Source organism: Opisthocomus hoazin, chromosome 6, assembly GCF_030867145.1.
Source record: "Opisthocomus hoazin isolate bOpiHoa1 chromosome 6, bOpiHoa1.hap1, whole genome shotgun sequence".
Classification (NCBI taxonomy): Eukaryota; Metazoa; Chordata; class Aves; order Opisthocomiformes; family Opisthocomidae; genus Opisthocomus; species Opisthocomus hoazin.
Genome location: NC_134419.1, coordinates 68,863,358 through 68,934,909, shown reverse-complemented (window position 1 = coordinate 68,934,909; position 71,552 = coordinate 68,863,358). Strand labels below are relative to the sequence as shown.

Sequence of the window (71,552 nt, the reverse complement as noted above, 5' to 3'; positions counted from 1 at the left end):
AGCAGAAGCCTGTACTGAGAGTGTTTAGCCGAGAGCTGCTGACGCTCATCCTGGCTTCCCAAACCGCAGCTGCTGGTTAAGGCAACACAAGGCACAGGGACTATGAGCCCATCTCCCTCCTGCTGGGCCCCTGAAGGGGAGGGAGTGCTGCACCAGGGTCGGGGAAGACAGTGGAGAGGTGCGGCTTTTGCACCTTATTGCCTGGAGTGCTGAAGGAGAAAAGGAGGACAGTGAGCCAGAGCCGAGGCAGCAATGGCTAAAACTGGACAGAAGTTAGGAGGTGAGGGATAGAGGGAGCCAAGGACTGGATGGACTTCCAGGGAGGGGTCTCCTGGGTACCTCTTGGCAAAGCAGTAGCAAGCAATCAACCCAGCAAACCGTAGGGAACCTCAGCTCTTCAGAGCCTCGAGAAGCACTCAGCACTCACCCCAAGGGCCCTGACCTGAGCAATGATGAAGCATTTCAGCAGAAACACTACCCTGGGTCCGGGATTCAGCACAAACAGGCAATTCTGACAAAAGAACCCAGAAAGACATAGGGATATGTATACAAGTTTTTTAAACCAGGACAGATGGCTAAGGCTCCATCCCACAAGGCACTGCCCAGCTCCTGTAGCTTGCAGAGACTTCTTGACAGCACCAAAAACACTGCTAGAACTTATCAGAGTTTAAAGCAGCGAGAAGGACCCAGGCCAGTGGGTCAAAGGGTGCAGCACTCACCAGGAGCCTCCATCACCTCCAGGAAATGGCCCCAGTTACATGAGTTACAGACAACTCTACCATTCCCCATGCTGGGAGAACAGACCCGCTTTCCAAGGGAGCATCCACATACAGGTGTGGCTGGATGACAGCTCATTGTAAATGATACTGTAAATTGCTTAGCAGTAACATCTCACTGAGGTGTCTTTTTCATTATTCCAGCTGGTGGTGAGTTTATGCTCCGAAACACAAGGATTCGTGGCCCCTGACATTTTATCCAAGGTAATTTGACTACAGATGCTGTGCTTATAATCCTAAATGACTAATCCTCATTTTCATAATGTTTTTAAATTGTCTTGACAGCATCCTACAGCTGTAAGCACCACAGGTTAAACAGAATTTATTATTTGTTTTACATTAGCAGCTCAAAACCACTTCTGAAATGAGCCCTATAGTGTGAGGCTGTGTGGAGAACCTTTCACGCTCTCCTCCCTTTGAGCAAGCCTGTTACAATAACTGGCCCCCGTTCTGGATGTGGCCCTGAGTGACTTGCCCTAAATCATTCAAGAAATTCATGGTAAACTTGGGTATTGAAACTAACTCTCCCAAGGGCTCATCCAGAGCTTAAGTCAACAGAAGTCTTTCCAACTGATTTCAATTAACTTTGGAGCAGGTTCCGAGTCTCGGGGCACTGCCCTTGCTGTGACAGCATGCTTTTTATACTGCTCATCTTATACACCTATCGGATTTCTTCCAACAATTCTTTCCAAATTAAATTGCCTTTGGGTGTAAGGGAACATTTCACTGAGATGAGGAACTGTATGCTATCCTATTCTCATTGAAAATCAATGTGACTTGGACACGTATCTGCAATTTGTGCCATTTTAAATCTTCCGCTTAATGAAGCCAGACCTTTCTGCAATCCTTTGTCCATTTTTATCTCTTTTCTGTGAATCACTTTTGCTGTCTTTTCTGATGTATACAGGAACATGACAGGAGATCCTAGCACAGCTGGACACTACACAGCACTGAGACTGATGCACAAGAAATCTATCCCAAAGAGTATAGTCCCAGAAAAAGCATTTACTAAAAACAGATGAAAGCGGTTATTAGTTTAGCTGAGGCGTGCTCCCCTGGTTTTATCCTCTGATTCCAGAAGTACACAAAAATGCTGGAGTGCTGCCATGACAAACTAGGCCTATCATTTTCCAGTGGTTTTAATATGGGTTAAAACATCTGAACAGCCAATATTAATTTATTCTAGTATTCCCTGGGGAAACCCAGGGTGACTTTAACACAGAGCTCCTTCTAGCTATTTAAACAAAGAAGAGATGGAAGGACGTCCGCTGTGATTTATTTTCTCTGGATGATCAGTGGAGAAATTGGATATGCATAACACACATTCATTTAGTCCTCACGTCCCTTTGATGATTAGGGCTGACTTTTCATTCTGGTGTGTGGGGATTTGTGTGTGTCACTCCAAACAAGAAGTGTCATACATCTAAGTCTAAATGTAACTTTCCAAGAGTGAAGTTCAGAGACACAGAACTCCAGTGTAAGCGGTCAAAAGAGAGTATTATAATTGCCTGCAAGCAATATTTGTGCTCTAAAATTGAAGCTTGAGCGTCACAGAGGCTTGAATGAATTTGTAAAGAAGATCTTTTTCTTAGCTTTGGTAAAAAAGCACATGAGAAAGATGGACAGGCATCAACTTAATCAAATCTATAGCAATTGATTAGCCATTTCAAAACATCTGTTAGTTGGTCCTTTGTACACTATTGCAAATAACCTCAATAATGAGGTGTGACCGATTCTTTTATTGCGTGAGCATTGCAGCCTCAGCGGAGGAAAGCTGAAGAGGCATAGCTGTAGCTCAAACTGACTGCAGTGAAATGCTAGGGCTGTGTAGCCAAGTGATGGAATTTCATCTGTTTATAACAATCATTTGTTTATTAATACAGCCTTCTTACAGACAGGAGGATCAGACAGAAGTGTGAGCAGCTGTGTTTCAGAAACAGTCCCCTTACCCTTCAAGACTACCTGACATTCACTAGAAGAAAGGAGTTCTCCAAACAAAAGCTAATGGAAGGATAAAAAAAAAAAGCTTTATAATGGATTATAAAGCTTTGTAATCACTGCTGGCAAACCTAGCAGTGATCTGAAAGGCTACTGCTATGGCGTAATATTTTCCAGTTTTCATGCAGTCCCAATGTCAAGTGATACAAGCAATAAAGCTCTCTCTTCCCTTCCCCTGTAAGACTATTCCATACATCACATTGTGAGCAAGTTTTATTTTTGGACTGTGATGAACACCTCACAGGATCAGGCCAGCAGCAAGGCACCGGGCACGTGGTAATGATACATCACATGGGTTCAGTAACAACTGCCTTCCACCACTGCAGCACTGGGCGCACTCGTTGAAATGACCACAGAATTAAAAATACAGCACAATCTCACTTGCTGTGTAAAACCTGAAGAAATATAATCTTGACTAAATAATCACACTGTGCTCAGATACTAAACCTCTGGTGGAGCTATTTTAAGAGTAGACTTGTGCCACCGCCTGGACAGGTCTCAGCACTAGAGTGGGGGTTCAGTCCCAAGGAATCAGATGCGAGTGCTCATAACCACACACGCACACTGCGAGAATGGGAAAGACTGACCTTGATGGCGTCGAGCTGCATCCAGCAAAGAGACAGGTGACAACAGCAAGCAACTGAAGCTCAGCTTCGAGGCGGCAGCAACTGCGAAGCTGCCGCTGCTTCATTTGCAGATAGCCATCCTTGACCCAGCTCAGGAGAGGGTGCTAATACACTCAGTTTCTGAAACACCTCAGTCTTCCGTGTACGTGTATTTTATGCATAAATCTGGAGAAGCAGGGAACAAAAGCAATGGAAATATGACTTTTTGATGTCCAAGGATTATATCTGGCCATTTAAGAAAACTGAGCCATTCTACTAAGCTGGAACTATGCTACAGCTCTGTTTCAGCTGGGAAGGTTAAAATTGCTTGAGGGAAGTGAGAGAAGAGCAAAGGTTTCTAAGAGGCATTGCCATGCAGCAGGAGGGAAGCAGAGAACACATTTCCTTGTGTTATTCCTCAGCAGAGTTCAGATTTCCTAGTTTCAGGCATCGGTGTTTCAAATCCTTTGCAGTGGAAGCTCCAGAGGACTCTTGTGCCAGCAGGAGGCCTGGGCTGCAATGCACTGAGAAAACTTAAGTCCCATAATCCTCACACAAAATTTCTGTGCTGGAGCACTTATTATTGTGATTTCCAGCACACATGGGTAAACCCCTGCTGGAAGGATAACACAAAACAAACGCGTTCCCACTGGACAGGCTGTGTCAGCTCTGATTCCACATAACAGATTGCATAATACACTCGGGAAAGCTGTTTTCTCAGCATCTTCACTGAATATTCCAGAAGAATTTCAGTGGAAACTGCAATACTAACAACATCCTATGCACAAAGCCAAGGGATGGGCAGGCCTACAACTTCATGACAAACACATTGTCCAGCTGAAAGTCTTCCCCCAGGCTGTTCTCAACCCATATTTGCCCTCCCACCTCCCAGTTTTCCTGACAGGCTAAGCAGCAGGTGAGCAACCTTTTCCTCTGTCACCATCCCAGCTCAAGGACTGCAAGACAGGACTTCAGCTGCTATAAACAGGACTCTCTTAAATGAACAACAAATGACCAGTCTTAAAACATTCTTGAATCATTTGTGATAAGATTTTTCAGCTTCTGGTGCTGTTACAAGGATGTTAATATTGGTGGAAAGAAGGTTAAAACAAACAGAACATGTAAGTCCCAAACCCATAAGCCATCTCAGATATACTGCAGTAGGGATCCCACCAACGAATGTGATTTATGGATCTTACTGTTGAGAACTGTGAACCCGCATGAGTTTTATTTGCCTTTAAAAGTATTTTTTAAGGAGCTAGTCTTTTAGATCAGAGTATATGTGAAAATTTGGGAACAACTTAGCCTTTCAGAGTAGTTATTGATACACTCTGCACAGGTTTGGTTTTGATTTCTTATTCTCTTTCTCTGCAAATTCTACAGCTAGATGGGCAAGATGGCACATTTTGTACGGATTATTACACTGATAGGGGTTGAAAGTACTTGGCCTACAGCCTTGTATCTCACTGCATGCCCAAGGCCTCTGATAATCCTTCAGAAATACACCGTGCTTCAAATCTTGTTGCTTCGTTAGAGGCATACTTCCTCAGTCTGCTTTCCAAAAATCTTTCCAGGCACCCAGTAGTTGTGCGGTAAGCTGCTCAAATCACAGGCGGCAGAGGACCAATAAATTAGACTGAAGTAGACTTTCTTGGCAAAACTCATGCATGTTTGCCTGCAGCTGATTTCTTACTGCAACTACTTCCCCTTTTTGGGGATCCTTTCCTAAAAACCTATGACCTAGATCCACGTGTAGAAATTACAGAAAGGTTGAGCTTCCCATGGAGCATTTAGACACTTCCACAGTGTTTACTGTGCGCTCCTTTACCTTGTGTCCGTTCCTGATTCTGTGGAAAGCATTTCTTTTACTTTCTTCAATATTTTAAAGTGACTGCTAAAATATTGCCATATCATTTTTCCTGAGATCAATAACAACTGCAGATCAAATCAGCAAAGGATATGTGATTGGTATGATGAATATAATAAAAATTGCTATTCCGGTCCTCACCTGAGCATGGACTTAAACTGGAGAGTTACAGCTAAAAATCCTGGAGAATTTAACTCACAATTGACTGCTAAACAACTTTTAAATTTCTTACAAAAGCCACCTATCACCACTCTTTACACATCAATCTGACTGAAAGATGAGACAAGCTGAAGGATCAGCTCAGGCAGCAGAGTGAACCCATCGTTACAAAGGTCTTTGGAAATGGGTATGTTTTAGTGACCTGTCACCCAGCTTTCTGTTAGGTGTCTCATTTCTGAATAAGCACCTGAAGAATTGTCTTTCCCACTTCTGTTCCCAAAAAAAGGGTTGTGTTTTTCCTAAATGCCAAGTTTGCACAGAGAAAACTCAAAATGAATAGAGATATTTTCAAGGTCTTGTAGAAAGAAGCACAAAAAGTAGGTATTTTTCCAACTCTTTGTTAGGACAGTATTGTTATTGGTGTATCTCATCTGACTGGTTTTTAAGTAAAATTATTTAAGAACTCAATTAATTTATTGTAACAGTACTGCTATTAAAAAAAAATTCCTGCACTTTTGAGCACATGCGCTACAGACAGAAGAATTCACTGATTCTGTATACAAGAAAGTTCAGTTTATGTCTCTATCACAGTTCCCAGCTTCGGCTTTTATACACTCATCAAGGCATAATGCCGCTCCCTTTTGCAGTAAAGTGACATGAAAGCAGCTGTTAGCATTACAATCACATGTGACAATTTCCAATAAATTTCATAATTAAATAAGCCCCTTTCCAGTGATTCTTTGATGTCATCTAATTTTCTGCCAGTTGCTAAAGTCAAAGAGACAGAAGTCTCAAAGTAATCTGAATTTTATGGTTCCAAACTTCTCTTCCCTACAAAGAGCAAACCATTTTCTGCTTTGGTCTTTGAGGGATTATTAGGACAGAGGAACTATTATAACAACAATGAAGGGAATGTTTGATTTTCCTGTCAAGTCATAAGCCCATCTCCGTTCTTGAAACTGAGATCCCTTATGCTGTGGCATATACTGAGAACTGATCTAAAGCTGCCCAATCTCAAAGGCTCATTAACACTTCAGGACTAATAAAAGCATCAGGAAAACAGCTGCATTAAACTTTTTATTAGTCACCCCACCACCAAGCCCCCTTTTTCTTCACACCAGTCCATTAAGTTTCTCTTCCTCTAAATCACTCCATAATAAGAAGTCCCAGTAAAGTTACAAAGCGAGAGGCTTCAGGGTGTTTTAAGCTAAATCCCGGCAGGGAAAATAGAGGCTACGTCTGTGCTGCCTCTGATGGGAGGGCCATGGCTCCCTGCTACTCATTCGCTATACTGTGGTCCTGCAAGTGCCTGTGAATGCACGCACGGGAGTAGCACAGCACTCAGCTTGGTGCAGCCACTTTGTGTGCTGAGGTCAGCAAGCAGAGACTCATACCTGTGGCCGCTCTAAGACCAACCTTTTGGTGCAGCATAGGCATGACCTCATCTCAGAGCAGCAATCTCACCTGTTAATAGACAACCACAGCTGAGTCTAGGCAGGCTCTGATCTTTAAAAGAGGCTGGACTCTTCAAGGGTGAGAGCAGCTATTTGCATTTGCTGTTATCATCGTTCAGCATCAACTTCTTCAGCTGCTTCACCTCTAGACAGGACTGCTCGGAACAAACCTCTGAACACTGCAGCCAAAACAGGTGCAAAAACATGTACTTGAAATTAGCCAAGTGGAAAAAAAGAGCTGAAAACTAATAACACCCTGGAGCTGTTGGGCTAAATACTATTGTGTATAGAATTTGCATAGCACTACTCACAATTTTTCCTCGTCAGAGGTAATCCTGATCCAGAATCACAAGAGTGTTGCTCTTTTCCAGACATCCTTCATCTGCTCTGTCATCAGATGTTGTGTTTTGATTACTTTCCATGTTTAGGAATTTCCCCTTCTTTCTCATTGCTGGTCAACTCCATTAAATCTCATTCCATCATTCCCTCTACTAGCTCAGTGTCACCTCTTCCAAAGATGTTAATGCAAATCTCATGATACTCTGTACCATCTTTTCGCCCTATATGATGGAGTCATATCACTGCACGGCAATTTCAGGTTTCAATTAAAAAGAAGTTCCTGGCCTTCCTGGGTTCACACAACAGCTTTGAAGTATGGTTTGCAGGCACCTTCAAAGGCCAAAAGCATCAAACAAAAAGAACCCACTGCCTTCTATTCAAAAACAAAGCAAGCCCTATGATTTCCATATGCTCCCACTTTTTTTTTTTTAATACTTGACTCATCATTTTGTAACACCGCTGGCAATACTGCAAAAGTCCCTTCCCTGCAGAGCTGCACAGGCGCTCATATATATCACTATGATACTGCCAACAGCAGTAAACAAGCCTTCCAGTCTTACACTCCTGCTAGATTTAACTGTTTGCAGAAAATCTTCCCAAAGATTCCCCAAGTGCTCGCAGAGATCTTTACCACTGCAAGCTGTTACATAAAGTCTTTTGTATCTGTTCACTTAATTCAAAGGCAAATAAACTCAGTAGAAAAATTCCCATTAATCTCAGTAACTGTAGAACTTGATCCAAAGATTTCTAATACCACCTTGGTTTATAGGGGTAAACCTTCATATCTGTCTGGCTGCTAATACTTATGTCACTGTCATCATATATTTTTATTTCAGGCAAGGAGCAAAACGGAATGAGCCAAGACAAATTTACTTGGCTTTCTACTTCTGTTTTGCCAAAGCTTCCATCTGTCTCAGTGGCATCTCAGTGCATCTGCATTTAACATTTTCAGACCTATGTTCAATTCATTTGATTTCAAATGTCCTCTGCCATTTTTGGTGCAAATCATGAAGTGTCTCATTTATGTTTTGAAAAACTAGCCCACTCTTTAACTTCAGGCCTAAATAAAGTCCTCTAAGTATTAGCTACATGTGTGAAGGAAGTTCCTATTATCGCATTCTTAATGTTACTGTAAAAGGATCCCTCCTCCTTGCATGGCATCTCAGACCTGTGGGTGCATAACATACTGGAGAATTACCCTAGGAAACCGAGGACTGAGCCATCGTGGTCTCAGCAGTGAAGGTCACAGACCCGGGTGCCAGACCTTGACCTTGGCTGACTGTGAGACAGTGCCAGCATCCCAGGAAAGCGGAGAGTGGGGGGAAGGGTCAGTAGACATTGGAGACAGATGGTCTAATTCATCATCCACCAGAAGTGAAAGAAAAAAAAAAAGTGAAGAAAAAAAAAAAGAGCTGTTCCAAGCATTACACACAGAGCAATGATTGTAAATTCCACAACTGTGGAGACCTGCCAAGCCATTACACACACCCCCCATACTGCAGTCACTGTGCATAGCTCCTGCAAGGTGAAGTCAGGAGAAACTACAAAGCATAACGGGTGCTCAGCTCTCAGGAAATTGGTTCATGAAACGATTATCCAAGCCGTGGTCTAACAAAAAACATGTAGAAGTTAGGGACTGATAGGATATTACAGTTTATTCATAAACAATGCATTTATGCAATGCATAACTAATTTACCCATGGATGTGATTCCAGATATTATGTACCTAATTAGCTTCTTTCAACACCTTTTTTTTTTATTTTGCTCTTAATTTCCCAATTGGAGCTGCTTGATTGTGTGTCCTGCTACATAAAGTTCTCCAGTCACCAAGCAGAGTACCTCATAGGAACTGGCAATGCTGGTGATGCTGCTCGGGAGGGATGGCATGCAGACCAAGCTGAGGTTTCCCCAGACCACGTTCTCTGGTTTCTCTGCAGAGAGAATGAAGGAGCATCCTGGATCTCACCTTGCATATTTTGGCACCTAGAAATTCACAGAGAGCAAGGAAACAGTGTGGCATCAGGAATGCTGTTTGTAGCACAGGCCAAGTGCTCCAAGTGGTTTTGTGAGCACAACCTCCCTACAGAAGAAGACAACAGCAGCCATTAAGTTGCTGAATGTCACAAAGCAAGTGCCACAGAGCTTGTTCACCGCCTTTGTCCAGCCCTTCAGCTCTCTTTCTACACAGGCCAACATCTATGCACTGACACAGCAAAGAGTTATTAATACAACCTCTGCAATCAGCCAGTGTAAAAACCCACAGGTAGATGCTAGGGCTCCATGCAGGGATTCCTTAGGGGTGAATGGTGTGAATAACTCTGCAAACTCTTGTCACCGATCTGAAACTGCAGCCCACTGAGCAGTCCTTCCTTTTGTTGCCAGGTGACCTCAGAAGGATCACACAGGAAAAGAGACTTGTTCTGTGCGAGCAGGTTCAATAAGCAAACACACTTGGCAATGCAAATGTCCTTATCTGACTGCCAGTCTCTGAGTTCGTGATTCTGGGTTGCTCTCCTGGAAGCTGGTGCTATGTCAGAAAACCAGCAAAAAACACCCTTCTGCTACGTCAGAGGGCCCAGGGGCTCCCACAGCGAAGCCACTTCTCTCAAACTCTTACATAGTGAAGATAAAAACACCACCCTGAAAGCCTGGCTATCCTGGGAACCTCCTCTCCGGTTTTATTGCACCAGCTGTATCCATCCATGCTTTCCCCTTGTCTCACTGTACATTCCAGAAATCACAGCCCAAGCCGCCTCACTCAGCAGCTCAAAAACAAGGAGGAATTAGACAAAGTGTAAGTGTACTGTGCTGAATATTGCTAGCTGGTCCCCGTTCTGACAGGGAACATTATACCCGCCATTTGAAGACCTATTCTAGACCCAGAGAGTGCCCCAGCCTCCCGAGGAAGGGGAGGAAGAGGAGGAACTAAAAAGCAGAAAGCAAACAAGCATTCTCCCCTTTCTCCTGCTTACGCCAGCTACCCACCAGATTATTACTTCACAAAAACAAAGTCCTCCTCCCCCATCCAGTTTGTGTCTCCCTGCTTTACCTTTACATTGGACACTAAGGAAATACTTATATGACCTACCTTGAGCACCTAATTTAGGTGTGATTCTCTTACAGCTTGGACCCTTGATGTCTTATGTAGCAGATGTCCTCCCCCAGGACACAACTCCAAATAGTCATTAAGGATTCAGGTGAGTCGCACTAGTACAACCCATTATTTTACCTCTCCACCTCTTCTGAGAGAGCACAACTATGTGGGTTCCCTTCTTTTATCTACCCCGAAATAAGATGCCTTTTACAGGCTTTAGAATCTAGACACACAGACCATTGTGTATGAAAGCTTTTACATTTATTCTACAAGTACAGTTGTGAACACACCTTTTAGTATCCCTTATTACAGAAACAATTTGAATGTTGCCATGCTTCTGAGTTGTGCATGCATCGACCTACCTAGGTACCCATCTGAATCTCATTCTTTAGCATCAGAGCCACCTTACAAGCTTCAGCATAATTATCTTTGTGGGGCAAGAGAGGATTCATGAAGGCAGCAACCAAGGAAGCTTGAACGTCATCTTCAGTCTGTGTCACCTCCAGTAAGGCCCACTGAAAATCTTGTGGGCCAAAAATACTGGGGGGCTGACTGAAAATTGGTCAAAGAATTTTCATGCATAAAACAAAGAGGCTTGGCAAAAGACTGTTTGTTTTTGTGTTGTTTTTGTTAAGAAGTTGTAATCATAACAGCGATGGGTCACTTGGTATCTTTTCAAGATAAATAATCAACACCGTAACCCATCAAATACCCCACAACTGTTACCTAGTGGCAAAACTACATGATAGTACTGTAGGCAAGTGCAACTGGGGAAAAAAATGTTAGGACTCCAGAACTGTCCTAGCCCATGTTTTTCAAGCCTTTTAAAAAAATAAAAAACTTTTAAAAAACCACCTTTTTATAAAACAGGTATTAGATGCCACCACCATGCATTCTAAGAACTGTGAGTAAATACCTCCTCTACACTACAGCGCTTCTATCATCTAAGCAAGCAAAAACCACCAGACAAAATACTGAATATAGCACTAGGCTAAAACAGAAAACAACATTTCCGTAATATGTCTTGATATATTCCAAATAAACATTTCTGAAATATAAAAATATAAATAAAAATATAAAAAATTATCTAAAAAATTTCTATATAAACTATATCTTATTTTAATATATTACAATGTATAATATACATATATATTCTAAAATTTATAAATCCCTCCTAGCTGTTATGGCAGCTACATAGAGGAACCCTAGTACAGTTTTGGTTTCTGCAGTATCTGTCAGTCTGTAGGTAATTACACAGCTGTGGGAATGCAATTTGTTCTGAACTAGCCAGTGTTGCAAACTCCAGCTGTACTTGGAAGATTCCAGCTACTCACAAGCTTGAATTCTAAAACCGACCAGAAATTCACCTACAAGCTCAGACGTTCCCCCCCCCACCTCCATTTAGGCAAGGGGTGTTTTCCCGTGCACTATGAGGGCCTGCATCCAGCTGGCTAGATGCTGTTCGGGTGATCTGAACACTGAAGGTCATGGGTGCATTTTTGTCCTTAAACTAAGTGGAAAAACTTGAGCTCTTCTGGAAAGACAAGAGGCAGATTTTCATTGTGCTAAAAGGTCCAGCAGCATCTGCCTACAACCTTTCGTGATATCAACAGCAATTAGCTGTTGTACTTCTGATTCACCTACATGCTCTGTCTGGAATGCCTCCTATTTAAAGCGTAGTATACGCAGCTGCTATATCATTGAGGTCCTGTAACGCAACAGACACCTTACCGAGATCCTCTCCGGCACAGCTGCAGAAGTGGATTCTAGATGCTGATCCCACCCGATGCAAATCTCATTTCTAGAATGGTGGGAACTGTCAGGCATCAGAACCTGAGAACACCCCTGTAATTTCTCATCTTTACACTTCCACACAGAAGAATAAAGCTATTCCAAACACAAGCCATGACTGTAGTAAGAAATTACAAGTTTTTCTTTGCCTTCGCAAATAGAAGTTTGGAGGTATTTCAGAAGAAGAATCTAATTCTCTTACAAGTGAAGTGCAACATGAAGCCGCTGCTCATTCAGTAGCACTTAAAACTGATGCTGGGCTCCGCATTCTTACAGAAATTCATACACTAAATCTATCCTTTCTGAAGACTGGTAACACTTCACACAAACTGCAGCAACAGAGGAATCGAAGGACTACTCAACAATGATTTTGTCCATCATTCTTGCTGCATTATAAGAAACATCCGTCTGAGAGAAAATACATAGGCAGAAAACTAAAATTAGAGCCCTGAACCTGGGGCAATCAAGGTTAACAAAAACAAGAGATGCCCCCTCGTGGTTACAGCCAAAGGTAGCAAACGAAATACAAAAGAAACTGAGAAGAGTAAAAACTACACTGAAGGAAGAGGAAGGCAGAATAACCAGAAACAAAGCTCTCAACTGGCTTCTCTCTGCCATTAGAGAGACATCATGCCAGGGCTGAGGTGAAAAATGCCTCCAATTAAAATAATCCACAAATATGCTTGTAATCACACTAAAAGGAAATGTTATGTATTTGCTTTTCTGTAAAATCAAATCCATTCTGTTATAACACTCTTTGAAAAATAAGACAGTATCACTAGTGAAAGGAACTTAAGTGCATGTGAAAAGATTTAGATTTTGTTACTAGGAATGCTTTTATTGACTATTAGGGAGATAGTAAAAGCATCCATTGTGTCTAACGAGGAACGAAAGCAGGTGCTGGCAATAAAGACCTTTCAGGGTCTAAGGTTACCTTTCCCTAGGAAAATATTTTGAAATGGTATCTGAACTCTCAGCTTGTAAAATCAGCAGGGGTCCACTAAGAGTCAATAAAAGCATGCCATTCCTCCCCAGGTGAAGAGCCCTTTTCTGTTAGAGCCTGGTGCTGCAAAGGCACTGCAGCTGTTCTTCAGCAGTGCTCGTGTACCTACGGGTAAATGTGCTCGGATGGGAGCGGCTGAGAGGATCCCAGCAGCTGCCACCTTCAGCAGGGAGGGTAACTCACTTCATACGTCCAACCGAGGGAAGAATTTTAACAGAAATGGCCGGTCCCCTCTGTTCATCCCTGCCTTGGGAATCATCACCTCCCACAGGTTCGGCTGCAAGGAGAGAACGATGACTTCACTCAGTAGAATGAATTACTAGTTATTTCTCATAGAGGAACCAGATTCTTACACTTCTGTGATGGGTTTTCAGATTTTTTTTTAACTTTACCTATACAATGTTTATTTTTACATAAATTTATGCATACATTTTTCTGGAATGGCACAGTTCCACCCAGTAAGAACATTTTAGCAAATTATTAAAATCTTAAAGGCTTTTATAAATTTATAAGCAAAAAGCGTAATTTATTCCCAGTTAATTACATTCTTGTCCATGTAAAACTATTCGTACTTTGTACTTCTTTATTTGTTCAGGATCCTTATGACCACTGTAACAGTCTCTGAAATTCCAAAAACCTCATATAAAAGCTTTGATTTTTATCCTCAACTTTAACAATAAAGCAAATTTCCTTTTTGCATTTAGTCCGGTTTGGCTCCATCTCCTGTCCGAAGTTACAAACTACACCTTGTAACATTTACGTAAAATTAAAAATACAAAACTCAAAAGTGTTAATCTTACAAAGTACTTGAAGAATGTTTGCTAGAGACTAAAACTATCCTAAGACACTCCTACGAAATGATCAGCGATTCAGCTGATAAATTTCACATAATGATAAGAAACTGAACAGTTGAACACGAACACCTATACTGGAGACACTCGGCAGTTGCATGGCATCGGTATTTCCTAGGTGACTTCCATGCTTGCAGTAGGAAATGCAGCCTCAGGTGGACATCCAGAAAACAACAGCTGTGTTTTACTCAAAGGACAAGCAGAACCAGAAAAATTCAAATTAAACCGGTTCCATGTTTCTGGATTGTGGCACCAGTGATTTTTTTTCCCAGTTCGCTAGGGCAATAAAAGCTGTACTCGTGATACTGACCCAGTATGCAACCACCAGCCGTGACGCTATGTTTCCGAGAAGCATCTACCAGAGCCACTATGCAGATCATGCAGTCAGTAAGTCTAAGCCCAGGCTCCTTGGGCATAATAAGTGGGATGCACCATGGAGCACCCAGGATTTCTACAATTTCTAGGATGTCCTACAGTTCAAAGCAAGCATATAGTTTCACTGAACACTATCTTAAACTTCCAGATGGAAAAAAACAGGACACATTTGAAGAAATGCAGGGACACAGTAACTCAAAGTTACTTTCAAGGAAAAAATTTAAAGCACTGGTAGACAGAAAAGGCAACTTGTAAACTACGATGCTGCGTGGACCAGCTATGAACCATCACAAAGAGAACAAACACGTACACCTTGGAAACCTATCACTCCAATCACTGCATTTTGCAATGGCTGTGTCACATCTTCAGATTTATGCAGCAATCTGAAGCATATCATTAGGGGGTGCACAGCAAAGAAAGTTCTTCTGTCACTCCTGACCTTGACCATGGCCAAAAACAGGCTGGCAAAACCAAAATCCCCCTTTAGGTTGTATTTATTGGCAATTCATCACGACAATTCTTTCTCATTTGGAGGACTTTCCTTAAAACTTACAGCAAGGGATAAGGTTTTGGTTTTCCTACTTTCATGTAGTTCTCTCACACAATCTATGTTCCAAGGCAGTGAGCTGGTATGGATTTTGCTAAATAACCTACCTTACTACAGCCCTGTCTGAGCCCTCCTTCAATTCCAACAATAGTTTCAAACTCAGCATCCAAGCTTGCTTAGGGCACCCACAGCACCACACAAAGGCCGTGCTTTGACATCTGGAGGAGGTGCTGTGTAAATTATTCCAGCCCTTCTCATTGCAGCCCCACGCATGCCAGCATTACTGGTAACACACTCAGTGAACCAGACGAAGGAACTGATGCCATTAAGTCTTTTCACTCTTGCAGTATATGGCTGCACAGCAGAGGCATCACAGCACTGAGAATCAGCATGGCGAAAGGGTATGCTCACATGAAAACACGGTGTCAAATTACAGAGCAGTCTCTCTAGAAATGCCACTCTTAAAGGACAGAATAAAGTTTAGTACTCATTTAGGTTTAAACAAACAAACAAAAAACCCACCACCACCACCCCCAAACTTACCTTGAAAAGGGATTCTGAAAGTGTTGATAAATCTCCCCAAGTTTTGTGCAAGTAGTTCTAAAGCTTGGTCTATAGCGGTCAAGCAATTGAAATGATAGCTAAAGTCTTGTCTATTCTTACTCTGCACACTTCAGTATTCAGTTGTTTCCACCGGCTTCCTGGAGTCACCCATTTTCCTACTGTGCTTGATAACAAACTTAATGCTAGACTCAATCCAGAAGAAAATTCCTAACATAGCTGAAATTACTCATTTAGGGTCTATTATGCTGAGCACCATACTAAAAACCCCACACCTCTGCTCTACTAATCTATTTGCACTTTAATGAGATCATTTGATATAATTCACAACCAATCTTAGATGGATTTAGTATGACACTTAAGTACAGTAAATTAGCTTCATGGCCTTTAAACTGCTTATCTCTTCCAAAATTCAAACTAACAACTGCCAAGCTGATGCCCTACCATTGGCAAGCCTAACGAGTTAGCTGAGAGCGGAGCTTGCTGTTCCCACAGGCAAGTTATGTATCTGATGGTCACAGATTACAGACACTTCAAGCGTGACCTTAGACGCACTGGATCAAACAGCATGAAACCAGTGACCTTAGGTATCCATCTGTGGCTAGCTTCTTTAGGTGCTTCTCTGGACTTTGAACTCACTTGTTTCACCTATGAGTAATTCTGGAATGCTTTGCTCTGTAGCCACCCTAAAGGCACATTCAGAGCTCTGTATGTAGAGGACAAATTTCAAACCATTCAGTGTTCTCAAATATAAAGTCTATTCACATGCTAAAAATTTTGGGGGTGTTGGGGTTGCTTTGGCTTCAGGTGTTTTGTTTCATGTTTTGTCCCCTACCCTCTCTTCACTGACAGAAGTCTACTATGTAGGTAGCTACTCCCATGAACTGTAGAAAGCTTTGTTCTGTCAGGTACAACATCCTCCCCCTTCTGGCTTAAGACTTGCTGCAGGTAGTAATTTCCTACATGATTATCCTTCCCTGGGGAAGTTACTCCCTACCAACTTCAGTCTTTAGTATTCTTCTCTTACCCTGCCTTGTACAGCATGTATATGCACTCCTCAGCTCAAGAGACGTGCAATCAGTTCACACTCTCCTTTCCTGCACTTCCATGCTCTCAGTGGGGAGCAAGGGTGCTTGCAGATGAAAACCTATCAGACAGCTTTACTCTTCTGCTTTGTTGAAAGTGGCCTACAGAGTAAATGCAGTATACAAGTTCACTTTTTCCCACTGTACTACTTAAAGCTACATAAGGTATTGTTTAAGGTTATTTTATTTATATAATATATACACTATAGCAACACCAACTGATTTTGTTTTTACATCTACTTTGCTATCTAAGAAATATATGGTTCATGGTAAAACATTTAAGTTTTCCAGAATAACACATCAAATCATTCAATGCCCCTTTGCCAAAAGCCTAAACAGCAGGAAGAGACTCACCCTTCGACTGGTGACTGTCACTTGACTCAAGTTATGCTGGTCTCTCAGGCTGAAGGGATATGATGGAGGAATTGCTACACTGACTAGGGTGCCAGGAAAACAGAGGGGGGCTGTGATTTGTCTCAATACAGTTTCTAGGGTCTTTCTAGATTTCTCAGTATCTGCTGATACATATTTTTTATTCAGTTCAACACCCAGAACAGTATGAATTTGGACAAACACAGATTTGGGGCGGATTTCTGCTGGCATTGACAGTATGCAAAAAAGGGGAGAAGTAAGAATGGCTTGAAAGAATTGCTTTGTCTCATACTTCCGAAATATGCAGCTCTGATATTACCAAAGAGTATTTACTCCACCTCAGCAGAATCCTCTAAAGACAGACAATATAAACCAAAAACTTAATGTATACAAGTTACAGCGATAAAACCAATCATTTTAATTGAAGCCGTTAAAAAAAACCCACGTAAGGCAATATAAATGATAAAATTATACTTAAGAAGGAATAGCTAGCACTTTCTCAAAAGCTTTAAAACAGCAACAGACACTTTACAAAAGATCTGAGGGAAGAGAATAAAATTTCCAAACTACAGGTACTGTATAAAGGTAACATTAACAATAATCTTATAAAATACAGCAACAGAGACAAAGTGGATACTCAAGCTCCTTTGAAACTAAGCCTTCTGGGGTCTTGGTTAAAATGTATGTTCAAAAACTATTTTAAACAAGGACTAAATACTTCGTATTTTAAATTTACAGGTCCCTGGCATAAACATAGCACTATACACATCTTCCAAACAAGCAGTAAGTACAACTTCGTTTAACCATGCGTGGTGTCATCTTCTACAAAGTCTTTGGCCATTTCTGCTGTGATCACATCAATATGACTAACCTGGGGGAACAAAAAGAAGTATACAGTTACTACAGTATCTCCTGCAGAATAAGGCAGACTTATTTCTGAAGGTTCCAGGACTCAGCAACAGGCCTGTAACAAATTTCTAATTTCCTTTAAAGAACATGACAAGGGACACCTGTAGATATTTAAATTCTTTTTCAGTAAGGAGAGAACTGTTACACAAGACTGTGATATAACTAGAAATCCATCAATGACATAAGACTGATTCACTTTGAAGTCTTGTTAAGTCAAGTCTCAAATGCACAACTTTGTAAGGTTCTCAGTAAACACTACAACTAAAACATTATTTACCTTGTTTCTGAATTTTACACCATAGAATTTGTCAGCAGACTCGAGCAGTTCAGGCCTAAAAGTTGTTGTAATAAACTGAGCATGTTCAGCTAGTTCCATAATCATATCTGAAAAAGAACACAAAAGTACTTTATTAATGTAATCTTTTCAATAAAGCGAGACAGGTCCTAATATGGAACAGGTGAAGAGTTTGCTATTCCTTATTCAAAATGAGGTTTTGGTTAACAAAAACACTCCACAAATCAAGAAAGGGTCCACATCAGGCTTTTACGTTTTATCATTAGTTCCAGTATCAACTCTGACAAATTCAGCCACTCAGAAGTTTAATAACCCACTGATTTTGCTACGACGGAAAACAGAACAAGCACTTTTCCAACAATGCAATGAGATACAAGTTGATTTTCAAAATCAAATTACACTTCAAAACAGGACTATTTCCACCACACTGAAGTGTAGTAAGGCGACCCTTTAGATGCAGTCAACAACACAGAGCTTCTACCTAAAACCACGTTCACGCAAGCTTCAGAAGGCACAAAGTTAAAATCTAACACACATGTTGGGGATACTCAGAAATGTGCCTTTATGATTAAAAGCTCAAGCATGAGAAGACAGACTATCACCTTCAATCACATTAAAGTTGAATAAAGGTAGTCAGTTACCTGAAACAGCTTTTCTGTGCTGAGCATCCAAGGCTTGGTCGATTTCATCAAACAAGTAAAATGGAGCTGGATCACATTTCTGGATAGCAAATATCAGGGCTAGGGCCACTAAGGATTTCTGTCCACCTGACAGTTGCTGCATCTCTCTCATTTCGCCCTGCTTCCCTGTGAACGATACCTGAGAAACAATGCAACAGCCAAATGATTTCAATATATTAAACCGCAACATCACTTGCTACTATAGCAAACAAACAGGATCAATTAAACATGGACTTTAAAAAATATAGTTAAAATGCAATTTAAATGAATATTTGGAGTACTGAAACACAAATATTTTTTCTTTACCCTTATGCCAACTCCAGTGAACTGGTCTACAGATGGAACACTGCTCTGAGATCCAGATCCTCTTTCACTCTCGGTGCTGCCTTCACCTTCATCCTGGGACTGGTTGCCCTCCACATCTCCCTTCTTCATCACTAACGTGGCCTTGCCACCAGGGACTAACTTCTGGAATACTTCACTGAAATTTTTTGACACCTAAAAAAGAAACGGTCAATACACCAGCTCATTTTCACACCTTGAAATCAAATGCAGACAACAGCTGTTTTCACACGATCACACTAAGTATCTGCTTCAAAGGAGAGATCCACATTCACTCTCAAGCAGAGGTGAGAACCATACGCGCTATACAGAACTTGGTTTAAAAACACTTAAGCCAACTGTTCTTGTAATATGAGAATTTTCACAATTTTTGTCAAGAAAATGGTAGAATTAAAGCATAAAACAGCAGCAAAAGCAAGCATGATTGATTTCACTAAACTTCAGATGAGATCTCAGTTAAGCAAGCGACCTTTTAAGAGAAGACTTCACACACTTTGTAGTTCAGATCCTTTGTTAACATTAGGAATCACTTTCACTATATCTGGAGAATGGATTTTGTCCAGGATTTTTTACCAGACATTCCCCAGAAAGGACTGTATGTAGTACAATGAGATTCACCAGAAAGGAAGCCTTTAAGAGGTTTAAAGAAAAACTAGAGTTCTAATACAACCAAGCTGAGCACCTATTTAAAATCGTAGCCTGTTTCTTTTTCAGTATCTAAAAAAGCTCAAGCTACATGATACTGCCTCCTACTATTACAGAATAGATGTACTTAACTGCTTCTTCCCATATAGCTGCCACATAATAGGACAATTTGATTTCAACACCACTGTCTTTACAATTGTTGCTGTTTTGTTACCTGTTTGAAAGTCAGCTGAATAGCCTCATATTTCCTGAGTTCAAGGACATTCATCAGCTCCATGATAGATTTGTAGCCCCTATCCAGTTCTTCTTGTCTTTTTATCAATTTTTCCTTCTGCTCTGAGAAATTCACAAACTGATCTAAAGCTTTTTTATTAACGTGACTGTATTTCTTCAGCTCTGTATTGCACTGCTCCAGTTTGCGGAATAACTGTAAATGGAAAACATTAATGTATCAAAGCGACTTGCAATTCTAGCCATAGTTAATACTCAAGATGTAAATGATAGTAACACTTCAGGTCATGAAACTAAGCAAACTACTTACCTGCTTTAAGCTTAAAGTCTGATACTTTTCAAAAGCCTCCTGGGGAAGTGAGCCCAACTCTCGGATTTTCTTCATACATTCCTCTTTCTTCTTGAGAAGCATGCCTTGTCTGTTAGTCATTTTTTCAAGTTCTTTTGTATCGTGGTTAATGGCATCCATGTGCTCCTTTTCCATGTTCTTCCAGCGTTCCATGCTCTTTTGAAGCTCTTTAATTCCTGCTTCCGTTTTGTCAATAGAATTATCCAGATCTGATATATTGGGTGAGGGCACAAAAGCCAAAGTGGTAAGTCTTACATGCAAGCATAAAATCAGCAATTATCCAGTCAAGTATTTATGAAACAAAAAGATAATCTAAAGGAAAAAAATTATTACTATTATGGACTAGAAAGTTAATTTTAAGACAAAAAGCTGAAATTCCCTGTCTTTTCTTCCCCATGAATATACAGCTTACAAAAAACCTAACCAAACATACTAAGGTCATCCCGCTGAAGTCTAGAATGAGAAGCAAAACAAAGTCTGAGCCATACAGATGCTCTCTCCTACTTGACAGCAACTTAGTTTTAGATATGTTAGACAGAATTCAAGAACAACTACACAAGACCATGCTCGTATGAAGGTTGCTTCAAAAATACTATGTGTTGAAGCCAATGTCTTATCATCAACATGTACTTCTTGGTATTACAGTGTGCAATTGTGGATACTTTTTAATGTACAACATGCACAAACTTGTTTCCCTTATCTTTTGAGTCAAGTTCCAAAAAAAGCTGTTACACACTATTTAACTACTATAGCATATTTGAATTTAATGATTACTTCTCATATTATGGTCTACTTCTAAACAAAATATGGTATGTGTGAACTTTCAAAACCCTGCAGAATTTTCTTTCAAAAAAAATGATGCTACCAACCATCTGACCGTGCCAGCGTATCTTTCACTCGTTTGTTGATAGCCTCAAGTTCTGATGTTGTGGCAGTAAGAACTGTCCCACCTTCTGTTTCTCGAAGCTCATTCAGTTCCTATGGGACAAAGTAAATGCCACCAGGCTTCAGCATGGAGGAGAACAGAAGTATAAGCTAGACAGACAAACAACTTATCTTCTGCTACTCTACATATAACTGTATTAAATATTTCAGTAGTGTTTTAGAGAACAGTTACATTTTCAAACAAATCTGCTATCACAATGGTCCTACTCATAAATCCTACTCTAAATGCACAGTCTATGTCTGTCAAATATTCACACGTCTAAAATACTGTCCTGAAATGCAAGCAAAACACAACTCAGCTTGTATACAGGGAAGCAAAACCCATCACAGAAAATGCAGGGTAACGAATGAGTATTTATCAAACAAATTAATACCTTAAAACGCTGGAAATAAACCAAAAACAGATTGCAAAAGTACATTTAAGAGAAAATCCTTACTTGTTCCACTTGGTCTAATCGTTTTCTCAGATTCTCATTGAGATATGTTTCAACTCTTGTGATAATGCCTTCTAGTTTAATCCTCTCATTCAAAAGCTGTCTGTTTTCCTGGGGGGGGAAGTACATTAATTGCCTTAAGTGACTCCTAAACAACTATTTTTTCCTCGTTAAAATAATTAAACAAAAAAAAAAACCAGTCTTGACACAATTCTGTGTATTGAAACATCACACAATTTTTCAGACTGTTGCTCTAACGTTAACAGGTAGAAAGAACCAAATGGTAAGTATTTTTGCAGGTGCCTAGTGTAAAAGTCAACCAAGCAAATCATTAAGCTTCTTAAACTGTATTAGCACCTGAAGCCAATTCTTTAACCCAGAAGAGCTTTAGCAAGTATACTTAAGTAGTGTTTTTTCAATGACATGGGTGTCAGACATAACCTTTGTTTTTGTGTCATCTACCACAAGCTTAAAGGCATTGTTTTATTTTCCCACACTGTGCATCATTCCCTTCACAGAATCATAGAATGGTTGGATTGGAAGAGACCTTACAGATCATCTACTTCTACCCCCTGCCACGGGCAGGGACACTTTCCACTAGATCAGGTTGTTCAGACGATATCTATTTGTAGTTATTGCTGTAAAGTCCAAGAGCAGGAGCAAGGAAACTGTAATGATTCTATCACAAATAGCCATAATTCTCACACAATACAGCTAGTAAAATTCACCCTGCATTTGAGAAAAACATGCAAATACACTTTGCAGATGAGAAAACTCCAAACATGCCTACTTACTACTGATAAAACACTACTTTAATTATACTATATTCATAAGTGACTTTTCATACAAAAGGACACAAGTAAGTTTATTTGCAAGAAAGGTACCATATTTAATGACACGACATTTTCATTTCCTTACTTGCTGTAGTTGTCGAATTTCATCATTAAGAGCATCCACACGTTTCTGATCTTCAAGACTGAGCTGAGACAACAAATCAGTCCCCAGTTCTGCTTTTAACGATTCTCTAGTGGACTCCATAGCATGTAAACTTGCCTCCAGGCTCTGCAAACTGCGTTGCTATGGAACAGATAGTAGACAGAATTAGCCCTCAAAGCCATCTGTGTATTTATACAAATTTCACTGTTCTGTTTACCTAAACATATTTTTGTGACACCTCTAGTCACCTCTTCGTATTTCATATCATGATGTTAACCAGAAGGGAATGCAAGTTTATCAGTAATATTAATGAAACAATTACTACAAAACCAGTAATAGCTTTCAATATGCCCATACTATACCTTAGGCATAAATGTCTTTTCAGACTGCTGCCTTTTCTCCTTCAGCATTTTCATCTCTGACAAGATACTGTCTCGAGAGGCTTTGAACTTTCTCTGCTGTGTCTCAATTTGCTGCATTTGGTTCATTAGCTGGTCAATCTCATTATTAATCCATACCATGGGCTAAGGAAAACTCTGTCCTTGTTTTAAAAGGCATTTTACACCTACCGGTACCTTCAACTTTTATTCTGTTTGGCATATTCAGCTGCCACCAAAATAAAAAACAAACAAGCTAAAAACCCCACAAAATCAAAATACTCAGTTGTACATACGAAATCAAGAACCATCAATGAAAGTAACTTGAGCACTGTTAATTTTACAAAATGGCACTCAGAAGAACACAGGGATACATTTGAACTTGTAAGGAACACTCCAATCTGACAAAATATAGAAGAGCAGATGGCTACATTTAAGAAGAAATACTGGATCAATACAATTATCCCTTACTCAATTCTGAGGCAACAAGTGTAATTTGTTTGTGCTAATTTTGATACAATGGCTTAAGTCACAGTGCAGAGCTTGCAGAAGATTCTGTTTTAATTTACGTTGCATCGATAACATCATGTTACTCCTACTACAGTGTCTATTTTACCACTACATCAACTTAAATGCCCTAAAAAATTCAGTAATTCCCCTAAGCAAAGGTTACAGTAAACCACTTCACTACATACTTAAAACATTTTGGGAAAAGTGAATGAGATACAGAACAGGAAGTCAGCAGGAATGGACACTTTACTTTCAAAACAACTGAGGTCTGTTTGTGTTATGTTCCAAAATTTACTGTCAGACTGCAGTAACAGCTCTTATTACAGTCACTGATCTACCACAGCCAAAGGGTATGCCACAGAGTATTTGACCCACAGCCCCTACAGATCCAACCTCAAAAAGAAACCCAGGCCTAAAGATTTTTTACTTAAATGATAGCAAGAAAGATATGTCAGTTCCAAAACAGCAGTCCTGGTTAAAAGTTAAGTTATACTGAAGCCAAAGTGTCTAACTAACTGCGGAATTTCACTACCAGCGGTAGGAATTCAGGCTCCCATTTCTAGGTACAAAAAGCAGGCTAGTTGTACAATGCACACTGGGATTAGTGTTAAAATTAGTTTCTGCACAAATCCTTTTAAAACCATATGACTACATATCTCTAGTTTAAAAAAGAAGATCTAAGGAAGGAGCAAATGCCACACTTAAATACTTAATTGTAGATACACAAATTGGATCCTGCACATTGCTTACAGCTAACAATAAGAAGGGTGAAAGATATTCATTACTGGTGGTGTATGTAAAGCCAGCTGGCAAATTCAGTCTAAGTCACGTTTAACAGACTATTTTCAACATTCTTCCACTGACTTAACAAGACATAGGTACATATTTTGCTAATCAGCTGTGGATCTAAGCACAGGCTTCCGTGTTCTTCTTATCTGCTGCCCAAAAAATGTCTCTCATGCACTGCTGCAGGTCAAAAGACAAAGGAGCTCAGGTCAGAGGACAGAATGACCTGGATAATGGAGAAGAAAATTGTATAAACCTCCCTTGCCCCTGAATTCTAGATATTGGATCTCAAGAGGACACTGTATCATTAAAGGGCTTAGAGAAAAAAGGTGAGTTACTTGACTTTTCGTACAAAGAGACTGAAAAGACGAAGACTGTCAAGCAACTCAAGAGTTTCATTGTAATACAATGCTTAATTATAATATAATGCTCTCCATCTCTTCCCCACAGCACACGTGGACTACGTAACACCAATTCAGGACACAAGTACTAAAAATATAGCATGAGTCAGAAGAGGCAGTGAAGATTAATACAGCTAACAAGAATATCTGGTTATAGGTTATAGTAGTTGTACTACAACAAACTCTACAAGGAATAGAGCCTCATCGTTTTGGGTTTAACCATTTCTCTAAGCTTTAAAAATGAAGATCAAATTTCAAATGGGGACAGATCACTAAAGTTTGTTTTTCCTGAAGCCTACAGTGCCAGCCACTCTTTGAAGCAAACCACTGGACAAGGTGTGCTTCAATTACTTTTTCAGTCAAGCTTCCCTATTATGGAAGTTTTAACAAAAAATTAAACAGCAGTGGTATCAAAACTATTTCTTAAGTAGTTGCACTGATCTAAAAATGACTTTAAAAAAGAATGCAATGGATATGTATTAAAATCTGTTCTTTTCACTGTGTACACCAATTTTCACATGCAGGGGTTTTCTTTGTTTCTGTTTTATCTTTGGGGTTTTTTTGTTACTAAAACCCCTACAGTAACACATAGAACCAATTTGCACAAACAGTCAAAACAAATGCCCCAGCTAATAAGTAACATAAACAGAAGTTAGTCTATTGTTTTTCATCTATTCCTGCAACTGCAAAACAAAGCCTTTGTCCTCACACCACCTTTCCACAAGAACAAAAGGATATTTTCAATGTTTCTGCGTAAGTTTTCATTGAGTTTTGCTTCAAGTTCACCAAGTTCCTCTTCTGCTTTTCTGACATCTTTTTGCAATTCAAGCCGAGATTTCCTTGTATCGTAATAACCTCCAGTCAAAGCACCACGATGGCTGACTTGATCACCTAGGAGCGTAACAGAATGAGACTACAAATTGCATGCTATATGCTCTCCATAATGTTCAGAGCCGTTTCTACAGTACAGTTTAGCAGATTAACTAGAACATTTCAACTAACCTACAGAAGTGCTGCATGAGGAATCACGTATGTATGCTTACAGTAATCAGGGAAGTGTTTATTTCTGTATTCAATTTAAAATGCATTTCCTTTCTCAAAACCAAGACAGACTGCTACAATCTCCTTCAAGCATTAGCTGATTTTTTTTTGTTGTTTCACAATCAACTTCTGAAACCATGCAGCTTGAAGGAAAAAAATACTTGTATTAAGGAAAAATGCAAACGCCTAGCACTACCAGTTTAAAAAAAAAAAAGTCGCAGAAAACAAAAGAGAGACTGAGTAATCACCAGCATCTGTGGCTTGTAGAGTATGCCGTTACCAAAAAATTAATCACTTCCTTCTCAGACATCCTTAGGAATTTTTTCAGACTGACTTTAAGAAACAAAAAGATAACAATAAACCTGCCAGAAATCTGTCCTCCAAGGACAGACAATAACATGAAATGCGGATTATTTCAGAGAACGTAACATGTAAGTGTGTCTGGTACACAAAAGAATTCACCTTGCACTAATCAGCAATTAAGGCCATACATTCATACCCTAAACACCCGTTTAAGTTTGTGGAAAACACCATAAATACTGCAGGAAAACAAACACCTGTTAAATTGGATGAATACAAACCTAATCTACTTTACAATTTTCAGGATGCAGACACAAATTACTAACTTTTAGATCGTAAGAAAATTCAACAATTTGTGTACTTAACTAAGTGCAATCTTGTACATCTCAGTCAAGTATAGTATTATTTAAAATAATCTTTTGACAACGCTAATAGACCACGTTTAATGAGCCTCACATTCCCATGGATCCCATTCTTATAATAAATAATTTATAAAATTGCAATACTTACCTTCCAGAGTAATACAATCCATAGTGAAAGCTCTGGCCAACTGGGTAGACACCTCCATGCTACGACAAATTAGAGTCTTTCCAAAAACGTGTTTGAATGCTTTGTCAAATCTTGGATTGTATCTCAGTTTACTGATCATAGGAATAGCATCCTGAAGTGACAGTGATTTTAATGAGAAGAACACATTGATACAAATACAGCAAGTATATTGCAACTAATTCACTCACAGAATTCAAGAGAATCAAGGAGAAAAACTATCATCAAGAGTAAAAATAGCATACACTCTAGCCTTGTACCAAGAATTTCTAAGTTTAGCATATCTCCAATTCACTGAATATTAATACTGGCTCCACAATCAATAAACTTATAGAATGGAGACTTCTGGAGCTGTGTATACCGTTATTTACATACAGGATGTCAGACCCTGAACTCAAAGCACAATGCTGTGAATGATACGTTGGAAATCAACAGCTGTCAGTTGGTAGGATGACACACTGACTGAACATTCCCAAGACAAACACATAAACACTCCATGGAAATCAAGTGCAAGACTTTCCAATTTTAGCTTCTAACAGCTAGGCTTGAGCCTTAAGTCAACTAAGAGTCTGCCAGGAATCTCATCTGAATATTAAATTGCTACTGAAACAAGTCGAGTATAATAAATGAGCAGTAAATTTTTTTCCTCAAAAAAATTATTCTTTTCTGTAGGGAGCAGGACACGTTAAGACAGTTTTACTAGTAAAGCCCTTCCAAAACAAAGACACTAGAAGTCTGATTGTTTCCTATTTATTTTTTCCCCTATGTTTATCTGAGGAGAAAAAAAAAAAAAAAAAAAAATCTATTTTTTAAAAACTTAATATACCATGTTACTGTAGGAAGCAGTTAACATTTACACAATTAATCCACTGTTTTTAATTTTAAATAAGAGGAGACACTTTCCTGAAATGTATTTCAGAACTACTTTTTAAATGTTTGTCACTGAAGGTTTATTTGTGCATTTTTAAATATAAAAACACAACTCAATTCCAATAACTTTGAGAGATTGTCCATAGATCTTCAGCTTTTGTCCATGGCAGTGTTTCAGCTTAATTACAATTCAGCAATTCAGACAATTACCAGGTTACAATAAAATTCTACTTCTTCTAAGTATCACCTATTTACTTGTAAGGTGAAGTTAAATGTTAAAGAGCAAATAGCTGTTAGGAAGAAAGTATGCTGAAAAGCATACATTAGAAGCAGTATTTCACTGCAGACATTCAAAAAAGCAAGTGGCGGGCAATAAGCAATATATACAGACAATTCAAAATACGAGGCTTTGTAATTATGAAGTAGAGGAAGGTTCAAAAAAACCTCACTCACATTAGTCTCAGGATAAGCAGTATCTCTAACATCCAGCTTGTTCAGAGGGAGGAAAGTAACTTCTCCAGGAAGGTTCATTTTGTTAAATTCCATTAGGATCTTTGTACTGACCTCATCAGAATCCACAATGTGATAAAACAACCTAATTAACAAGCCCAAGAAATAAGAAAAACTTTACTGTGCTAAAAGCACCAATGTGTTTGTATGGGAACAGTAAGCATGCAGGTACCATTACATAACATATCAATATAAAGCTGCACTGCGTTTTCTCTTCAAGTCTGCACCTCAGAATAAGCAAATGGATATACTCTATTCACTTCCACTAAAGTGGAATCAGCCAACAATTCTACATTCCACCCTCCAGTCACAAGAGCAGCTCAATATGCGTACAGTGTCACTGTGTACATAGCGTTTTTTTGTTCAACTGCAAACCTGCATCTTCCATACCATTTCAATACACAGTATTCACCCCTCTTTGCATGGATTTACAGAGTGTGCATCTTATGCCTCCGTACACAACCAACAGAGAGCACATCTACCTCCCTGTGCATGACTGGGAGTAGCATCAGAGCGACTGAAGTAAATGATCTTTCCTCTGCAAGTTGAACTACATTTTGCTTGTTACTGCTTTTTCCAAACTATGGGGCACAACAGGATCCAGAGAGAACTGTGAAGTACTTTGAAGAGACACCCTTGTTCACACAGACACAGATGTTTCACTTGAGGGACTGCATTTCAAATTGTGGTAGCATCAACATTTCTACGTGAGTTTGCAAGATCATGTCACCTTTGCCCTCCCTCCTGCCCTTCTGCCACCACCTACATTTCATCAGAACATGAATTGGTATGACTGCTCATGAACTGGAAGAGAGGACTGATCACACAAAAAGACAATCTGAATTAACTGGAAGTGTCAGATGCTGCAGGAAGTGGTGGATCACCCAATAGGCACTTACTTCTTCTAGAACACATTACACACAGCCTCATTAACACTCAACATCTTTTCAGATAGCTTTTCAATAGCAGGTTTTGACAGTTCAGAGATCATCCTTATCCATGAGATTTTCTAGTGAAAATTTTTTCAGATTTTCTAACATGAAGTAATTCCTATTGATTGTTATCACTGAAACATCAGCATTGCTCACTGGCAAATTCTGCACACCAGAAGATTCCGTCCACTTTATTCAATACAGCTCAGCCTCACCACCAATCCTCCTCGTAAGTGTCAGGAGTGTGGGTCTGGGGCCTTTTTTGGGGTCTTTGTGTGGTGTTGTTTTAGATGTTTTTAGACAAGATCAAGAGCAGCTAGGATTAATTGTTAAATGGGCAGCATTATTCTTAGTTCCTTCTGAAAAGGAGTGGCAGTTTGATCATACTGTATAGAAGGCACTTTGACAAAAAAGGACAAGAGCTCAAGTTCAAAATAATAAAACTTTCAGTAGCAACAGGCATCAACAACTAAATTGTAACACTCCAGCTGCTTTAACTTAAGTAAAACTAAAGAGCATGTAATTACCTGTTCCCTGCAGTAACTTCCACACAGGTGTAGAAAGCTGGTTCACACTCAAAGTTATTCATCACAATGCCATGATAGCCATTTAGAACATGCTGGTTTATACCTTTTCGACGGAAGTGCTCCAGAACTTTGTTTATGCTGTCTATACCATTCAAAATGGCCTGTTAAAATACAACTCATTATTGTACTGCAGTTGAAAGATGTAGAAGTAATATCCGTTTCAGCTTTAACTTTGTGAAAAGTCATAACCTTCTTTCTCGCCAAGTTCCTGCTAACAGACCTACAGCTCTAACAGAAGATACCTAAATATTTGAGTCTTTCACTTGTCAGGTTTGATTTTTATTGTTGTTTGGGGTTTTTTAAGGCAAAAATATAATCGGAACATGTTTTAGAAGTATTCCATTTCTACCCTGTTTCCTTACCTCTCCTCGATTACTTTGAGCTTACAAAACTGATTTCCATGTAGTTCTAGCAGTGTAAGTATTTGAAAAACTCAGCTTACAAATATAACTTGTCCATCTTAATTATGATGGTAAGACCATAACCAAAAGAACTGTCATATCTTTCAGATATGACTGTGAATTGTCCTTTAAGAATAAGAATGAAAGCTTCCACAAGGAATTCTAAAATACAAGGTATCTTACCTTTCCGGTTGCTGCCCTGAGAAGCTGCTGTTTCTTTTCTAAATCTTCCCGCTTTGCAGCGAGAGCTTGTTGTTCTGCATTCTCTTCTCTCCACAGGTAACTACAGAAAAATAATTACAATATTTTAAGTATGAATGAAGTCTGAAGATTTTTTTTATTATTATTCTCAAAGACTGCTAATCTAATGGGAAGGCGAAGTGCAGGGGTTCATACATGGCTATATTTAAAAAACATACCTACATGCTATGTTAACAACTACACTGTTGGGATCCTTCACATTAAGTGAGATTCAGACATATTTCAATTAATTACTAACTTTCTTTCGCTCTGTAGTTCATCCTTTTTATTTTTCACTTCATAGTATTTTCTGTCCAGTTCTTCAACACGAGCCTTCACTTCATTAAGATCCTGGTCCAGTTTCTAACGCAAAGAAAAGAACAGTATGAAACTACAGCTCCCTATATTAAAAAAAATCTTTGCTTTATTCAATACTAAAGTGCTACTTAAAATGCAGAAAAAAATCCTACGAACATTTTAACCAATTTACAAGAAATTGCAAAAGCACTTAGGATGAATACATCTTTGGAAGGGAGCAGTAACAAGGTGAGGTTATCAAGTAGACTGCAAGGCAGACCCTGAGTTGAACTGTGCATCTGAGTATTACAGTGAAACCACTCACTAAGTCACAGCAAGAAACTGAATCAAAACAGTAACTATCATACACATAACTATGTGTTATCACGCTCTGTGATAACGTTTGTGATAAGAACATACATACTAGTCTTGCGTACTATGCCATACTGCTATTAGTCAAACATCTTAGCCTGCTCTCCAGCTGTACTTCACCACAGCTGCTGTCAACAGCATGCTGTTTTAGCCAACACACAGACATGTCCTCCTCTTGCTCATTTAACACTTCTCATTTTCAAAGCAGCTCAGGGCTAGCACTCAGTTAATGTTTTCAGTTATGCGTGTACAGGAGGACTAGCTGTGTTCTCAAAACACAGCCAAGTTTTTCCAGCCTAACTCTGCAAAAGCTCTCCACCATGTTCACCCAAGACACCTCCCCTTTGAATAACAAAAGGCTATACAACTCTTAGCCTAAGCATAAACTGACCTTCCTCAAGAACAAGAAAACCAAGACATGTTTATAAAAGGAATCAAAGGCCACCCCTCAAATTTAACCTCTTCAATTCTACAGAATTCTTACTGAGCCATACAATTACAAACAGTCAGTGGTAAATGCCATTTCTTTCATTCACCAACTCATTGAGCATGATTACTTTGCTAATGTGGGCCTCATCCAAACAGTATTTTAGCAGACCACCATCATCTTTGTACCACTACTTTCCCAGATTTTGCCCGACTGATCCTTGATTTCAATAGATACATTACACAAAGGCCAAGAACACTGCACCATCAGCACATGCAGGGTAGCAGCACTGGCATTGGATGCTTTCCCACCATAAGCGCAAGGGTTTTCACGCCTGTAGCTCCTAGCAAGAGCAGTATTTTTGGATTGTGCTGCTCTGTTTGCAGTGTAAGAGCCATTTCTGAATGCAAATTAAATCTAAAAGTTACGCAGATAATACGGAGACAGACTAGTCTTCTAATGTGGATAGGGACCCAACTTCTAACTAGCTGCAATCATGGTGCAAAGGTGCAGCGCTTGCAGCACAGTTTAAAAGATACTCTATTTAGCAAAAGTAAGGGAAGAGTGAAAATAACCGATGTGGATCTCTAAAAACGTAACAACTTGTTATCTATATGAAATGCCATGTTCAACACAGGCAAGAGCAAGGCAGCTCTAAGTCTCTTCCTGCAAACTCAGGCCAAACACTTTGGGGAAAGGACCAGAAAGTCAACATATAGAGTGAAGTTAGATGCAGTGCTAAAGGGAGTTTAGTTTATCTGCAGATGTTTTCAATAATCCATTTTTAAAAGACTGCACCCACCAGAAAGTCTCATCTGCCTTATAAACAGGCACTAAAGTCTAATTGTCCAAGACTAGACTGTTTAACCCTTCTCTCAAAAATACTGAAAGCTGAAAACTTACACTGTACTGTTCCAAATTTTTCTCCTTGTTCGCCTCTGTATCCTCTAAATCCTTGTGTATAGCTGCAATCTGCCGCTTCTTGTCATTGATAGCTTGATCTAAAGACTTCAGTTCTTTCTTTATCCACTTATCCCTTTCTTCTTTGGAAGTGAACTGGCTTCCTCGACCTTGTTTTGCGTAAAGATCTGTTCTTTCCTGTGTAGCCTGTGCAAGTCTATTTTGTGAAGGGAAAGACATGCTGTATGATAAATAAATATTGAACTTCTTAAGAGCAAACATTAAGAATTACCATAAGAATTTTCAGAGAGTGCCAAATCAGGCTCTATGTACCAAATCAGTAACAAAAAGAAAAGGAACGTCATAAACCATAAAATCACCCAGACTTCACAAAACAAAGTCGACAATAGCCCACAAAAGTGGTTAAGTGTGAAAATTAATTTCACCAAATACTGTTCCCCCCGACCATAAAGGAGCTTTCACAGACCATCTGTAAGTACATATAGCTAGCTCATTCTCAAGCAACAAGTACAACTCTGAGTTCATTACACAGATGGATAGTATTGATAGTATCTTGGTTTTTTTTTTTTTTAAATGCTTTGACTCCACGTTGTAGAATACCACACACCTAGCAATTCCCCTCTCTTCTTTTTCTTTTACACTGTTGAATTTCGGCTCCGTTTCTGCTAATTCTTTCTGCTTCTCCTCAATTTTCTCAAGAAGCTTTTGCCTCTCTTTTAACAGTCTTTTCTGCAAGTCAGACAAAGCAGTATTTAAAGTTAGGTAATATCCAGAACTGTATTTTTAGATAAATACACACTTCTAAAGAATAATGTAATTCTAAGATTGCAAGATGCCATTGCTTATCTGATACTACACTGTTTCAACACTTAACAGAAGTTAATTCAGTTCCAAATACAAAGAGGGATGAAATCAAGCATTCTCACAAAGCTTAACTATGCAAGCAAGGAAGGTCTGTATATGCCAAATAACCAAGTTCAAATTAGTGCCACAAACAAAACCCTCTTTGCCAAAACTCACAGCAACTAAGATCAAGATAATTACAGGTGCTTGATTTTGCAACATGCACGATGATAAATACAGGATCATAACACAGGAGTCTATGTTTACATTCCTTGGAAGCACACTAAAGACATGACTAAAAACTAAGGTATCTGTCCAGCAAGCCTTAGAAAATAATGAAAGGCCACCGTCTAAACTCAAAACTTCAATGTACAAGTATACTACTCCGTGCCAATGACATTTTAAGACTTCACCGCTGTTACATACCCTTTGTTCACTGTTGCCAGCTAATTCATCCTGCAAGTCTTTAGCCTTCAGCTCTAATTTAGTCCTCTGTTTAATCTGCTCCTGTCTTTCAGCACTAAGTTGTTCCTTCTCTTCTTTCATTGCTGAAATCTTTGTCTTCAGTTCTCGAACTTGCCGTTCTATTTCCTATGCAAATTTAAGCATGCAGTATCTTAAACTCTGCACATACATTTCAGTATCTATCAAAACTCACAAGATTGTTATTATGTAGATCAAGATACATTAAAAATGTGAAAAACTTCTCCCGTTTCCAAACAGGATAAAAGCATAAAATAGTATTTAACACTGTTTTAGATACCACCTCCCAATCCCCCCCAAAAAAACAAACACAAAGCAAAATACACTTCTGGAGAGGCCTTGTTAAAAGTATTTTTACCTCCATTTTATCTCTAGCATCTTGCTGTGCATCTCTCAGCTGCCTGGATTTCTCTCCACTTGTCTCTCGTTTGGCAGAAAGCTGTACGGAAATATCACCAACAGCTTAAGTAGTGAGATTCCATTTTAGTGGTAGTACCAGAAAGAAAATAATTTGTTAAAAGTAGTGAAGAACACTGACAGGATTCTATCAAGGAATATAAGGAGACCTTGACAAAAAGCACATCAACAGCTGATGTTATATTTCGTATTAGCCAAGGTATTTTACCTCGTCAAGCTTAGCTCGGGTTTCATTAAGCTCCTGATTATAAATGGTGTATTCTAACGCTCTTCTCATTTTATCCCATTTCTGGTACTGAGCCAGCTCTTCTTTCTCCTCTTCTAGGGTATGCAGTCGTTCTTCAATGTATTTCAACAACTCATTGATCTTCTCTCGCTTGCCCTCTTTAGAAAAGATGACAAGATAGAATGTTTAACTGAACTTCAAATACATTCCCACACCTTTAAAGCTACTGAATCTCCTCCAGTGATTAGCTATTTGTTAACAGTTATGAAATTTGAAAAGGAGAACCCATGTCCAGAAGTTCCCCCAAAAAATCTCCTAACAACAGGCCTGCTGATACCAGCTATGTAAGGCAACACAAGCATGCACTCTCTTGCTCACACACTTACAATAACTACAGACTATACTACATAAACGCTAGCGTTTGCATAGCAGTAGGCATCCCAATTTTTGAATCACTGCCAGCTGACCTCACTCGTATTTCAAACGGTACAAACATCCCCATTAGCCTAGCTAAAAAGTTTTATTACTAAAACCACACATGAAGCCACTTATTAAACCTTTTGAGGTATTTAAAATTCAGGAAAGAAATATGATATGCTCTGTATCATTTAACATACCACAAATAAAATCTATCTAGCAACTAGCTTTACTGAAAAAGACATAAACCTTAAGAGTTAATGGAATTACTGTAGCATAAAACTTTGATTTCTTAAACTATTTTTACCTGTTTCTTTCATTAGTGAAATACTCTCCTCTTTACGTTCATCATAGACTCTGGTACCAGCTACTTCTCTTAGTAATTTCAGCCTTTGAGAGTCAGGAGCTGTGGCCATCTGGTTGATCTGAAAATTCAAGACCTATGATTTGAATAGCCTGCTCTGGATGTATGGCTAACTACAACAGATCAAAGATTACACCTTTTTTGCTGTGCCTGCTTGCCTGAGGTTTTGGCAGGAGAATTCAGACACCTAGTATATGCCATACTGCTTTCCTTTTGAGACAATTACTTTAGGATGGCAAATATTCTGCTTGTAATGAATTTTTTGGTTTTCAAATGCTACCAGATACTGCTAAAACTCAAAATACTAGTATGACAAACTGAAGAAATCATTACCTGCTCAAAATTATGTTTAGGGAAACTCAACCCTGGGCTTTAAGTCCTGGCGCTAAACCAAATAGTTTAAACACCTCCATAAAACCACACCAAAATGTTGGTGTTCTAAATCTGAGAATAATTCAGGTCATTTAACACTCATTAATCCAACATTAAATCAGTCATACAATTAAACCCAATGTAAAACTCACTTTCCTTCAATAGAATTGCAGTGGTTGCATCCTTCTATGAGGTAACTGTTTCTAATTTGTATTCTATTAAAACCAGTATGTGTATTTTGGCTGTAAGTCATGTGCACCAATACCCACTACTAAACACAAGTGAGTTTCCAGCTGCAGTTGCTTCTTCCAAATACACATGTTCAGCTGTATAGGAAACTTTATCCTGATAAACATCTGAGCAACTGTACTGTTGGGTCAGCACTTCTGCCATTAAGTGCTCCTCAGGTCTCCTGCATTCCCCTGTTAAGTATGTCTTTCAATAATCTTTTGGAGCTGCCAGTTATCAGTGTCTCCATGATGCCCCACCCTGTGAGCCATTACAAGTAACCTGTCCTTTGTCTTCAGACCTAGGTCTTCTCTGAAAGCTCTGGTAAGACCTTATTGAGGCCTTCCAGTACTTAAGGAGAGCCTATAGGAAAGATGGGGAAAATCTTTTTAGCAAGGCCTATTGTGACAGGACAAGGAGTAAAGGTTTTAAACCAAGCAAGGGTAGATTTAGACTGGACAGAAGGAAGAAATTTTTTCCAATGAGGGTGGTGACACACTGCAATGGGTTGCCCAGAGAGGTAGTGGAGGCCTCACCCCTGGAAACATTCAAGGCCAGGTTGGTCGGGGCTCTGAGCAACGTGATCGAGTTGAAGATGTCCCTGCTCACTGCAGGGGGGTTGGGCTAGGTGACCTCTAAAGGTCCCTTCCAACCCAAATGATTCTATGATTCATGCCTGGGTCTTGGAAGACCAGTTAATACAGGCCATGCTGCGAGCCCTTTCCCTACTGTGTGTTCACTTTTCCTGCTTCCACATTTTCCATTCATCCTCCACTGACAGTATTTTTAGTTCTTAAAATTCTCTACAATTACTTTATTGCCTCATTTTAAGGCCCAGAAATCTATGAATTTACACTGAAACAGTCATAGGAAATAAGTTTCCTTTGTATTTAAGCACACAGAAAAGCACACAACTGCAAAGATTAACATAAAAAACCCCAAACGTCTAAATACCAACATTACAGACATTAAAACTTTCTTCTTAAAATCAACATAAACTACTAAACCAGAAATATTTGCAAAAGCATCTACAAAAACTGTTTCAAACTAAATGGATTTAGATTTTGGTTTACTTCTGCAATAACTGAACTAAGTTTGGCATCCATGAAAAATGCTACTCTTGATAGTGATTTCTTCCACTTTGCGAAAAAGAATCTTACCTTTCCTTGCTTGACAATATAGTAGGGATTACTGCGAGAAAATCCAGCACTTTCAAGAAGATTCATCACATCATTTTTCCTGAAATGTTATTGCAAATCTATTAAAAACACTTACTGTAAAAGTGACAGCTGTAAAAATTCAGTAAAGTACCACAACTATACATCACATACTAAAATCACTGTGTGCAACGCATGCTGTTTAAAGAAGCTTCTTTTTTGATAATAGCCAATTCTAAAATGAGAGAATAATAATGGAAAATATGTAAAATACTACAGTGTTGGAAAGAGATTAAGAAGCACCTTGAAACAAAGAGGAGGCAAATACAGGTAAAGATATCATAAGGAAAGATATGAAACAACTCTTCTATTTCAAAAAGCCCTGAAATAAATATTATATAAGCAGTTAAACACCATGTTAATGAATTAATTAAGCTGTAAATTCAAAGTCTGCTGTCTACTGCACAAAGACTGATGTCCTTGCTGCCAAACTACCGGTACTCAGTATTACACAACTAAATTAGTATGGCTCATGGACCTCCTGAGAATTAATTTATTTCAGGCTAGAGATGCAAGTGTTCGGTGTGACTAGATAATTTTACAGAAATACTACTAGTCTCATTCAGCTAAGGAAAAGAAATACCTACGTCACCATTTTCTTGTCTAAGAAATATTGGTCCTTCTTGGCTCCAATGACTCTGCGAAGTGAGACTTCCTCTTTATCAATCTTAAGAAAAGAAAACCCAGTAAATTTAACTGCTTGCAGTAGGTATGTATAACTAATCTAGAATGTTTATAGCACTTTCTACCAGAACTGACTGAAAAACAGTTACCATACTGAAGACTTCTGTAATACTGAGATACTAGAGTCCAAAGTGATCACCTATTTCTGAAGTAGTGCATTCAACTTACCGGTAACCTGTTGTCCGAATTGTCAAAAATAATTTCCACAAACGCTGAAATGACACGAGGACCTGTACCTTCCTAAGAAAGAAGATATTTTGGTTAGAAAATTCCCACCTTAGAAGGATTTTGAACCCATTTATCTCCCCCTTTCCCTGACAATCCCACTTCCCTTTTCCTTCCAAGGATTTGACAGTCAAGACCATTTATGTAGGTACATACATTTTTGTTTCTGAAAATCCTGGATACACAATCACCAGTGTGCATTATCAGCCTAATGTATTACTCTGTAATATATTCCACTTTGCCAAAGGGAAACAAAAAATGTTAAGGATACTTACAAAATAATTGTCTCAAAATATCCACAGCCCAGCAATTTACCATTTTTGTAGTAACATTCAAATGCATTAGCTTTAGTCTTGTCGATATACACCTTTACTTACATGCAACAAAGCCAGTCTCTGCTCTGGGCGAAGATGACTGAACTCATCACTGAGGACAAACTGAATTGCTGTAATAAAATAGTAAAGAAACAGAACATCTATTCTTTACTTTAGGGAGATATGCAGCAATTTCTTTAATTCAAAATATTCTATGTTACTGTTGTATAGTACAGTCATGCCATTGCTAACTTACAATACTTCTTCATTAAAAACCTGCTGGATCTTTATCACTCGGCCTGCTGTGCACTAGAACTTCTCTGAAGAAGTCTCATTGTTGCCACCTTACTAGTTCACTGCATAAGCATTAACACTGCTGCACAAGTAGGGGTTCATGAGCTTTCCTCCACAAATACACAGCACACAGGCTGGGTCAAAAATACTGCTACAATACTTAACACTTGCCAATTTATAAAGACCACCATCACAAAGACCACTATGACCTCTGGATAGCATCTCTGTTCCTCCACTGATGCTCCCACCCCACAAAGTACCCCTCATAACTGCAAGTTAAAAGGTTGTATAAGCTGTGCCATACCATACTGCTAAAGACTCAGAATTTAGCCACTAAGAATGTCTAAAGTAACTGCAAACATCACAATCAGCTTTCAAGGTGGGTGACTTTTAGAATCAGTTTCCTCCTGTAAATACTTTTCTGCCATTTAAAAAATTTTAGAGGGCCCTTAGTAAGAGAAGTTGAACAGTGGGGAAAAAAACTGGAGGTAAGTATTAAACAAGTGGATTGAGATCTGCCTTTTATCATTGTCAAGTACTGACCAATCTGTCAATCCTTGTTGAGGAGGAACATCTGGTAAACCAACTTCTGGCAAAAAAAAACAACCTTGGTTATGTTATCATATTAAGAAATCCATGCCTACCATAAAAGAAGTTGCTTTTTCCAGATCCATTTCTTCCCACTGAAAATTAAAACACATAGTACAACCTCAACTTGACGTAAGTTAACATTGCAATGTACACTAACTTTTGCATATAAATATTCAAGAACAGAACCCAAATATAACACAGCCAAATAAAAACTCAAGGGAAAAAGGCAAACTTCGTAGGTGGATCACTTCGTCATTGTCTGAGAACAAGAGAGCAGTCTTTTCCCCACTCAAACACATTACAATGACTTACCAACTCCAACACTATTCCACAATGAGAATAACGGTTAAACCAACCCTATTTATTCCCATCCTTTTCTTTTTCATGCCGATCTCCCAGTGGGATACAAACAGTAGACCTAAATCCACTACTTCTGGTTCTGGCATCCATTTTTTATATTTAACCAGAGGAAATCACTTGCCTGTACTTTCAGGTTGACTGCATGAACTTCAGGTAGAGTATGGACTTCTTAATACTCCACTTGCTAATTCAGCAATGCTTTGTTTTAAAAAAAATTTAAGTAGTACTATTTCTATTTAAAAAATAAAGGTATAAAAACACTGCACTATGCTAACATACAGTAAATTCAGCATTCATTCTGATGTGTTTCAGCATTACCTTTAAGGTCAGCACCTACTGTATTAATTTCAGCAGCAACGAGCATCCCAAGGCTTTTCATCCCTTCCTGCCTACATGCCCTCCAGAGTAAATCCTGACTACTAAGTTTTTATGTCCAAAACTGACTGTTTTCTGTTGGGTCAGCAGTCTCAAAGTTGCTGCACAATCACTAAAATCAATGCGAATGAAAAGGCAGTACCAGGCATCCATGGGCAAAAATACGAAGAGGTGTGAGAATGGTGGAAAACAACTTGCTGTTAGACTAGGTGTTTTTTATTAAACTACATTTTGAACTTGTATTATACTTTTTACCAGTCCACAATCCATAAATTCATTCCTCCAAAGCTGGAAGAAAGAGGATCATCTTCTCTGCTGCAGTTCATAGTAGCTAGTGTGCTTACTTATCAGAAAACATCATATTTACACACATACACAAAAAGAAGAATCCCATACAAATTCTCTGCTGCTGTTCCTGTAAGGACAGCCTTTAAAGGGGAGTCTGGCTCATAGAGATCCGCACATATGAACTAGTTTACAGCCCTCACTCAGTTTCTGAAAACTCTGATATACCATTGTCACAGTAAAACTGAATGTTAGCATTATGTTGCTGTAACTGGAATACGCCTTGCGATATGCTGCAGACAACTGTAAACAAGTCTCCAAAACAGAAAATACAGTCATCAAATAGCCCTTTATAGTTTTTAATATTCTGCCTATAATGTGAACATCATCTGAAATAATAGTGCAACTCTAGTTAGTGTTAAAAGACAAGTATCAGAACTTACCAATGACGTTGTGTTTTGAGCTGAATGGGTCCACAATGGTTTGGTCCCTGTAGCTTCGAAAGCCCTGAATGATTACCTAATGAGAAGAGCTTGTTATTTTAACAAAGTTAAAACAAAGTAAAACACTATTCTTGAGCAGTTTTTGAACTATGAGATTTTACAGAATATTTACATCACTTAAAATATATTTGATTTTCCCCACCCTTCTCACACACACTTCATCCTTCCAGCTCAAGATCAGCCACTTGTGTCATAAAACTTGCCCCTCACCAAAGCATCACTTGTGGGGAGAAAAATCTGTCCCTGATCACAAGAGATGCTGGTACTTATCTAGGTGAAAGCACAGCGAACAAGAGAGTTCTGACAGTCTTTTTAAAAAACTACACAAAAAGATGTATTTGCATGAAGTATTACACACAGGCAAGAAAACCCAAATATAACAAGCACTTATCCTAGTAGGGCCAGATTTATATTTAATTTTATAATGCAATCCACATACAGCATAAGAATTCTATTTGCAAGTTCTGCAGACTGCAAAAAACTATATCAGACTCCCTATTTTACATGCAATACAGTCTTACTTTGTTTTACTGTGCAACCTAAAGGGAAAACTAAAAAAGCACGCTATCTTGGTTCTAGTGAATTTGGTTCCCAAATAGACAAATACAAACCTACACAACTGACTTCAGGAGCCACACAGCAAGCAGTCCTAGAAGCAGCATGTTAAATTTCAACTACCCAATTTCAGCGGTGATTTTGAGGTTTGCCAGGCCAAGTAACATGCAAGGTACAGAGTGACAATATCCCAATACTTCAGCAGTTCTGCACAGCAGCAAAATTGAGCCAACTTCCAGCAGGCACATCCCAGCACTAAGCAACCTTTCCTAAACATTAAAGTTGTGCTGAAAGACTACACAGCAGGCTTGCCGTGCTCAGTAAGACATCAGCAAGTCAGCAGCCACCTGAAAAGTTCCGATGTTTGCAGATCTTTCAGCAGGAACGCTTACAAAAGGACTAAAGTCGACATTTGTTATGTCATTCGCCCAGCTCTTCCCCAGCAGAAGAAAGATAGTTAAAATAATGCCATTGTTTCACCATGATAGCTGTCTTAAAGAATTACCTGTTAGGAAGAAAGCAAGACGTCTTACAAGACATTTTTCAATGTTATTACTGCTGAAGTTTAGAATGTGAAATTATTTAGGCTGGTTTGTTTGTAAGGTCTATGGTTCCATCACCATTTTCTATTTTTCTGAACATGTCATTGTTTCTCTCACATCTTCAGGTATGAAAACAGCCCGTATTCCAGAAGATGGACATGACACTTGGTATCCAAGAAGCACATACAAAACTTCAGCCAAAAAAACAGAAGCAGTACCGTAAACATTAAAGCAAGCCTTTTCCCTCTACTACAAAAGCCTACATTAACTGTGCACCTGAGCAACTCAAGAAACAGCTACCTTCAGAACCACACTCCTATTATGTAATATTCTATCAGCATGCTACACAAACAGTGGGGAAAAATCCTGTCCATAAATTTCACTAGACAAAAGACTGGCAGAAGAAAGAGCCCTGATTTATTCATGTCAAGCTCGGTCTTAAGTCTTTCTCCCACTATGTGACAGCCCATTATGCAGGGCTACCACAGAAAACTCCTCTTACCACTTTAATACTAACGGTTTAAAAAAAAATAGTGAATGAAAATGCCATGTCAGACAGCAAATCACACACTCGAGTTCATAAAAACTGAAATGAAATAAAACTTAAAAGGCATTAACTAACTTTTGGTCAGAAATCAGAGTCATTCTCTTCCCAGGCACTACTTCTTCCTTGTCAAATCCTCTTCGCAAAATAATTTCACTGTTGGAATCTGAAGCTAAGAATATGGGTAGGCAGAAAATTACTAATCCTTGACCATCAAATATCAGACCTAAGCAACAGCAGCTATTTTGGAAAAGGAATGGTCTGCCACTTGCTCCAACACTTTGCTTATCTAAATCTTTTTTGAATTGGAACTGTCTGTGCTCCTTCTCCTCAGGCAAGCTACAGTTCTCATTAAGTACCTGACCTGTAATCAGATCTAAATCCAAAGCAACCTTATTGGAAGTAATTAAGGATTTCAGAATGTAATGGACCAAACCACAGAAAGCGAGTTTAAGACAATGTATTAACTGAAGACTACCCAGTCACTGTGGCTGTGAACACAGACCCCCACCTCCCCTAAGACACCAGTCTGCCTCATCTGCCAGATGGAGACTTTTGCAGTAACAGCAAGCTCTGCCTCAGCACCAGTGGCTTTCAAAGGAAAAACAGCAATGTCAGATCTTACTCAGGTCTTGCCACCAACTCTAGGCCACAGCAACTATAGTCACTCAATCTGATTTTGAAAAATACGCAACAATTTAAAAAACCCCAAACCAACATTTGGCAAACAATGCTGCTTCCCAATTCACCAGACATCAAGACAAAAAATTAAAAAAATGGGCAAAAGTTTGGTCTCTAGTACTTTTACAGTTTACCTATCATATTCTAAAAACATACAGATCCGAATAATTAATCTACTTTATTCTCATAAAAACCTCAAAGCCTCTACAAAAAGGTAAAAACAACCAATCATTATTTCTTGGATATTACTACAGAAGCACAAACTTTTACCACCGGCATACTGGGGCACCACAAGAGTATGATACAGGTGGACTCTGAACACCATTTTACCCTGCTCTCAAAGTTTTTTACTACATGGTTTCTCACTTCATCCATCCTACATACTCTGAAACATTGTAACTTCTTTATTGCCTTGTATAGCCTCGAATTAAGACCTAAATTATTTTAGTCTTCAAATTCCAGGAATGATTTCTGGAAGGCAACAAAATAACGGATACGCTCTCTTCTATAGCTCCTAGAACAGTACTGGTTATCAACCACCTAAATTTTTTTTTTTCCAGATGAAACTCGTTTCGTCTGTTCTGACTGAATTTAGACTTCTTACTCTGATTCTGTATACTTTTGTGCAATTCAAATCTGGAGAACAAGAATTCTTATTCAAAGACTTTAAAGCAATGTGCACACCTGCAATGACAGAGTGATTTACTAACTCGATCACAAGGCATTTGAAACACTCCCTTGTCAGACAAACAGTTCATAAAAACCTGCTTTTTATGTAAAACATGCACTTTCAAACATGATAAGGTATTCTTAATAAAGATACCCATAGGGTGTCAGAAAGCCAGGTTAATTTTGAGTCCACTGAGGAAAGAGAATCCTAGTAAGCTTCGTACGAACATGGACAAGCAGTGGTCTAAGAGCAGCCATAAAGTCAACTATACCGTGCAATACGACTGCACGGATATGCTACAGAAGTAACATTAATGATCGCCTCAATCCTGAAGACTGTTCGGAAATGGTCCACACAAAGGACCTTCTTTTTAACTGAACATTAGCTGTGGATTGCTTGCCAAGGATGAGGTATAATAGGTTAAACAGTCCATGCCCGGGGGCCTAAGGCATCACCCCAATACCAACACTATCTGTTGTTTCTCCCGGGGGATGGGGCAGACAAAACCAGTTTGAAGTGAAACCCCAAATACAGTCACATTTCCCCACTGAAACCACATGCAGATTAGAAAAAAAAAAAACACCACCAAAATAAAAACCCAAGAGAACCCACAACTTTAGCAGCTGAAAGATGCCGCCTGACAGCTGAGCAGAGCCATTTGCGGAGAAGCCCCGCGAGGGCAGGAGCCCCCCGGCCTGGCCCGCCTGGAGGGCCGGGACACCCGGGCTGCCCCCTCCACAGCGTTCCCACAGGGCCCGCGGACGAGCCCCGGCTGCAAAAGAGCCACCCCGCAACCCCGCTTCACGGCGGCAATGAATGAAACCGGTCGCGGGAACCGGGGGAGGAAAGGCACCCGCCAGCCTGCGCGGCGGACCTGCTCCGCGGCTGGGCCGGGGACGATTCCCCTCAGCAAGGGCCGCGGTCCACCCCCCCAACCCCCCTCGCCTCGGGACAGCGGCGAAACGAGCAAAGGCCTTGGGACCCGCCACCGGCCAGCGGGCCTCTTGCTGCGCGCTGGGACCTGGCAATGCCACTCGCCCGGAGGGTGACGATCCCCCAGCCCCGGGGCGGGGCAGGGCCGAGCCAAACCGACCCAGCGAGGCCCAGGCCGCACCGCACAAGACGGGCGGCTTGGAGCCCGCCGCCTTACCTGCTTGATGTACATGTCTGCGAAGGATGGGGGAGGCGCCCGCCCCGCTGCCTCCTGCCGTCGCTCAGCCCGCCCTCACCGTCTCTTCCCGGCACAAGTGCTCGGCGTGACCCCCGGGTCGCCGCCGCCTCCTCCCGCCCCGTCAGCCTCCCCAGACTTCCCAGCGCAGCGCCCCGCTCACCCCTCACGCAAACAAAATGGCGGCAGAGCCTCCCCCAACCCGACCCGGCGCGAACCATTCAGCACCCCGTGGAGGGGGAGGTGTGGACTAGGCAACGCAGCCCTGCTCCGCTGGAGAAGGAACACCGCACGGAACAGCAGGAAGACCGCTTTCTTTCAGCTTCTAAAGTGCCTCACTGACCTTTACGAAGGTGCTCTGAAGCCAAGAAGGCGGTGACTGCCTCCCCTCGCTGTAGGGGTTTCCCCAAAGAATTGGAAAAGGTGGTTTCTCCCTCTGGGGGGCGGGTTGGGCGCCAAAGGCAAGTGTGAGCCGAGCGGGGGAGAGTGGTGGGGTGGGAGGGGGTGCGGCGCCGTGCGTCTGCAGGGGGCGCTGTCGGGCCGGGGGTCTGGGGTCGGGATGGCGGGGTTGGGGCCCGGGACCTGGACGGGCTCCGGTCCCTCGGAGCGCCGCGTCCTCCGCGGAGAGCCTGGGCGGAGCCGAGGACGTGCCCAGGGTGAGCCGAGTGACGGGAACGGTGCGAAATGTTCCCAGGAAAAGGGAAAGATCGGCTGGAGTCCGTCCCCGGTGCTGCAGCTCCCGGGGAGCCGCCGCGCAGCTCCCCAGAGGGGCCGCCGCACGCACCAAAGCAGCAAAGCGAAGGAAGGGAAACATTAATTTCGTGCTAATCTCTTTCAGCCGCGGTGATTTCAGGCGCTCCGTAGGCGGGACGGAGTTGCTGGACCGATGCTCCTAACGCTGACAGACGTCAGGTGCGAGCAGCGCGGTGCGGTCCCCGCCGGCCCGGGTCACCGCGGGGCGAGCTGCGGGCTCCGCGGGCAGATCCCCCAGCCCCGGGCCCTCCGGCCTGCCCCGGGGCAGCCGGCTGCGCTGGGCGCCCGTCGGGAGGCTGCTGGGGCACACTCCGCCGGCACCTTTCCGAGAAACGGCTCGTTGTTTCTGCAAAAAACACGGTGCTTCAAGAACTGAAGCGTTTAACGGGTGCTCCCCGAACAAATTCCGAACGCGGATTTCCTGCCTGGCTCCTCTGCCTTTACTTTTAAAGAGTTCGGTGGCGCTTGGGAGGAAAAAAAAATATTTTCTCCGTTTGCGTTTTCAAAATCCTCCTCGTTTTAGGATTTCGGTGGATTTCAAAATCCTGAAATGAGTCTCTCGACATCTTTCCGGCATTGATTTGTGCAATGGAGTTTGCTCTTCACCGGTTTTCCCGGGGCAGAGTGAATTATGGATGCAGGTGCTGCGGGTCCCCCCGCCCGGCCCCTCCGAGGCTGCGGGGAGAAAGAGCAGAGAAAAGAAAGGGCAGTCGAATTCCCCACTTTTCCTCGCAATACACTTAACCTATCCTATACCTGTTTAAAAGACTTATTTACATCCTTTTTTGTGATAATATTGGCGTATAAATAAATTGCACAGATTTACACATTCTAGATAAACTTGTAATTTTCAAAGTCACCCCGTGAAGCACTCGGGTGGGAGAAAAGAGCAACAGGGTTTCTGGGTTTGAGCCTCCCTTGGCAGGGCACAGCAGGCAGTGCCGTCTGACCTCTGCTGAAACCCCTCAGCGAAGGTCTTGTTGCAACGAGCCCCTGGGACATCTCACCAACAGCCTGCTGCTCCTGCCAGAGACCACCCTGTGTTGCTCATCCCTGGTTCTCAGGGCAGTGATAGGCATATAAATGCTTTAAATTGGCGGGTTTTAAAGTTCATTCCTCTTTGTCTTCTTGCTTTTGGAGGTACAAGATGCCTTGAGTCATGTTTTCAAGCTTTCCTTTGTAGTTCAGAAACTTATTTTCATTCAATCACAGACACCCAGAGCAAGGATTTAATCTTCCTCCCTTAAAGAGGGGGTTCAGAGTCACCAGGGTAGCCATCACCTAAGGAAAATTTTGCCTTTTCTCTTGACTGATGCACTGACATGGTTGTGCTTGGATGCACCAAGTCTTCTTGAAAACCCCAGCTGGAGTCAAAGAGCCGAGATCCCACAACCTGCTGGTCCATGCCCGGTGCCCCAGACAGCTTGCTCTTGTTGAGGTGTACCAAGAAGTGCATCACCCTCTGTATTATGAGCAAGAAGTGCATCACCCTCTCTATTAAGAGCAGGCACAAATAAGGACCTGCAATCCTTTTTATCCCCAGGTGTTCATTCCCTCTTGAGAACTTCAGATATACAGCATACTCCTGCAGTTTGGAGATGACTTATGTGTGTGTACAGATCTGTACAGACACCAGGTTATATTTATTCGTAGGAATAAAATCATATCTCACTGATAATTCATCAACAAACACTCCCACCAGTGTGACGTGCTTGCAAAAATAGCAACTGTATTCATTTAGGATTAAGTGGCAAATAATTATCTAGTTCAAAGCCTGTTTGAAATACAGGCCCCTGCACACAGGTTTTGTCACATAGCTTTTAGAGGTTTGGGTCTGAGGGAGTGGAGGAGTAGGTATTATATTTTTTATTATTCTTCTGTTTTTGTAGCCTGTGCTGAAAATACGCACCCAACCCAGGGGCGACGCGTGCTGTTTTTGTTCTGTCAAGCTGCTGTGGCTGTAGGAGCGCAGAAGGCTGGCAGCTAGTAGAACAGCGCACCTCATTCAGAGCCTGCAAACGTATAATCAGTGCTTGCTACGAGCAGAGTTCACCTCGCTTCAGTAGGTGCTGCAGAGCTTTCTTCTGTGGCCCTGGTGTATAAGCAGTGTTTTTCTATAAATACGCTAGAATTAAACATTAGCATTAGAAAGGACAGAGTGGGAACACTGCTTTAATTCATCTACGCTTCGTCAGCATCAAAATACGTCAGGCATTTCTTTCATGAAGCTTAACGGGAACATATAGATGGGATTTCAAGTCTGTAGTATTTTTTTGTCTCTTGTCAAATAGTAAAATTTCTCTTAGAAAAAAAATGTTAAACATATTGTGAGGAAAAAAAAAGACGATTTAAGTGTCTTATTAACCTCTTCTGTCACCACTCTCAGTTGTGAACCAACATGTGTACAGAATGCTTTCATTCATGAATGGCTGCAATCACTGAGGTACTTACTGCCATTTTTAAATGACTGCAGAAATCCGTCGGCTCATCACAACACCACTGGCTTGCGCTCCATCGCTCGCAGTTGGTGGGGCGATGCTGGGGGCACCTCTCCTTCCCGCCCTGGCCGCAGCAGAATCGCAGGAGCAAACCGGCCAGCCGGGCTTTGGCCAACACTTCGCTTAGACCCTGCAGAAACCGGTGTTTGATGGCACTCTGAACACACAACGCCTATTCTGATACTGTAATTTCAGCTTGTGAAACAAAGGCAGCGAGAAAGTGTCTTGCCCAAAGCCAAGCCAGGTAACTGTGGGACAGCCAAGAATGCCTCTCCTCCTGAACCACCTGTGTCAAGCAGAAATCCTAAGACAGCAGGGCATAGAGCATCTCTCCAGGGGTGATTCTAGCAGGTGAAGTGAGGGAAACGAGCCTTTTCTCGACAAACCCGGGCACGTGTATTGGTCTCAGTGTGCTCAACCCACCAGGCTTGCGAGGAACATGAACTGCTTCTGAAAAACATACAAGCCAGCCACACGTATGTTTCCTTTCCAAGAAAATTTTTTCTCTTGACCAAAGTTACCATGCTCTTTTGCTCTCCAGGCCTGGAGTCACCCCTGTGCCTTGCAATGCCAGAGTCTGACCCCTCACCAAAACCTGCAGAAATGCCTGTGTCTGCCGGTGAGCAAATGCCTGTCAAAAAACCCAGAAGAGGAAGCCTGGAGCCTGCAAGACCCTTGAAGAGCCCTGATCAGGGGTGAGTGTGATTACAGGTTCAGACGCTGGCCGCACGGTGTTGGTCAGTGATACCTGCGTTGCCATGGTGGACGCCCGTTCCCACCACCCGCAGACCCTTTTCTTGCTGTTCTTCGTCTCCGGTGCAGAAGTCGTGGCAGGCAGCAGACAGCCCCGCTCCCTGCCCACCGCTGCCGCGGGCCCCGAGGGGTGCCAGCCGTGAGACGCTGTCAGGGGCGATCGGCCATGAGGCATCTGTATACCTGTATGGAAGGCGCAAACCTGCAGCCAGAGGTGATAACGGCACTTGTGCCTGAGATGTGGGAGCCATCCGGCGCTGCGCATTACGAGCTGCTGGGGGTGGAGGGCAGCCATCCCGCCAGGCCCCAGGAGACCTGCCAAGCTCTCCCGTTCTTTCCTCACGGCGGGTGCTCTGCCGACTGTGAAAAGCACAGTCTTGTTTTGCTTTATCTTTTCCGACTCTGTTTCTATTCGCTTTAAACAACCCACAACAGTCAGGCAGTTGGTTTTTTTTTTAAAAAAAAAAAGTTTCTCTTGACCTTTATGATCCTTTGAGTGTGTAAAGGTAAATAATTATTGTCGGCTGTTGAGTAGTCATCCGTAAAGCCATTCATCTAACAACATTTTTAATAAAGCTAACATGCTTGTCGAGAAGAGAGTGGTAGGGGAAAAGAACGGCATAAAATGAACAATAGAAAAAGGTTCCTTTGAAAGTGATGTATTTTATTATGAATGAATCTGCTGCAGGTTTACTAAGGGAAAGCAGTTCTGCCCATCGTCTTTCAGAGGAGCCTCTCTGAATAAAGTGTGGTTGTGGAAACCAGCGATGTTTTCCTTTGCTCTGACGCGACAAAGAGCTTTGTTGCATGTGGAAATTTTGTGAAAGAAAATATCGCTCTGCGGTTTTTCTTTGTTTATTCCCCAGATAAGGGAAGAGCCTGGCAGTGGGCTGTTCACAGGGTCAGCTGTGCTGGAGGGCACCCCCGGGTGCACCCCCAGCCCTGTTTCCGGGTGGGTCGGGTGTGAAGGAGATGCAAATCTGGGACACTGGACCCCGCGGAGCCGTTGCGCCCGGTGGCTGCCCCAGCAGCGGGGGTGGCAACCCACAGCACCCCTGGGCTTTGGTGGGGGCTGCCCCGGAGCCAGGCTGGGTCAGCACAGCTCGCCGGCATTGGGGCAGGGGGTGGCTGCTTTTGGGGGGCTGCATGAAGTTATGGGGGGGCACCTGCCCATCCACCAGGAGGGCTCAGGGACAGCCCTGGGAGGACAGAATCAACTGGTTCTCATCAAAATAAATGGTAAGTGAGGGTGATCTCTGAAGACCTGCCTGACCCCAAACGCCAGGTGAAGGATCACCAGCTGAGACAGCAGCGCGAGCCTGGGAGATCGGGAGGTGAGGTAACAACAGGCAATTTTACTTCCAAAGAATCACTGTGTTCAAGCGAGCAGTAAGCTCGATTTTGGCAGCAAGAGAGCCACGCAGACGTAAATATATGCATCCCATCTGCGGGACTGGCTGCTTGCTCTGAGGCTGCGTCCGCAGAAAGACTGATTTTTCACTGTTATAAAAGAGTGGGTGAGGGATGGAGGGGAAGCAGCGGTGCCTGTCCCGGCCCCGGAGGTGTTGCTGGTTGGGTGATATCATTGACCACAGGGACGTTTTTGCAACCAGTTCCCAGCAGTGCCAGGACACAGACTAACCGAGGGCCACAGAGACTCCCTGGGGGAACTGGGGGAACTGGCGGGTGGATGCAGAGGAGCCTCAGAATGTCTGCGCTCAGCACGCGCGGTGAGCCAGGGCGAGGGGCAGAGAGACTGCGTGGGCCTGTGACCCAAGCCGCCTCATTTCGGGGCAGCTTTCTCAGTCTTTGTGGCCAGTAGAGACAAAACTATGTTTGACAGAGATGCCAGGCTGGACATCTGACTTACACAGAGTGTCCTGAAATATGGATAAGTCCCTTTCCTCCTGCCTATGCTCCTCATTAGCACCCCGGGAGGTGACAGCTGCGGTAAATTTCTGATTAGATTAGAACAAAAATCATGATTTTAGCTGACCACATCCATCCAACAAAGTAATCCACACCCAACCTGACGAATCACATTGCCTGGATTTGACTCCCTCTTTGAGCCATCCGTCTGCAGCCTCCGGATCCACAAACAAATGTGATTTTCTAACCGGGGCACCAAAATCAGCCCCAGGAAAAGGCAGACTCCTTTCTGTGAGGCATTTTCACACGAAGGCAAGTGAGCTGCTGACCTTATGGCGTCTGACCGACTTTCACAAGCTGCAGCAACTTCACCTGACACCGGGTGGCCTCCCCTAAGTGTGAAATTTCCTCCTGTCCTTTGAAGATTAAAGGAAAGCAAAGATAACTTCCAGGTTTATCACGGAAACTAAAACCCCTACCCCAGGGATTATCTCGGGCCTCCCTCCCTGACAGCGCTTAGTATTTCTCAGGCTCTTCCCAGGCTGACCCCAGGGGCAGCAGGACATCCTTCTCCTCTCACACCCGAGCTGGCAGGCTTCACTGGTGCAGCTTTTCACAGTTCGGTCCAGATGATGGGCATCGTTTTTACCTTTTCCAGCCCTGCAGCGAAGCGTCTTGCTGTTTATTCTACATTATGTCATCTTGCTCTGGCCCTCTGTGCCTGCTGTCTCCCCTGGCATCCTCAGCTGCCTCCTGGAGCAGGGCTGAAGAGAGGGAAATGGGAAGAGAAACTGAGAAACCGAGATGGGAACACTGTCTGAAGCCTCTTGGCAGCCACCCTGCTGTCTGCAGACATCCTCCACTTGTCCCAGTGACCTTTCCCCACGATCCCAGGAGCCAGAGCATCGAGCAGGGCAGTGGCCGGTTATGCAAAAGGCTTTTGCTTCCTTCCCCCTTCCTCCCCATGCATGTGGCAAAGATATGTCCCCATGATGTCACATTCAAGTCCACAAAAGCTCCTTGCAGCTGGGTTTGGTAATCAGAACAGCCAGAAGCCACTTTAGCACTTAGTAAAACAGGGAACAACACACCCTCTCCTTCTCCCTTCTCCCCACCGGTGGCCCCTGATCAATTCTCTCGAGCATATCCGCCTGCATATGTCACGCTAACTGCCAGAAAACCAGCTGCTCTTCACAGCTGGATTTAGTAAACTGAACCATGTCAATGCTTTAGCTCTCGGTAGCACACAGATTTCTTGCCACCCACCCAGGGCTCCTGTCACCTGCTTCCTGGCAGAGCGGCTGCGCTACCCCTCGGTGTCTGGCTGAAAGCACTGCCCGACTGGTCTTGTTTTTAACTAAGTAAAACGTTCTGTCCTGGGGGCTGGAAACAAAGAAAAAAAACCCCAACAAACTCTCTTGTGTGATATGGAACATATGGCCTCGCAAGCACAGTACAATAAATAGATCAAGGTAGCGAGACGGTGTGCTCGGGATAGCCTTTGTCCATGGGTCTGCTGCGCACTGCAAACGTATGAGAAAAGCTTTATGCCTTTCTCGGAATGAGATCGATATCATTACCCCTGATGCAAGGCAGGATGCAAAGACATACGGACAAGCCTGAGAGAAACATTTAGAGAGAAATTCAGGTCCACTCTAGCAGCAAAATGCTTCTTGCCTGAGCAAAGCCACATCAGCAAAGCTCTGCTTTGTACTAACAGAGCGGAAACATCATCTGCAGGAGAAATGAGCTGTGCTGCGGAAAACACAGTTTTACTGTTACAATCCTTTTTTATATACTCAAGGGATCTGTCTGGTCAGCTCGGTCAGTCCAGGTCTCGCTCCCTTCCCTATGCATTTGACAAATGTGACTGTGCCAGCAGGAGTGTGCAGAGCAGCTGCATCGCTTGCCCTGGAAAGCCGAGGGCAGAGCCCACAGTCGATCCCAGGCTGCCTGACCCCCGGGCTCGCTGTTAGCCACAGTAATTACTCAGGGCAACGTGAACATTGCTAGGGAGACTGTGGGCTGAAAGCTTCACTAGGAGATGAACACGCACAGTTCTGCTTCATCCCTGTTAGAAATCTGCTTCATCTTGGCCAGGCTCTCGGGGCCCAGCCGGATGGCATTTAATGGTCATGCTGGAATCCGTGTCAATTGATTTTCCAGTGAACTTGACTTCACATGATTGGAGGCATTGGAACAGAGAGGATATACCCGTTGTTCCAGTTTGAATCCTGTGGACCTCATATTCCATTTCAATGCAGCTTCAAGTTTAACTCCAATTATAACAAATGGTTCCTTAAAATAGAGATTTAACATAAAGATTCATCCAGGGCATGATCTGAAGCCCATTGTGTGCAGGAGCTGTCGGCAATAGGCTTTGGATCAGGGCCTGGAGGCAGCTTGCAATGTATGGGCAATTTAATAACGAGAGATGACTCACTATCAAATGCTGCCTGCTTTACAAAGGAGTCTTAGAAATGGGGTATCTGTGTGACAGAAATAAATCACTATTCACACACACACACTAAAAAAAGAGAGCCCGTGAAAAACTACATTATCACTTCACTTGGGAAACTTAAGCCTCACCTGACGAAAGCTTACTTATGTGAGCAGCTTTACTAACATGAGTAGCTCAGTAAAACCAAGTCTGGAAAAATGGTTACGCCAAAGGGGTTCGAGGTCTTCATAAGTCTGCCTGTCATTTCTGAGTGTCGAACAGTCCCAGCAGACCAGACACCTTCACGTGCTGCCTGTCCTGAAATCCTAGTTGTGATGGCAGCGAGCCTGGACTGGGGCTGACACCCCTGCCTCGTGTAGCTGTAGGATTTACACTGCAGGTGTTTCCCACTTCTGCTCATGTACAGCACATCCGGTGGGTCCTGTGGATCCCGTGCACGCTTGTCTCCTACACGTGCTTTCCACCCGTGGTCTCCCTAGCATGGGTCCAATTCTGGCACAGGCAAAAGAATCCCTGACAGAAATAGGACAGCCCTTGGGCGATGCTGTCCCTTTGGGGCTTTGTGCTTCTCTCTCCCCTTCTACGGGAGGGGGTCACTCCTGGTCTCGAGTCACTGGCTTGCTGGGTTTGTTCAGTGTTTGCGCAGCCCCTAGCACGACAGCTCCTGCTAGACTTCCCAGCCAGTGGCTTCCGTGGGGTAGGCTAGTACTAGAAAGGGATATCTAGGGGCCATGAATCCTTTGTAGTAACTAGATAAAGCTGGAAGAAGTGCTGAGCATTTCGGCTATAGTCACAGAAGCCATTTCTCTTGGTCACCTTTACCTTCCCTGCAGGTGTTCGTAGGCGGGATGCACAGGGATGCAGCACCGATGCCAGCAGAGAAATGGACCTGTTTGGTAAGCCTTCCTTCGATGTCAGAATACTTGGAATATTGAGGCTGAAATAAACAGAGTGAAATGACCCCATCGTTTATAATGCAACCGTAAAACAAAAAAGGACTTTACGACTGAGGCCCCGGTGTCAGAACTTCGTTTTATTTTCTCTGATGACTCAACCTATTTCACAAGCTATTTTCATATTCCTTATTTAAAGAACTTACTCATGTCTCGGCAAAAGCCTACGATGTGATAAAGCCAAGGAACCGTAATGTGTGGTACTGGTAACACCTCCCACGCCAAAAAAAAAATCCTACTTCCATATTTATGTGGCTCTGCAAATTGGTTCCTGCCTTCTTCTCCCCAGAGAGTGAGCTGGCACTGTGTCTCCTCTCCAATTAGCAAGAAGCCGTGAAAAGTGGAGATGCAGGGTGAAACTCTGCGTGCCTGGAGCCTCGCTTACTTCTGCCACCTTATAGGCACATGTGGACCTTTGACTTCCCGGCAAGGCAGGCGCTGTTTTTAGCATACAAAGAACAATGCCTGCAGAAGACCTTGTTTGTTCAGACTTTGTCTCCTGAAAAAAGAAGCTCTCTGCCAGAAGGTGAGAAGCTAAGAAGAGCTGCCTACCTTGTGTAGGCACAAGGGACCAGGGATGGGCACCGCAGTATCAACTCCCCACAGAGCAGGCAAATTTTACCTCGTTGTACTGGTCAGGGTGTAATTTCTGCCGGTTGAGAAGTCCTTTACTCAGAAGCAGGAGAAGGCTTTGTAACCAGCATAGGCTGCAAATCACAGCAGCAAATGTATGGACTAAAAGAACACACAGGGACACTTAAGGACAACACCTACACATCCACCCCCACCTCAGCTCTCTCCACAATCTGATTTGCAACCATGTAAAGACATGTATTTTTTCTGTGGCAGTTTTTTTGAGGAGTTTGTTTGTCTTGGGGGCAGAAAGGAAAGGCAGCCTCTGCAGAGACAGGGGCTGAGCAGCAGTGCTCACACTCACAGCACAGCTGCTATTTGCAGGCCTAAAAGCATAGGACCAAAGGCACAAATCCTCTTCAGTCCCACACCAGGATCTGAAACAACCTCCAACTAACACTGAGGAGTGCAGGACATAAGGGTGCACAGTCAGGAGTGTCGATAGAGAGAGATGCTGACATCCGAGCATGGCCCTGAATCAGCACTTCCACAGGCAGCAGAACCTGCAAAATCCCCTTTTCTGTGACATTTCCTCTCATCTTCTTTGGATTCAGCTATCATAAGGGATAAGTTCTAATCAAAGCTTTGCCTAAGGGTACAGCACTCCTGGCATCTTTCCCTCACTTGCCTTTTCTGATGTCTGAAAGCATCCTGCTATAGTCTTCTCCTTGTGGTTACAGCTACAAAGTTCTCTACTTTCCATTCGAACTTTATTTTTGAGATCCCTGTTCCTCTGCCAGGCTTAGCTGGCAGATGGACACAGGCACGCTGAACCAGCCAGTTCAGCCCCCACCACTGTCAGTCCCCATCCTTCAGCTCTTCACATTCCCCACATGCCTGCCTCATCTGAACTCCCATCCCTAGGAGAGAGCTACACGAAACCAAGCTCCTCTGGGCTATAAAAGCCCCCTAAACCTTCCATCCTACCCAGCCTGGTGAATTTGCTCAGCACAGAAGCCACAAAACACTGTCGGAGCTGTTGCTTTCCCTAAGGACAGAGGAAGCTGTTGTGTGCTGGTGTCTGGAAGCAGAGAACCACAGCTCCTGCCCTACCCGTGCAGGTTCAAACTCACACATGCCATCTCCCAGGTACGTGCCATCCTGCTTTGTCACACATCTGTGCTTGGGTCCTCATGGCAGCAGCATGGGCAGGGAGGGAGGGAAGCATATACCCTCACCCCCCGAGCTCCATGGTCAGGTGGCTGTGATGTCCTCTCGGAGAGACTGGATCTGCCAACCTGGCCAAGGGAGCTGAACTGGAGGCAGAGGTTCTTACATTAGCGCTGCAACATCAAAGCAGGCACCAGCAGGAGCATGGGAGCACGTCCCTCTGGGAGGCAGCATTTACCTCCCGCTGTGCCCTGGATGCTGTGGCTTCCTCCTGCAGGGAGGAGACGTGGGTTGGGACCAGCCAAGCAGAGGGGAACGTGCCCTGGGCAGGAGCACAAGCCTCAGGCTCCTGTGCCCAGGCATGATAGCAACCGCTCCTTAGGCTCCCACAAGGCTCTGCCCCTCCGCCCTTGCTGAATCCCAGCCCAGTATCTCCCTCTGCCAACACTATCCTCCAACACACTGTGCTAACGCCCAGGATCAGAGCCCCTCTCCAAAACCAGAGCAGCTGCCTTCCCTCTCTTCTCAATACCTGGCTCCTCCGCTTGGCCTGTGATCTTTTCCAGCTGCTGTGGTCAAATCTGCCAGGGCCAGCAGTCCCTCCGTTAACCCCTTCAGCCTGCTGCCTCGTGCTCTGCAGGTTCCCATAGCAAACAGCATTGGCTCTGCAGAGGGCTTCAGCTTCCTCACCTTTGAGAAACAAAGCTGGTCTTCCCCCTGCAAGGGGTTTTGTGCTGTTTTGATGAGAGGTGTTGGCTCTTCTGTTTCTGTCAAGGCTGTGCGTAGGTCCCCGTGGTCAGGACGCGGCCACTCTTGCTAAGCCTAGCAGCCTTTCTGCTCAGGTGCTTGTGGGAGCTGAGAGGCAGAGAGCACTTTCCAGAGGTCCCCAAGGGGAGCAATGAGATCTTTCAGAAGACTAATTGATCTGCTCCTACTAGATCACCTGCCTCACCTCACCTGGTTGCCATGGTCAGGTTTCCCAGAGCCCAAGGCAGGGCTGCTGCTGTGTCCCCCTGACACAGGGAAGAAGTCCAAGGCTCGTCTCTGATGACAGCTTCTCACCAGTGAGATTTGCTTCCTGGGGAGAGGATGTCAAAGGGGTGAACCCCAGAGGGCTCAGATGCTTTGTAACTCACCCACACATCTACCATAAATTTTTCAACTTGATAACTTGGAAATGCAGATTATAAATTTGCTGCAGTGATGAAAAAACATTCAGTTGCAAAGGGGCATGAAATGGCTCAGAGGTTCTGGCACTTCAAATTAATTTTTTTCATTAAAAATAGTGAAAAGATGAGCATTACCCACATGCCCTGGCGTGACGCTCCCAGGTGGTCCACAGGCCACCCGGGAGTGTCACGCCAGGGCCCAGAGCATGCAGCGTCCTGTGGCATGTGCTTAGGAAGGAAGTGGAGGCCGTGCTTACTTCAGATTTTCATCTTCAGCAAGATGGCAAATCTTATATAAAACATGCATGAATCAAAACAGAAGTGCCTGCCTGGCCGCTGGGAAGTGACGCCATCGTGACTCATGTCATTCTGTTTAACACAGTCCTCCCCCTCACCTTCTCCCCTCCGTCGAGACGCACCTTGGAGGCTTTCGGCACAGAGCCCAGTGTGCTCACCCACCTCTTCTCCCTCCTCATACCACTTTCACAGAATGGTAGGGGCTGGAAGGGACCTCTGGGGGTCATCTAGTCCAACCCTCCTGCCGAAGCAGGGTCACCTAGAACAGGCTGCACAGGACCTTGTCCAGGCGGGTCTTGAATATCTCCAGAGAAGGAGACTCCACAACTCCCCTGGGCAGCCTGTTCCAGGGCTCCATCATCCTCAGAGTGAAGAAGTTCTTCCCCATGTTCAGACAGAACTTCCTGTGCTTCAGTTTGTGCCCGTTGCCCCTTGTCCTGTTGCTGGGCACCACTGAAAAGAGTCTGGCCCCATCCCCCTGACACCCACCCTTAAAATATTTGTAAGCATTTATAAGGTCCCCTCTCAGCCTTCTCTTCTCCAGGCTGAACATGCCCAGCTCCCTCAGTCTTTCCTCATAGGAGAGATGCTCCAGTCCCCTCATCATCTTTGTAGGCCCCTTTCAGGCCATGGTGTTTTTCTCAGGTGCCCTCTCCTGCCACCAAGCTCTGCCAAAGCACTTTGGCAGCTCACTCCAAGTACAACAAACAGCTTACTTTTCCTGGCATATTTTTTTCCTTTATTATTTTATGCACTCCATAAAAACCATTGCAGGTTTTCTTTCACATTCACGAGGATCTTCTGGAAATTATTGCCATTTCCCACACATATTACATATAAAAATCAAAAACATCAACAGACAAAAGGAGCCCCTCGTTCTGAACTCCCTGCAAACACAGAAACCAGTGTGACCAGTTTTCACAGAGGAAGGCTGGCTAAAAGGTGACCACACACGCTAAGCAAGCCACGTAACACTGAACAAGACCACTTGACCACACACAACACACATCGGGAACACTTGGGAGGGATGGAGGAAAAGGTGGCTTGGAACTGAGCTTCTCAGGTTGGTTTTTTTTTTTTGGTGTCAAAATCCAGCAGTTACAGTGTCATCTGATGGGAAGTAACACGGATGAGGATTGCGGAGACATTCAAGTATTCTAGGGCTGTTCTTAAATAAGAGATGGGAGGATAATAGCTCAGCAGGTGGCCTGATAGCTTCAGTGAAGTCCCCTGCTTTAGTTCAAAGCACACCCAGTACAAAGGCAAATGCAGAGGTACAGGAAATGCCACACCTGAATGGATCCAGGGTCTGGTTTGGGATCCAGTTACGCTGCGGTCAGTACCTGACACTTCAGAGCCTGGAGCAGGAGAGGGGATTTTCACCTGGTTGTGCAAGTGTCCTGGGAAAGGGGGTCCCCTCCTGCCACCCCAGCCCTTTGCTCCCTGAAACACGACACGGGGGAGGGGAGGAGGAAAGCCGGAGAAAAAGCAGAACGAATATTCACTCCCACCACCTCAGTGGTTGCAAAGGTGGTGCCCTTTGTTTTGCTTTCTTCCCTGCTGCTGCTGTTTATTGCTTAAAACTTTAAATAATGGTCTTTTCAAAAATAAGAAGGGAAGGAAATGGGAACTGAGAACATACGAAATGGCTTTCTCATTGCTCCCCAGGAATCTGGAAATACAGTAGTGGGTGCACGCTTTATGGATAAAAACCTAAAAAAGCACTTTTTTTTAAAAAAAAGACAACAAAAGTTCAGAAAACCTGCCACACTTAGAGCACTTGCATCTTACAGTCACAGCATACGAGAAGTATGACCCACGACAACCACTCCGTCTCAGACCAAGCCGATGAGGTTTCTCTATTGCACGTTCATGAAATGTTCTTGTTGGGGTCACAGTTCGGATCAGAGGACCGCACCAGCTCCGGTCTCCCCAGGGCATTCAGCAGGACGAAGATGCTGTCATCGGGCTGAGTTTCAGCTGGTGGACGGGAGAGTGGATGGGCACAGAACTCAGCACTGAGGTAGGAAAGGCAAAACACGAGCCTTCAAAGTTTTTGCCTAACGTCAGTTCTTCTGCAAAGAAAGACGCAACTTCTCTTTTGCATGAGGCAACGGGGGGGCTGGGAGTGGAAGACAAGATCTCCGACTCGTACTGTAGCAACTGGCCCATGAAACCAAAGTTTGGCGAGATCAGGCTCCGGCGCTGCTTGATGTAATCGAAGGCTTCCTCCAGGCGGAGCTTTTTCGTCTTCATGAGATACGCCATGCAGATGGTGGGGGAGCGCGAAATCCCTGCTTCGCAGTGCACCAGGATCTTGCCCCCTGTTCGCCTGACATAGTCTAGGAGGGGAAAAATATCATTGCGAATGTCAGTTGTCATTGAGGATGGAGAGGACACTGTGACATGCAGCCACCCCACCAGCAAGGAGAGGCTCACTCTTCTGTTGGGTACGAAGGGTAACGCTGAGATTAAAAGAGAAGGGGGACAAAACCCAGCCTGTGGTGAAGCTGAGTTCCAGGTAACGCGTGGTTCAGGATCTGTGGATGCCGATTTGGCTCTTTCTGTGTTTTTTATGAAAGTCCTTCCCTGTCTGCTTGCCATGTGCCTATTTCTCTTTTGGAACAATTCACTCAGCAGAGCGTTGCAAGACACAGATCAGGTATCTGGGCAATGCTCGTGTTTGCGGTACCTGCATTCCTCTGCCTGCGGTTGAAGGGCTGACCCAAGCCCAGCCTGGCCAACCCTTCCATCACCAGGTCTTTCAAAGGTGACAACTGCGGGGCTGCCTTCCTCTCATCAGCTCTGCTAGAAAAACACGACGGCGGTTCCAGGAGCTGAGCCCTTGTTGGTGCCCTTGGGTGGAGAGGCTGAGCTCACTCCCCGGGGTCTCACCACAAAGCACACAAGGACTGGTAGGCAGTTGCTAATTACAGCCTAGTTAAAGGATGCTTGGACTTAAGTCAGGATATAAAAGGCTTATGCAAAGCACCCATTTTACACAACAGGAGCCACTGTGGTTACTCACACAACACAATGATTGTTATTAGATTAAAAAGAATGTGCTTAAAATAAGCCCTTTCCACATAAAAATACAGTTCAAAAATAGACGTTCTCTGCTCTATTGCCTTCAGCAATATGTTCATTTTATGGATAACTGTGCTGAGTGCAGTGCTCAGCGAAACTATGCAGAGCCGAGCAAGTTATCATTTGCAAGTTATCATTTGCCTGTCTTCGATTGTCTGCCCAGGGACGGGTGCCACCACGACCGGTTATATTTAACTACCGCGCAAAATAAGGAAGATGGGGATTTGAGTCATCCCCAGCATCTACACCACACGCCCAGTTTTAAAAGAAAGTGAAAACTGAAGTCATGCTCAAAACCTGGGAAATTTCCAAGTGACTCAACAACTATCAGAAGGCGTTGGGGATGGGACAGAAGAGTGCTGCGAACTAGCATTTCCCTGAAAGGTGGAGAAGTCCCTCAGCAAGTGGGGAAGGGCTCAGAGGGCACCCTCAGAACAGGTTTTTGTCATTCTGCCCGCACTGTTGAAGGACTCAAACTCATCTGAGCAAGGAGTCCAGCCAGTCTGGAACTCAGGTTTTACTCTGTTTCTCTCTCAAATGTTCCTGGAGAGCAACAGCACCGATTTCAACACCTTCTCCACCCAGGCTGAGGCTGCTCCACCCCACTAAAGCACCCTGTGCCTCTCGGGGACGAGCCTCTCCCTTGCAGTCGCTGGCACGGCCGGCGTGCCGCTTGCCTACCCAGCCTAACGCAGGAGGACTTGGGAGGGGATGGCCCCACACTTTCAGAAAGCCTCCTCTTTTTTTTGCATTGGGGTACTTGATTAATGGGTGAAACACCAACGTGATCAAAAGGAGAAACGGAAGCAGCCCTGTGATAAGGGGAGATCCTGCATTTCTAAGACCTGGCTTTGAGATATCCCAGCACAGCAAGGCAGTAAGCTGACCCTGCTTTGCCTGGCTTTTACAAGGTCTGGCATGCAAGTCCAAGGAGCCAACATGGATTTTTCCTTTACAAAAATCAATAGACTTCGGTGTGGTTCAACCACTCTTCTTTGCTTCCCATCGTGCTGAAGTTACACCTATGCTTGCTTTGAAGAGAAAAGAAAGCTGCCTAGCTCACTCGCCTCGTCTGCCTGACAGCAGGCAAGAGGAGGCATTTGCCTTCCTCGGCCTCCCAGCCTGGAGAGCTGGAGAAAAGGGCAAAGGCCTTGCTCTGAATGTCCCCCTTCCACCAAAATCCCTCTGCCAGGAGAGATGCTGAGGAAGGGAAGGAGCTTAAACTTCTGCTGTGACATCTGGGAACACACAGAAAATAAGGAGTCCATCCCACCAATAGGTATTTTAAAATAAATGAATTTGAAATACATGAAGATCTGGAAATGTGTTGATTTGGACCTACCGATGAAGTCGATGGCTTCCTGGAAGTGTGAGCTGATGTCTGCTGTGTGACTGTCCTCCACCGGGATCCACTTGTAGCAATACTGGTCCTTGAAGGACTCTGAGCTTTTCCTGGAGACGTTGAGCAGGGCCGTGATGTGCAGGTTGGCGAGAAACTCGCACTTGGAAGCGTGATAGGCACTACCAAGGTAGAGAAAAGGCAGAATTTCCACTGGACCACCCTGGAAGAGAAGGAGCAGGAACATGTATTTCCTTCTTTAAGGGTATTTGAGTCCTGACACCCGAGAGAGAGGTGGGGGGAGCCTGCGTGGGTGCCCGCTCCCTCCCTCGCTGGGGGTTTTGGACCCCCGTGCTGCCAGCCAGCGAATCGCTGCGATGGCAAAGCCCACGCAGGGAAAAGGTCTTCGTTTTCTTGTCCACATCTGTGAGGTACAAAGTCAGATCCAGCCCACTCGCTTGCGGGAGGTTTCCGGCTTTCTTCAAAGCGCTGCCCCTCGGGATGCACCCGAAGTGCTTTCAGATGTGAGACCTGTTCCCTCCAAGGCTTTGCCGAAACACAGGCGATGTGGGGAGCCACGTCCGAGCAGGGAGGAAGAGGAAGATGGAGGAATAGGCTGCTCTAGCTCAGCCCCTCCGCTTGCACCTCCAAAGGTGAAGCAAAGCAAAAAAAAAAAAAAAAAAACAAAACGGAGAAAGGTTCCCTGTCCCCCCGACCTCCCTGGGGCGTAGCACCCTCTGTGTCACCCGCCCCAAGATGTCATCTCGGTTCCTCCTTCCTCAGCGCAAGTGAAGGCGGGGTGACGAGACCGCAAAAGAAAAACAAAGCCACGGCCTGACAGAAAGGTTTTGGAGGTCGCAGGTAACTTTCCATGATGCACGAGAGCTGCTGCCGGCCCCCGGCTGCGAGAAACCGGCTTTCCCCCGCCCCGAGCTGCCCACCCGCGGGTCCCACGCACCGGGGGAGCTGGGGGCCACCTGGGGCGGTGGGAGAGGGTGCCCGGGGCTCTCCCAGCGGCAGGAAACCCGTGCCCCGGCGGAAGGGGCCCGACCGCAGGGTGATATCTCGGAGCATGCGTACTCCCCAGGCAGGATGGGAGCAGGTGTGCGACGGCCTCCTGGGTGGAAACCCCACTGCCCCCGGCTGAGGGCAGCTCTCGAGAGCTGCTGCCTCTTCTCAGAAGTGGCCCCACGGCCCCGACCCCCTCCGCCAGCCTCAGATCCCTCCTGGGGTCTCGGGGGAAGCATGGGCATAGCGTGCTTCTCCGTCTGCTGGAAAATTGACGCGCCTGGCAGCCTGTCCCCTGCCCGTTTTATGTCCCCTGGGCAGCCGTGAGTGGCTCACAGCTCATGATGCCTGGCTGTGTGATAAAGACAGGTCACAAACGCAGTTTTGGGGCTAGACAGGGTATTTTTCCTCCTTCTGTTGCCTAATTTTGAAGCCAGGTGGAGGCGATGCTGACCAGCAGCAGACACAGAGCATCTTCTTTGACACACAGGCTGCCGACCCGGGCTGCGAAAGCTCAAACAGTCTGCACCAGGGCTCCCCAGAGGAGCCCAAGAGAAGAGCAGCCCACCCAAGTGGAAGGCGACCCGCAGCAGCCGCGCCACACACCTGGTCGTAAGCGGGTTTGTGGTTGGCACTCTGCTTCTCACAGTGGCTGGCGAGGTTCCGCTCCGCCTCGGTCCTCTCCGGGGAAATGAGCTTTCCATCCACGCAGCACTCAGGATATTGCGAGTTAAAGGTTTCATATCCCCCTAGGGAAAGGCAAAAAAAAAACAACAACAAACCCAAAAGAAAACATGAATGTTTGTGCTTCCAAAAACTGATTTAATTAAAGTGGAGGAGAAATGGAGCTCGGCACTCGCAATGCAGCGGGATGGGGCCGCGCAGTGCTGGGCGCTGGGGGGGAGTTGGGGAGGGATAATGCTGCCCTGGGGAAAGGGGTTTGTTTAAAAGGCTTCGGCTCCGGAAGAAAAACCTCTGATACCGCTGACAATCATTAACTTGCTGAAAGCCCGTGGATCCAGATAAAAACTGTTAACGAATGTAATTCTGTGGAGTATAGCAACCATTAACTCCAGTAGAGCGGGGACTAAACTCCCACCCCCAGGCTTTACACGAGCACTGTTTCCAGCATTTGAGATGAAGATTTCTGTACTCGGGAGCTGTTCTCTCTAAATCTGTCATTACTATATGTGCTGTGACAAGAGAAGAAATATTTTATTTGCATTTTTGAATGGACACAAGTACAAGAGGGGGATGCTTGCAACTGTGTCATTAATCACAATGCACAAGACAGCGAGGTAATGAAGACAGTCCCACTGAAACCAATCTATTAAATAACAGCTATAAAACTTAATGAAATCCTGTGACAGCGTTTGACAACTGAATAGCCCCGCATGAGCTATTCTGCACGGTTAAGTACCGCATTCGTTTCATTCAGTGCACTGCTAATGAAAAGGAATTAATCCTATTATTACATTGTTACTCAAAGTTTGTCATCAGCTAAATCCTTGCCCGTTTCCAGGCTGGGAGTATGCTGCACAGAAGCACGAGATCTCCTAAGCGAACGTGAAGAAGTCAGGTAGCAGAAGCAGCTTGGAAACGTCAGTGGAGTGCCACGTGTCTGCCACCTGTGCTTTTTCAGAGCAGAAACGAACGGCAAAAGCCCTTGAGCAGCCAGATTCAATAATCCTTCAGAGCGTGGCCCTCGAGTAAACAAGGCTCAGCAAGCAAACCCTCCGATGGGGTTCATTCATCTGCAACTCTTTCGCCCTGATTAGCGGTGTCGGTGTGGGTGCCCCGGTGCGAGGAAGGGTTTCAAAACAAAGGCAGCGCTGCAGATCCGAGCAGCCGCAGGGCCCCCCCCGCCGCCCTCGCTGCCAGGGCTGCCCGGTACAGCTACCTCTGACATTTCAGGCCCGTAACGCCGGTGTCTCATTTGTTTGCAATGTTTGAGCAGATGTGTGCTCAAATTCATGACGTGCTGCCGCCGCCCACTCAGTCCCGCCACGGGGTCTCCTCGTGTTGCAAGCGGCCGGCGTGATCCAAAGCCCACTGAACGTGATGGAAGCCTGTTTTCCATGGCAGAGGGCGGGAGGGTGACTTTGCAGTCACCTGGCACTCAGCCCCTGCACCTTTCCTCCTACTCCCTCGGCCCCAGCCACATTCAGCCAGCTCGCCCCAGAGCCCATGGCGCGAGACGCCAGGTCAGGCAGCCAAGTGACTGTGGAGACCATTGGCAGAGGTGCGTGTGTTGATAAAATGATATCCACAACAACTGGGTTGATAAAATGATACCCCTGACAACTTGCAATATGAAAAGCCAACAAACACAAGCAGCTCTCCAGACTCCTCTGCTTTCCTGATCCCCAGCTGCCCTTCATGGCATGGACTTTTAAATCCTCTCGGTTTGCATAGCTGACCTTATCTCCCCCCTACCCTCAGCCACTGCCATCGCATAGGAAAAAGATGTACGGTTTATATAAATAGTCATTATCCCCATTTAAGACCTGTGTTGTTGTTTTTACTCTTGAATGAGCACAGAAATCTTCCTGAGCCAAATCAGCGTGTGTGTTCGAGCAGACAAGGCATGTCTCATGTCTCTGGGGCAGCTAACGCATGCAGCTGGTGAATGGTTAATTACAAGCCTTGGGGATCAGGATATTTGCAGGCCATTCTTACGGTGAGTCATCTCATCCCATCCTCCAGCAATCTCCTCTCTTCCCCCTCTCCACTCAACCTAGCTTCCCTGAGGTCATTTCTGCAAGCACCGGGTTGCTCATCATAGAGAGCTGGGCTGCACTTCGGTTTTAATCAATAAATAATAGAAACCTTGTCAGCACCAAGGGAGGATCCGTTATCTTATCTTTCTGCAAGCTCTTCTTCCCCTACCACACAACCACGCTCGCCTTGCCAGGGCTGAGCTCACCCAGAACGAAACTGCACCTACACAGCCGAAAGACGTGACACGCTCAGCCCCTAGAAGCCAGAAAGCGAGGGCAGGAATGGTGCTGGTGCGTGCAATGGCTCTGCACCAGCTGCCCTGCCTGGGGCCAGATCCCCAGGGCGCTCGGTGACCTGGTGGGGTGGGGGTGACCTGCTGGTATCTTCTCATCACTTGTGAGATGAGACCACCTTAGCCCTTCAGTAGCCGACACCTCCTCCCAGCTCCCCCACACCTATGCAGAACCAGAATATAAGGGGGGAGCCTCAAGGATTTTTTTTTCCTGGTGGTTTTACAGCTCGTTATTTGTAGGGTCAATGCTACAGATCCCCAAAGGACCCTTTCTTCTGAGCAGTGCTTCAGGATGGTTTGTATCCCCGCTATCCCAGAGATCTTCCCTGGACCACAACATCTTCCCAGGGGTCCGTGGCCCAGGGGGATCAGCAGTGCTGCCCACCCCATCACCGGCACCTTGGGCCACACCGAATCTGAAGGGGAGCTGCAGACTGCACGGGCCTGATCCTGCGACCCAGAGCACTTCCAGCAAAGCCAGGGGGCACAGCAAAGCCAGGAAGGGAAACTTTCTCACCCACTCAGGGGAAATCTTTCTAGCCTCGAATCGACAGGCTCTCAGAAAAGCCACTTTGCAATACACACCAGGTACAAAGCGGAGCCCACGTCCAAACCCCACCCGCGACAAACTGCCCGCAGCCACCACTTCAAAGCGCGGGGAGGGAAGGGCGATCTGGTGGCTGCACCAGCGGGCTGGGAGTCGGCAGAGCTGAATTCGGCCCCTGCCACGCCACGGCCTTCCCGGCGCGGCTCCGGAGAGGTTTCCTCACCCCTGGCTTAGCGGGGTCCCTCCGGCTTTGCCGGCGGCAGCACCCCGGCCCTGGGGGGGTCCCCCGGGCACTGGTCGCTGTAGGAGGCACAAACTGGGCACAAACCAGTGCGGTGAAAGGCTTGATAAAGTGAATTAACCCTGGCCGGAGAGGACATCGAGGCAATTTGTTCCACGAAGGTCGCCCGGTGTCCCCCCGGGGCCTCGGGGCAGGGCAGGGGGGGGCTGTTCGGGAGCGGCCGGGGGTGCGGGGCTGCGCGGGGGGCCAGGGGACAAAGGCGCTGCCGGGAGCAGCGGAGGGGAGGCAGGGAAGGGGCGGGCTGCTCTGGTTTTTATCGTTTTATTATCCCCGGGTTACACGGAAGGAAAACAAAGAACCGCAATCCAAGGGCTGTAACACACGTGGCGGGGGGGGGGTACTTCTGTCCCCCGGTAAGCCCTGGAGTTTGGGCTGCGGGTTCCCCCTGCCAGCCTCGGTACGCCCGACGGAGAGACGAACCGCTCCGCCCCGGCTGGGCAGCGGGCTCCCACCCCCGGCTTTCGGGCGCCGAACGCGGCCCCCCCGGGTCAGAGAGCCGGGAGCAGCGGCCTCGGCTCTCCCCTCGCCCGCGGGGCTGGTTGGATATTTTATTTTCCCCGCAGTCCCGGTCTCTCTCGCCCCCCCCCCCCCCCCGCCCTTTGATAAGCTGCAACTTTCGCTCCCCTTCCCCATACCCTTGCTCTCCATCGGCGTGCGGCGGGGGTGAGCGCAAGGCTCCCGCAGAGCCCGCCCGGGACGCGGCTCTACCGGGTGGAACAGCCCCGAAACCCCGGCGCTACCTCCCCGCCCTCCCCCGGTGACCAGGCCGACTGCGGGGCGGCGGTGGAGAGCGGACGGGAGCCCCGGGGGGGACTTTGGGGTCCGACTCGCGCCCCTCCTCTCCGCCCCCCCGCCCCCTCCCCGCCGCCCCTCTCACCTTTCAGGAAGCAGACCCTAGCCCCGGCCTCCGGCAGGCTGGAGAGCAGGGCGTTGAGGACCACCTGGGCCGTGCTGTCCTTCTTCAGCTTCTGCCAGTGCCCGGTGGCCTGGTCCAGCACCACCACGGCCGCCAGCCGGGCGGCCCCCCCCGGCCCCTCGCCCCCCGCCGGCAGCAGCCGCTCCCGGGCCGCCGGGTCGGGCACCACGAAGTGGAGCGGGACGGCCCCGCCGCGGGCCCGCCGCATCACCACCGAGTTCAGGTTGACGTTGAGGGAGCCGCGGAGGCAGGAGGCCGAGTAGGACAGGTAGGGCCGGCAGTCCAGCACCAGGCAGCGGGAGGGCTCCTTCCGCAGGAGCTTCCGCAGCTGCCGGCAGTCGAGGGACGTGACCTTCATGGCGGTGGGGCCGGGAGAGCGCCCGGTGCGAGCTCGGGATGCGGGGCGGGAGGCACCGCGCCGAGCCCGGGCAGGGAATCCCGGCCGCCGCCGCCGGGCATTTATATGAATGGGAGGCCGGGCCCTGACGACACTGCCCATATAAGGGGAGTGACGCGCCCGCCCGCCGCGCGCGGGCACGCGCCGCCCCCCGGCGGGGATCCCCTCCCCCCCGGCCGGCGGGGGCCGCGTTAGTCAGGCTCGGAGGCAGAGGAAGCTGAAAAACGCCGCAAAAATTCTGCAGTCATCGGGCTGCGGCTCACCCCGGCATCACCGCTCCCCCCGCCCCGTCAGCAGCAGCAGCAGCAGCAGAAGGAGGAGAAGGAGGAGGAGGAGGAGGGGGGGAGGAAGGGCGGGCGGCGCTGGGGCAGGTCGCTCACACCAGGTCGCAGAGGGGGGGTTCAGTTCCCCTCCTCCCCCCCCCTCCCCACACGTCCTCGCCCCCGGCGAAGCCCCAGCGCAGCCGAGCCCCCCCCGGGAGGAGCGGGGTCCCCTGCCCGCGCCGCAGCCGGCAGCCCGGGGAGGGACGAGCGTGGGGGAGCATCCCGCAGGATGTGGTTCCCTGGCCCGAGGCAGCAGAGGAGAAAACAATGAGCAACAGCCCGGGACGAAGCAAGAGGGGCCGTTTCTGCAGAATTACTGGACGCTCTGGAGGGAGGGGTCGGGGTGCCGCCTGCAACACAAAAATTGCCGGCGTGTGACTGCTCGGGGGGGTTTTGTGTCCCTTGCCTCGTGGCGAACGTCTCGGCTGCAGGACGGTGCCTCGGGGACCGGTGAGACCTACGCTGCCAGCCTACGCTGCCAACCTCGGCCTGCGCCCGTGCCCAGAAGTGGCGGCACGAGGACGCGTAGGAACTAGGAAATCTGGCGCTTGCCCTTTCCTTGTAGATAAGTTTTGCAAAGTGGCCAGACGAAGAACTGGAAATCCCTGGAAGCGGTTTTGCAAAAGGAGGAGGTCCAGCTGAGCCGCACGCAGCCGGGGCAGGTGGCGGCGGAGCGCGCTGGGAGCAGGGCGTCGTTCCCGGTGTCGGTGCCCGGGAAGCGTGCTCACCTCCCGGCCAGCGGGAAGGGCCCTCCCCGCCTCGCGATCCCTGCAGCTGGGACGGAGGGGCGTGAAAGAGACCGTGCGAGGGAAACGCTCAAGCCGATCGGAAGAATAGCAACCGCGGGTTTCGAAGCACCTCCTCCTCCTCTTCCTCTTTCAAACCCCCCGCAGCCCCCCGGCTGGCTCCTTCTAACCTGACCCCCCTTGCTCCCCTCCTCTGAGTCAGCCAGGGTATGAGACGGAGCAAAAATAGAAACAGCTTGTGGGCAGGGGCAGATGTTCACCGAGCATCTCGGCGTGGGTGCTGTCTTCACCTGGCCACCGCCGTCACGGCAGCCCGGCTCCTTCCCCTCTCCTGCAGCCACCCCGGGCACAGCCGGGTGAGACATCCCCACACGCTGCTGTGGTCTCTGCCGGAGTGGGATCCCCTCCGTGAGCAGCATCCCCCCGGCTGTGGTAGAACCCTTCCCACCGCCCCACGCGCAGGCCGATTCCTCCCCTTTATTCTTCTCTGGATGTGGAATCGGGCACGGGCAGGGGCGCAGCGACTCGCTCCCGCTCACACGGGAAACCTCCGGCACCGCTGGCACACAGCCTGCCTTTCCTGCCTCCCAGCCCCCGGCTTCAGGACCCCCTTCCTCCTCCCCCAGCAGCAGCCTGGCTCCCTCGGGGCTCGCCCCCCAGTAACAACCCAGCTGGCGAACTGGTCCCAGCGGGGCACAGGGCGGGGAGGGGGGGCTGCGGGCAGACGCCAGGAGGAAGGAGGGGGCCAGCGCAGTCACACGAGAGCATCATTTCCTCTCAGGAAACCCAAGTGAAACGCAGAGGGGTGGGAAAAAGAGCTTCTCCCCCCGCCCCGGCCTGAAGTGCTAGTCCGAAGGAGGGGGCAGCTCGCCCCAGCCTGGAAAATAAAATAAAATAAACTCTCTGGGCAATACCCGCAGTCGGGCCTGTCCCGGCGCAGGGTGCACTTCGCCAGGCCCGACCCGCAGCTGACCTCCCTCCCCTCGCACACCTCGGGCTGAGCAGCCAGCGGCCGCCTTGCAGTAGGTTACAGCTCGGCTTCGGTTTCTTAATGGAGTGAGTCATGGCCACCTTTTTATTAGAAGAAAATAACAAGGCTAACAACAGCCGTACTAATGCTTCCCCCGCTGCAGGGTGCTGGACGCAGCGTGTCCCTGACTTCTCTGCCCACCAGCGAAATGACTCGGCTGTGCCTGGAAACAGATGAGCCACCGGGGCCGGTGCTGTCGGGGCTGTGGGATGGACGCGGACACTTTGCCCTGCCAGAGCAGCTCCATCGCCTGCTCCCGGGGAGCAGGGGGCTCCGTTCCTGGAAACGGGGGTGGCTGAGTGACTTCAACCAGCCTCTGCTTCAGATAGGAAACTCCCCTCCTCCCTGCAGCACTTGACATCATTCCCACTTCGGTTCTGCTGCATCTTTCTGCTCCTCCTCCAGCTTCCCCTTGATAATCTCCCAGGCTCGTTCGTCCTTTGTCTCGGGCTTTTATCGCGGCTTTCAGATCAGCCGGTCCTTTCCTTTTCTTCCAGGCTGCGTTTCCCCTAACCTAGCTCATTCCTCCTTTCTCCCCTCCCCACCTCCTCCGGGCTCTGTGTTTCTGCCTGTGCTCAGTGCCGCTAAGGGAAACTTCCTCGCTGCAGCAGGGGAGGGGTGGCCCCAGCTCCTGGGGGGCACAGCTGGACCCCCCACCCCCCCACCCCCCAGGTAAAAGCTCCCAGGGCACAGCATCTGCAGGCTAGCACCCAGCGGGTGTTGCTCGAGACAAAAATGCTGCCCTTTGGAGAGAGTAAGGAGCTTTAAAAAGGGGCTTAGGTGAATAAACGAATGCCGTTTCTTCAGAAGCAAAAGAATCCGGATTAGCCGAGTCTCTCGGGCTCCAGTTGCCTGAGCTGAAACAAGGGACGCCCTGTGCTGGGTGCTGCCTGTGAGCTCCTCACCCGAAAGAGTTAACCCCAAACCTCAGTCAGACCGAAGGCGAGAGAAGGCCAGCGATGAGCTCTTGCTGGTGGAAAGGAGACCAGAGGGCAGGCAGATCAGGGGCCACACGGGAGACCGCTCAGGGAGGTGGTGTACAGAGAGCAACCCAAGCGCCGCGGAGTCCCAGTCTGGGGCTTGAGCTGCATCAGGTCCCTGCTGGGGCACAATCCTGAACCCGCATCCTCCGGCCGGCTGTGAAACGCAAGGAATTCTTCAGATGAACAAAGCACAGCACAAGGCAGCAGAGGAGATGGGTTGGCATTTCTTTAATGTTATTAAGTTCTCCGTAACATCAGTTTCTAATTTTGGAGCAGCTGATGTCAAAACACTTACAGCACAAGCAGTGAGATAAGTTTGTGCCGGTAAATGGCGAGCTGGCAGACAGGTAAATTTATACCCAGGGCTAAGGATGGCTGAGTAGTGGCAATAGGAGATTGTCAAGCTGAGACCTCTTTGGTGCCGTGACTTGGTCACTCTCAAGACAGTCTAACAAAACAATCAGATGATGAACATCAGCCCGTTACGGATTTCTCTCAGTCTCAGCAGAATAACCTGCTGCCAAAAGCTGATTCTAGAGGGTGAAAAGCACTGTCAGACACAGACTTTGTGGCAGGACAACGACTCCCCTCACTCTATGGCCCCATAGATGTGGTTTGACGTTGAGCTGGAATCTTTTTTCTTCCCCCAGAAAGCTAATAAAAAGATTAGTAACTGCTTGGGCATTTTCAACAAAAAAAGAGTTCATACCTTATTCACTTTAAAGCTACATCCTGTAACAAATCCATTGTCATAAGTGTCTGTTCTCAAAGAATTAGAAAAAAAGGCGTGCCACAACCTACACAACTAGGACGAACCAACCGAATTCTGGTTTATTGTGGCACCAGT

At 45.2% G+C, this 71,552-nt stretch overlaps 2 protein-coding genes across 2 annotated transcripts; both read right to left on the bottom strand.

The window, feature by feature from the left end:
* Window positions 1-17,265: 17,265 nt before the first annotated feature.
* Window positions 17,266-44,655, bottom strand: SMC3 (structural maintenance of chromosomes 3). Its single transcript, XM_075423722.1, has 29 exons — window positions 44,502-44,655; window positions 40,300-40,375; window positions 38,890-38,928; window positions 38,015-38,082; window positions 37,581-37,652; window positions 37,316-37,395; window positions 36,672-36,750; window positions 34,855-34,972; window positions 34,113-34,288; window positions 33,846-33,926; window positions 33,431-33,595; window positions 32,769-32,890; window positions 32,144-32,357; window positions 30,404-30,507; window positions 30,088-30,187; window positions 29,444-29,604; window positions 27,928-28,069; window positions 26,569-26,719; window positions 25,456-25,608; window positions 23,006-23,157; window positions 22,626-22,784; window positions 21,711-21,818; window positions 21,198-21,306; window positions 20,290-20,537; window positions 19,963-20,175; window positions 19,068-19,259; window positions 18,723-18,900; window positions 18,064-18,170; window positions 17,266-17,748 (listed from the first exon to the last, which is right to left on the bottom strand). The coding sequence occupies exons 1-29, from the start codon at window positions 44,514-44,516 to the stop codon at window positions 17,677-17,679; spliced, it is 3,654 nt and encodes a 1,217-aa protein (XP_075279837.1). The 5' UTR covers window positions 44,517-44,655; the 3' UTR covers window positions 17,266-17,676.
* Window positions 44,656-57,731: 13,076 nt separating this feature from the next.
* DUSP5 (dual specificity phosphatase 5) lies at window positions 57,732-67,669 on the bottom strand. Its single transcript, XM_075423721.1, has 4 exons — window positions 67,188-67,669; window positions 63,056-63,198; window positions 61,445-61,664; window positions 57,732-59,357 (listed from the first exon to the last, which is right to left on the bottom strand). Exons 1-4 carry the CDS (start codon window positions 67,582-67,584, stop codon window positions 58,957-58,959), a joined length of 1,161 nt encoding a protein of 386 aa, XP_075279836.1. The 5' UTR covers window positions 67,585-67,669; the 3' UTR covers window positions 57,732-58,956.
* Window positions 67,670-71,552: the final 3,883 nt, after the last annotated feature.

Excerpts from the sequence above, each read along its gene's own strand:
- DUSP5 (XM_075423721.1), bottom strand. The coding sequence starts at position 67,584 with ATGAAGGTCACGTCCCTCGACTGCCGGCAGCTGCGGAAGCTCCTGCGG. Across the intron at positions 61,665-63,055 it reads ACAAACCCGCTTACGACCAG|GGTGGTCCAGTGGAAATTCT; the intron begins GTGTGTGGCGCG and ends CTTCTCTTCCAG. Across the intron at positions 59,358-61,444 it reads GGAAGCCATCGACTTCATCG|ACTATGTCAGGCGAACAGGG; the intron begins GTAGGTCCAAAT and ends TTCCCCTCCTAG.
- SMC3 (XM_075423722.1), bottom strand. Across the intron at positions 34,973-36,671 it reads ATATTGTCAAGCAAGGAAAG|ATCAACCAGATGGCCACAGC; the intron begins GTAAGATTCTTT and ends TTGAATTTTCAG. Across the intron at positions 28,070-29,443 it reads GAAGTTACTGCAGGGAACAG|GTTGTTTTATCACATTGTGG; the intron begins GTAATTACATGC and ends CTTGTTAATTAG.